Source organism: Saccostrea cucullata, unplaced genomic scaffold (genome assembly GCF_032062105.1).
Source record: "Saccostrea cucullata isolate Sc308-1 unplaced genomic scaffold, CSIRO_AGI_Scuc_v1 ctg465, whole genome shotgun sequence".
NCBI lineage: Eukaryota > Metazoa > Mollusca > Bivalvia > Ostreida > Ostreidae > Saccostrea > Saccostrea cuccullata.
In genome coordinates this window covers 123,183-182,328 of record NW_026921069.1, presented here as the reverse complement: position 1 = coordinate 182,328, position 59,146 = coordinate 123,183, and the positions used below count along the sequence as shown (strand labels likewise).

Below are 59,146 nucleotides of genomic sequence, written 5' to 3'. Positions count from 1 at the left end.
AATGAGTCTTGGAAATCTGCTTGATATTTTTTTCGTAATGAGTTTGAATGCATAACTCAATATGTTTTTAGCGATGAAAAACAGACACCATGACGTTTTAATTTCAAAAGATAATTATCATGGTACCTACACATTTCAATTGACTCGAACAGATTCCGTATAATTCAAAACATTAAAAGTCTCATTAAGTCACTAATTGGGAATAAATTGAATAACATGCAAGTAATTTGTCAACCTGAATTATTTTTGTACTCAGATAAATTAAATAATTTTTCTACAAATGTTAAACTATACCACCTTGGTTCCTTATAAACATTACCCAATTCTCATATCTTCCAATTAGATGCTTGTAAAAATGGTTAATTTCCGCTTGCACAAAATAATAAGCTTGTAACAAAAGGCCCACGGGCCTTATAGGTCACATGAGTATCGTGTAACAACTTTCAAACAGTTAAAATTAGTTCATGTTTTAAACTAAAGGCCATGAAATTCACAATTCAAAATTTTGAAAGAGGCACCATTGCTTATCATAATTATAAACTTAGCATGCTTACTCTATTTACTTAATACCCAGAAGTAGATCAGAGTAACAAAGAGAAAATGCACTTACACTTTATAACCAGTTGTGCACCTCACCCCAAAGGAACCACTGACCCAGGGGCCACATATTTCAAAATTTTGCAAATTTTATCATAAAATGGTTGATTAAAACTAAAGAGCAGATTTCAAAGCATTAATTTATTTTGAGACTATGTAACCCCCCTCCCCAACCCAGGGGACATAAAAAATTACCATTTTGCTAGATGCACCTTTCTTCATCATAAATATATATATACTTGGATCGTTGGCATAAAACCCAGGATCAAACGAAAAGATTTTCAAAGAGTTAATGCATTTTCACTATATAATCAATACAGCCCCGCCCTAACACCAGAGCCCCTGACCCTGGGGCCATAAAATTCATAATTTTGGAAGTGGCACTCTTGCTCATCATAACTATGTACTTTGTTAGTTTATTTGATAACCAGAAACAGAGAAGATTTTCAAAGAAAAATTACTGCATTTTCACTATATAATCAATAGAGCCACACCGTAACACCAGAGCCCCTGACCCTGGGGCCATTAAATAAACAATTTTGGAAGAGACACTCTCGCTCATCATAACTATTGGCTTAGTTTGTTTATTTAATACCCAGAAGCAGAGAAGAAGATTTTCAAAGAATAAATGCATTTTCACCATATAATCAATATAATCCGAACACCAGAACCCCTGACACTGGGGCCATGAAATTCATAATTTTGGAAGAAGCATTCTTTCTCATCATAACTATGTACTTAGTTTTTTGATTTAATACCCATGAGTAGAGAAGAAGATTTTCAAAGAATTAATGCATTTTCACTATATAATCAATAGAGCCCCACACTAACACCACAACCCCTGACCCTGGGGCCATAAAATTCACAATTTTGGAAGTGACACTCTTGCTCATCATAACTATGTACTTAGTTAGTTTATTTAATACATAGAAGCAGAGAAGATTTTAAAAGAATAAATGCATTTTCACTATATAATCAATAGAGACCCACCCTAACACCAGAACCCCTGACCCTGGGCCCATGAAATTCACAATTTTGGAAGTGGCACTCTTTCTCAACATAACTATGTACTTAATTAGTTTATTTAATACCTAGGAGCAGAGAAGAAGATTTTCAAAGAATTAATGCATTTGCACAATATGTTCAATAGAGCCCCGCCCTAACACCAAAACCCCTGACCCTGGGGCCATGATATTCACAATTTTGGTAGAGGACTCAATGCTCATTACATTCATGCCAACAGTTTGCCTGCTTGATGTCCAGAAGTAAAGAAGAAGATTTTTAAAGATTACAATAATTTTGGTGGTTTTGGCCCTACTCCTCAGGCCCCAGGGGACAGGGACCATAAAATTCACAATTTTTGTTTCTTTTCACCCATAGATGCTGTATACCAAATTTGGTTGAAATTGGTTCAGTGGTTTCAGAGGAGAAGATGAAAATGTTCAAATGTTAACACACGACGGACGACGCACGACGGACGAAAACGGATAGCAATAGGTCACCTGAGTTACTCAGGTGACCTAAAAACCATAAGCAGCGCATCAGGAGAAAAAAAGCTGAAATTTAATTGGGGGTAGGAAATCATAAAGGAAACGCAATGATTTTTTTTCTTGTAAGGACTGTCAAAGAATCAACAAGGACGTTCACAAAAATAAAAACTAACCCCTTTTTCAGATATATTTTTTAAAATAACCATGATCTTGTGTTTGGACTACTAAGATATGATTAGATGTATGGTGAGAATGTTATGAATAAATTAAAGTTGACTGCAGATTTCTTTCTAAGATGACAAGAGATTTATATTATATATTTTCCTCACCGTGAAATGGTTGACAAGAACTGAAAAGGGAGTGTTCAAAAATGCTGCTGCTTATTTCTAAGATTTAACACCCACCCCTTAACGCGCCCTAAGGATTAAAATGATCGTCCTCTCTTTAATTCTTTAAAAATGACTGGTATACGAAAACTCAGATTTATATAAAAGTCAAACTATTCAACATTTACATTTGTTCTTCTGGATCAATTATTAACACTTTGCGTATGAGAGTATTTCAGATAAATTGAAATTGATCTAGAATTTCATTTCTACATTTTCTCAGCCGCCCCAGCCGAATAGTACCCGCCCATTTCATTTTCTATCATCAAATGTTTTGACTCTAACAGATGAAAATGACATGAGCTGTACATTTCCCTGAAGGCTAACGCCACTTAATGTTCCGCGATCTTAAGTGATTCTGAGAGTAAATGTATAATGAAATGACCACGTTTAAAACAGAGGATTTATTTAAATTTTGTATTGGAGTGCCGATGATATTTGTAAATATGGCAGCATTATACGCCTTATTTCGAAGCAAACAGATGGCTTTCCAAATCCGATCGTTCTCCATGAATCTTTGTGTCGCGGATATCATGAGCTGTATCATGATGTCATTTCCGGACGAACTAACTCACTCTGCCCTTGGAAAGAACATTAAAAAGTGTCTATTTCTTTTGTTTGCTACTGTTGCACTGGTAACCATTACTTACTTCAACTTCGAAAGACTATTTGTGCTTAAATTTACCAACACTTACAAAAGATTTATAATTGTGAACAATGTTAGAGTACTCTGCTTTATTTCTTGGGTTTTATGTGCCGTGTTGTTTTTCCTACAAGCTTGCTCTCTTGAAGAGAAATATTTCTGTCTTGCAATGCCAACTGAGATCTCACTTTTCGTGGATTATGTCCGATTTTTGATATTTTTGTCCAATTTTTTTGCTTTTGTGATAATCATGCACCATATCAAATTCAACATGGCGAGAATGAAGGCCAAGACTAAAGCATGGAATCACGCAAATACACTCAGGAAAATATCCGCCATAACTGGTACGTTTTTGGCTTCATATACACCTGGATTGATTTACACAACTTTTAAACCTTTCCTGAAAGATGCCAAATTGAAAGAAACTCTGGATATCACAACCGGCACCTGTTTTGTCGTTGCCTTTGTTCTTGATCCCATTTGGTATATCTTGCGATTTAAAGAGTGTCGATTTCATTTGAAAATCTTGAAAAACATTTGTAACAGAGAAAAATTTGCAAAAGTTATTATGGAAAGAAAACAACACTATGCTACATATTATATTGATGACCATTTGAATGCCAAAAAGGAACGGAATTAATGTACGTACACTTAAGGACAGATTCTGTAAATCTAAATTTACAATAAGACTTCACAATGAAATGGAAATATAAGGAATCACTGTAGACAGCGATTCCTTAAATATTCTTTGGAAAATATTGTTTCATTTGAAACGCATGTATATATTATGATAATCTGAGATTAAATGTCTTCATGTCATTTGCATGTTCTTTGTCTATATACATGTTTATAAATTAATCAAAATATAACTAATAGATTTAAACGTGCGTTTTTTAAAATCTGAAAAAAAGGTATAGATAAATGCAAATTTGAATTCCATTCGGCTATACTTGTAATCTTGTGTGGGGCTTAATTAATTTTTTTTTCACTGTAAAAGACACTTAAAGTGCAGTACTTCAATATTTTTTAGAAGTGGAACTCAATAAAGCAGTAATGGCGTGAATTTAATCCACGGCTTTATTTCAAAATAATTTGTCATAGGAAATCCAATTGTATAGATAATCTACTTGAAGGAGTTATGTACATGTATCATAGTAAATCTTTGTCAAACCCAGGTTCGCAGTCAGTGAGTGTATTGGACGAAGCAACCTTCGACATCTAGGACTTATCTCAGGTCACTTCCTGATAGGTTGATCGTTAATGAATAAAATTTGTTATATCATATAAATGCCGTTATATTTTGTTATATATTAAGATGTTATAATAACTTTTCAATTAATTTACTATTCTGTTCAATCAAAATTTCCAGCAGTGCATTTTAGGAAACATAAAGAATACTGGTTGAGAGAAAAGTTTTGACTAATTAAATAAAAAAAGAAAAATGCGCAGTTTTATTTCTTTTTACTCAGAATATTCTTTATATAATTATTATATAAGTAAAACACTAACAGATATATACAATATATTACCGTGTAAAACTACAATCATGCATACAATGACTGCACAATATTGGCTTGCTTATCTTACCATTGCGTCACGTCTATGACCCATGAGATACTAACAGACGGAATTTTCTGTTCTTGGCCATTTCTACACAGAAATCAAACAAGGTAGGTTCTTAGCAATGTGCATTTTTGAGATGATTTCTAAAACAATAGATGAAATTCATATGCAGAACTATTTTTCTTGTTATTCTTAAACCTCTAGATGTTCAAATACCTCGGAGTGTTGTGTTTGTGCTTCCTGCTCAGTGGTGTCCAAGGTAACTTCCTAGATGACCTCAAACATTTTGGAGACAATGCCCTGCACACTGCTTTGGACACGCTGAGTACTGATGGCGTCAAAACCTTGGTGTCATCTGCTGTCAGCGCCGCCGGAACTGGTAAACAGACAATTACAGTACTATGATTACAGAAATATAGCACACAAAAGTATGGTTGTTATCCAAAGAAAAATAGAAATACAAATAGATTTAAAATAGTATAATAAGTAATAACACTTTTTTCACTGATTAAGGACCACTGTAGAAGATTTGAAATGAAACATATGGAGATAACAAACAGTATTCAAGATTAAAAAAAAATCCTTAAAACAATACAAAGTTTAAACGTTTGCTTTTAAATGTTTTCTATGAAAGTGTCTAACTTGATGATTTTTTTTTTTTTATTTTAGCACTTTTGTCCTCTTTGTTTGGAAAGAGAGAAACCGCGTAAGTTAAACTATCTTCTGGAAATCATTAAAGATACATGGACACAGATTTGAAGTTAATATTTTCTGTATAATATCACGACTTATATATTTTGATAGCATTTCACACTCACACACACACACACACCCTCACACACACACACAAATTAAAAATTGTATTTCATCTTAAAGTTATAGTTTTAATATTTTTTCATTTCTACACAACAAGATTGTTACTTTTCCTAAGTATTAAGAATAAAATAAAATTTGTGAAAGTGCAAGGACGTGTCAATCAAACCCGTCTAAAAATTTGAAGTTTTAATAACTTTTAGATGAAATAAGATTTTTGATATATTTTTGTGTGAAATGCTATTAAAATATATAAGTCGTAATATTATACAGAAAATATTAACTTCAAATCTGTGTCCATGCACCTTTAAAATGATTGATATACTGTATTTCCTACAGGTTCTCGATCTTCCACATCTCTTTATAGATAATGATAATCAAAACATTTCTTTTATCTTCAAGTGACGAGATGAACCAAGCCCTGGAGCTTTTGAAACAGGAATCAGAAAAAGTCCGTCAGATTTTCCACAGTTATGGCGGCCAGTTACAGACAGTGTATGATAAAATAAAGGATCTCAGCTACCTTGAACACAATGCTCCGGAGTTCCTAGATAACATCGCTAAACTCAAGGGTACAGTTTTAACAATAATTCTTTTCAAGTCCAGCTGGGCCATCCTTTTCTGCTTTTTGTGAAAGGCCTTTGCTTATCATCACTCCCTTTAATTATATGCGATGGAAATGAATTTTCCCTCAATTAAACGGTAATGATTGAATTATGTTTATGCACGCATATTTTATTGTAATTTTAACTTGGATATTCTGCTGCAGTGTAGGAAAGGCAGATATTGACCATTTAAGATGTAGTATGAGCAATTTTATAATGTTACTCGTACTTGTTCCATACTTTTTGTACTCTAAAGCACAACATTTTTAAAAATATAACTTCCGTAGCTGAATAACGTTCAAGATTACATAATTAAACTGGAAATGTACTTGATTTTAGGTCAGTACAACGCTGTTCTGGATAAGATTGTTGCAGAGTTCCACCAGAAGATGAGTGAGATCCATCACTCCAGAAAGAGGGGACTTCTGGATGGCTTCGCCGCAGCTTTCCAGAGCACTGTCGACAATCTCAAACAGGTGACTAGAAACTTTAAGAATATCAAGTATTTGTTATTTAAACGAAAATGAAAAAATACATTTTGAAAAAATAACTTGCTAGCAGGGGTATCATGAACAACAATACTTTAACACAAAAACAATTGATTTTTTTTACTTAATCATAATTACAAGTTACAAAGAACACTTTTAAAATGAAAAAAGAAAGTTTTCCTATGGTGAGGTATTTAAAAAAAATAAAACTCAAATCGTGTTTGCTTCTTACAGACCTTTGGTGGTGTTGCTGACCTTCTGCACGGAGGCGGAAGTGGCCTTTTGACCCAGCTGACCCAGCACCTCTCCGGAGCCACTGGTGGAGTAGGAGCTCAGCTGTCCAGTCTGAAGGAGACTGCAGCTCAACTCCTGGCTACCGGTCAGGAGACACTCCAAGGTGTCCATGAAACTGGAACAGGTACCCTCGGTAAGATATGAATAGCTACTCAGTATTTAAATGTGTTTACTGCTTGTGTATTGTAAGAGATTTTGTATAATAGATTAATCGCTGATTTACTTTATTTTAAAGTAACCATCGTTTACTATTGATAAATTCGTTTATCAACTATAGTGTATTGTAATGTAACAATACGTTTTGCTCATTTTTGTGTCGCTACAAAGCAAAACGTCACCTGCAGATCAAATTTACCTCTCGTCTGTCTGTTCATCTTTCACAAACTACATGTATCTTGATACCTGTAAAAGGTGTAGATTTGATATTTAGCACAAATATTGCTTGGTACTTTTTGATGTGCCATGTTGACTGACCTTGCAACTGTTGACCTTTTTGACATTTGAGACGAAATGTTGAGAAAACAAACAGTAATCAAACAAAACCATCAATCAAAAACAAATCGGGAGCAGAAAAAACACGGACCAAGTGTGATCAGATACCATGAGGGAGTAAAAATCCCCTTTCGACCGGTCATACTCGCCTTGTGCTCTTTGTCAACGTCTTACTAACGGTAAATCCGTAAAACCTCAGACTAAACTAAATAACAAATATCAATGAACCAATACATTCTGGTTTGAATTAGACCTGAATACTAAAAAAATTCTCTACGGAACTCATAGAAAATTTGAAAAACACAAAATTAATAAAAATCAATAACTTCAAAATGTAAATTTTTTTAACACTTTATACAACTCGTATTTATTACGTAAAATTATTTACCTTGTCATCGGTCATTAGCAAAATTATTTTGTATAATAATATTCTGAATGTACATACAAGTACTCCGAAGATGATAGCAAATGCATTTAGATGCTTATTTTCAAAACAACATCTGACAATATCTATGTTGTTTTTGGAATTCAGGAAAAAAGTCTCTTGCCTTCGATTTAGTATCTACATATATCGACGACATTTTTTCAATTTAGAATACTCCTTTTCATTCCTTCATTAATTCAATAACGAGTATACCCCTAAATCAAAATTATAAAAGAATACGCAGAGTTAGCTGAAGAATTGTAGCGTTACAGTTTCAATTTTAAACTTAGGTCATAATACTTCAGATCCCGTAATGCTAATATGGGATCTTTGGTCCGTGATTGCTCTTCTCTCGATTTATGTTTTTGAGCTTGATTACTTGTTCAGTATCTTCCTATTACATGCAGGAAGTGAAAAAATGATATTTTTTCTTTGGATGCAAATACCTGAACTGTAGTTTTTAATGCAAGGAGAAAAAAAAAATGCTTACGATCTTTAGACCTTCATTTCAATCTTCAATAATGCGTTCCTCGGGACACTCAACTTGGTATATTTTGTACATGTGAGTTATAAGGGTCCACAAATGAACTTGAGTAAGATATTTTACTATATACATGTATTTACATTGCATGCCATTTTCGGTATCTCTATTGCACAGATCAACTTCACAGCGGTCTGACCGGAGCTGGATCACAACTTGTGGATACACTGCTGCACCCCGCAGGCACAAAATAGACGTCAGATTACTTTGTAATGAAATATAATTAATACAATAAATATTTTAACAAACCAAATTGTTCTTTTCTTTTTCACTTTTTTAACAAAGGCATTTACGCAGATAACGCAAATAATATTCTTAATTTTAAAAAGTTTCCATTCTTGAATTCTACCATGTTTCAATTTGAAGTCCAGACCTTGTATTCCTTACAAATGTAAATAGACAATTTTTTCGATACATTTTAATTTATGAAAAATACTTCTATATATTTAAAGTACAGGACTTACAATAATCTTATGGAATTCCCATGGACACAAGTGCCGTCTAATTATTAGCAAACTTCTATTTGTATTCATATGAAACATAATTTATTTAACATTTTCTACATGAGAAGAAAACCGTTGCCGTTGCTTTTAACTCGACATTTAGATATATCAACAACGTATTATCAACTAACAATAGTGCCTCCCATTCATATATGTCGTCTCAATATATTCAGTGAGCTTGAAAAAAAAGATACCAATAGCCTGATACTTCTGTATAATATATATCTGAATACTAATATTTTGACAGAAAGAGAAGACAATTACACCTTACAACAAAACTATACTGACACGCAAAAGAAACGCAACAAGCCGTATTCTATAAATGTTTGAATTTTTCAAAAATGAATACAGTAAGGCTAAACTCACTTTTCATAACATCAGATATTTGATAAAAAAGTTAAAGGATTATCTTTTAACTTTAGAAATAATATATGACTGTTAAAATACCCCCCTCCCAGTCATTCAATGGTGCAAGACTGCCCTACACAACAATTGCAGCTTAATTTCTACGATACAATAGGTTCATCAATATCGAGATCTGACTGAAGGAATTATTCTTTGCCATTTTTAAATGCCTGTTTTTCAGATGATTAAGTCGAATTTTCTCTAACCTAGCGCAGTGTTGTAACCTTGGACTTCCAGTCCAAGTACTGTCATTAATGTTCATGATACGTAAGAGCCTGTTGACGCATAATGTAGTAAATTTTTGCATCAGTAACTCTCCATCACCTTTATTTTGATATTTTCCCGCTACAGCATGAAAATGCGTACTTAAGTCATTTTCAGCAAGGCTTAGCATCGCTACGGGAAACGGAAGGAGAAATATTGCTGCAATACTTATGATGAACAGTTATCAACCCTTAAAACTCCAAAATATTGCCAACTGTTTTGTTAAACATGCAATTTTCTATTTCTGTTAAGCAGACTCAAACTTAACTTCCGGTAATGGTTTGAAAGTCGTTCAACCGTTAAATTACCGATATTCACAAAATTGAAGATATTCATATTTTTTAGATATGAAATTCTTTACTATATATAATTATTTCCCCTAAAGTAGCGTGTTGCGTTTCTTTTGCGTGTCAGTATATATGATAACCTGATGACTTTAAACATTTTATTCTGAACTTCCCTTACTGACGCAGCTATCAAATCAAACCCTTATCATGAATATGAAGTTTATGTCTTTAAGTTGATTCGATAAGCAAGAGTGTGGCAAGCTTAGAACAAATGTGGCGATTAACCAAGGATATCAATTCATCTTTGTTTGAAGTCAACCTCCGCGACTTTTATAGTCAATACATTGACCTTGTCAGCGTATACATCATACCATTCGCCAAGTGCTGACTGACGTTTTTCATATATATTGTTAGGCCATTATTTAAACATTTTTTTCTCGTTTTTACCGGATCAAGACAAGGAGCACAAAGCGGGGGTGTCCGATCGTCAGGGGATGCCCACTCCTCTATTCGGCACCTGATCCCACACCTCTTGTGTTTTGGGGTCCGTGTTTGCTCTTCTCCCAATTTTTTATTATTTAAATGGACTTTGAGCTTAAGTACTGTTCGTTATCTCCATATTTCATATTTAAGGAATGAATTTATAGGTTCCAAAGTTATATTGCCAACCTGGTTTCGAACGCTTCGCGGTTTATAAAACGCATAAACTGTCCCAACCAGGTTATCTTACTTGATATAACTTTGGTAGCTATTAAATTCATTCCTTATAATTCCTTACGAAAGTGGACAGATTTTAGAAAAATAAAGTAACATCATTCAATTGATACACGTTGGCAACACAAATTATTCAAAGAAAACCTAATTTTTATCCATCAAATGACGCGTTACAACCACAATTTTACAATTATTAGCTCCTACACGGAACCAGTGTTTCTGAGTACTTCACAAAGACTTTGGTATATGGTCTGAGATGTAAAGTGTGATAAAAAAGCTTCGTATTTAGCTTTTTTAATTCATGCAGATGCATGTTGTGTTAAATATGGCGATGTTAAGAAGTGGAAAGGTCGATAAATTTTTGATATTGATATTTTGAAAACAAAAAAAGTACTAAGTTAACAACTGTATTATAGTTAACTATAATTTTCCATATTAAACTATGGGCTTTGTGTAGCGCTGACTTTACAGTTGACGGCTTACTTTTACACGAGGACAATGTACAGAATGTACGAAAATAATGGGTTAACGACAATCATTCTACCCTTAACTTCCAGCCTCAACATGTTAATGTCCCGAAAACCATACCTATGACCACTAGAAAGGTTTCTTGTCTTTTATTGATTCTGTACAACATTACACGATACAGGTTTAAATGTTAAAGTAAACCGTCAACTGTAAAAGTCAGTGCTGCTCGCAAAAGTCCTATAATTAATAAAAGGTTCCACTATTATAGTAAATAAATGCATTTTTACTATGAATTTCAGATAGATGTATTCAATTTTTTTAACTTCCCACAAGTAATTTTTAATATGAAAATTAAGTTGTTCTCGTAATTTTACATATTTTATCAAAATATTACATTATTGGTATGTTATAAAAGAAATATCAAGGCTCTTACTAATCGTAAAAAAAAGATTTAGATTAAAGTTTCATAGTAAATCAGTTTCAAAGTATTCGCTGTAGTTAACTTTAGTAAATACTCGTACATATTTTAACTAAAGGTAAATTTTTGTTAGGGTGAGTTTGTGTAAATTTTAATGCACTTTTGGTATAATTATTGTATATTGACAAATGCAAATACGAGGAGTATATGGCATTTGTCAATATTTCTATTTTTACAGTATATAATTAAATAAAACACAATAATGATCTTAAAGTATTTATTTTCTCAAGAAAACTCTTGCATAGGAAACATTATCCATTTCTTCAATAGAAAAAGACGCAACATACTATATCTATATGTAAACATTACTCTATAGTCTATAATTCTATAAAAATAAGCTTCAACATGTAGGAACACAGACCGTATTTCTGATATTTACAACAATTAACAATTAATAACGTAACATATCCTTACAAGTCATGAGTGCCCATTCAAACTCTTGCTTGCACCAGACATTGAAGACGATTCACAATCAGCTTAGCAGAAATTCTTAATGCAATGTTTCCCGTTTTCAAAATTTTCTATTTTAGTGTGTTTTGCAGTAAAAATATTTCAACTTATGGAAAGATTATTTTTATCTCATTGTCATTGCTAGCATATCCTCATCATTCTTTCCAGCCTATTTTCATGCATACCCAATCATTTCTCGTCTTTATTTCTTTTAAACTTTAATTCATTCAACCCTGACAGACAACCTTAGCCAAATAAATGATAATCTGTGTTCTACCGACTCGTCCATAAGATTAAAATATTATGCACTTTATTGTTTTAAATCTCTGTTATCTATGAAACGCGATTGATTTGAACTGTGTAATTTAGAGGAAAGTCATATCTTTATATAAAGTAGCAAACCAAATAAAAAGATCTTTAATTTTTTCTTAATTTAAGTTAGTCTGAACTTACCAAAAATATGCCATATATGACTTTAAAAAGTATCTTCATAAAGAAATAAAAACCACTGACTGGCAAAGTTGACAATAAAGTTGAACTTTGCCAAAAAAAACTAACAAACAATCATTGCATTCAAAACAGCTAGGCCGCAATGTATGACAAATTAAGCAAATATATACATTAAGTTAATAAATAACAATTTAACAAACTTCAAATTGTCCAATGTTCTATTGGGAACAAATGTCATAGTAGAAAAATATGAAATGGAATGCCCGTGACATCATGGGGAAACGGTATAAAATAACTGAAAACATGTGTTACTGTCTTAAAACTTCAAAATAATATAAAACAGCCAAAAAAGTTCATAAAATAACAAAACAAATGCTTATTTTTAAAAATCTAATGTTGACCACACAGCAAGCTACGCCATATATGTGCAAAAATAAAGCAAGAAAAATTCAATATTAAAAAAAAAAAAAAAACAATCGCTATCAAAAATCTTTTGATTTAAGCAAATGCCAATGTAGATACAGGTTTAATCACAGATAGCGTTATATATTATACCTTTGGGACAATTATTGAGAGGTCAAATTTTAAAAGGTTACATTTCATGAAGAGATAAGAGATCACATTATGAATATGTTTTCAATCTATTAGTATACAAGTTAACCCTGAGGAAGTGGCAACTTAAGAAAAGTTAACTCAGCACTACCCCCACCTAAAGTCTCTTTTTGTTCAACATACATAAAAAAAGCATGAAAGACATCGCAGACTTACCGAAAGCCCTCTGGGTTTATTGATGTTCGATATTAAATTAAGGAAAATTATACATACACAAAAAGAACAAGTGATTTATAAACACTTGTCTCACAATAAATGTAAAACATTATTCTAATCTAGTCATAATTGTGCTTTAAAATTCTGAAAAAAATATAATTAAACTTGAGTGCAATGTGTGATAAATTAAAGTGCAAGCTTATACTATTTTTGAAATACATGTATTTCTGGTTGGTACTAATTAAGCCAGCGTAGATTTTTCTGAACCAAAGCAAAAGGCTGCCTTTTTTTGTTTCCTCCACCTGAAAACCCGGAAATGCAATCCACACGATGCCATTTTTTGACAAACCATACATGGAATGTGTCGATACATTTGCAAATATCACCAGACCTCGCATTTAGTTTGTGGACTATATTCTGATATGAAAGGACAGTCAAACACTTTTCCAAAAGTATTTGAATTCTGCAAGGTGCCCTTCACACTAATGGGATGAAAAAAAAAATAATCAAGTTACGCTTTAGATCACTATTTCTTGTAAATTTTTTGAACTAAATTTCGATTTAACTCTGATGTTTATGGGCTATACAACCTAAAATTCTAAATCTTTCTTTTGATTTTGAAAATCTGTGTTATTAAAAAAATTAATATTCTTTAATTGAAATAAAATTAAAGAAGGGAAAAGTCAAAATTTTCTATTACCGTAATGGCCCAGGGGAATGGTCATCACTTAATAAATAATTCCGTAAACCCGAACGTTTCCACTTAGTACAGAACATCTGTATATATAAAAACATATATTGTTGATGTTATAGCATTTTAAAATTCAAAACCTTTAAGAATATCACCAGATTAGAGAAACATACTACCTGAGCGTAACTAACGTAAAACAGTTGCTTATCTGTCAAATTCACACCGGGAAGATTCGGTGTAATTCCATTTTCATTTTCCCAAATTTGAAATGCCTTTAAAAGACAGAAAAGATGTAAAATAGTGTCATAATTTTATGGTGTTTAAAGACATATTTAAATCAAATATATTTATGAACAGAAATAGTAGAAACATCTTACTATGTAAGCAGCGCGTAATCCACCATTATCCGCTATGTTTTCGTCCAGTGTTTTCTCCCCATTTATCTACATTTACAAAATATACATATCTGGAAAATTTATAATCTCTTTTTGCCTTTTGTGGGTTTTCATATTCTGTTACAAAATGAAATTAATCAAACATTTCATATAACATGAAAAGTAAACATACAAAATTTTTTTTAACGTTGGCAACGACCATATCTGCCTGGATCACAACTCTGACATGTGTGACTTGGATATCTCATAGTGATATTTACCGTCTCAGATTGAAATGATTCATATTATTTTACTCTGTCAAAATGACAATAATGTATGCTCTATATCACTGACCTGTAGTCCGTCTAGCTTGAATCCGTCATACTGTTCTCTCATACACCCCGTGGTCTTCTCAAACAGAGAGGCCGTGTACGGTTCCCACCATTCCTTCAGCTTCCCCTTACTGTCATACTGACGTCCTAAAACGAGGCACAGTGACCTTATTATAATAACTATAAAAAGGTTCATTCCGTCCAATTCCCACTTTATAAACACTGGGTCTGAATTTTCCCAACATCAGTTGAAGCAAACAAGCATTCGGCTTATGAATATCTCTTTCCACAGTTATCATTTATATTTGACGAATATGGAAGAAAATGCATTTGTGGTAATATTAGTTTGTTTGAAAAGAAATCCTCAGTTCAATTTCTACAGGTTGTTTTAACGCTTATGTTGTTTTTACAACATTTAAGCATAAAAATTTTCTTAAACTTCAATTTTTCAGTGATGAGTCAACATCAGATTGATGTACGCAATGATAAATTAAAAAGCAGTTTTCGGCGTGAAGGGCTACAGTGGTGATATAACCATTCTTTCATGCACACTTCTATGCATAACCAATTCTGATTGATAACATATAATGAATTCAAAATAAACTAGTGCTAATTGTAACGGGGACCGTTACAGATGTTCCCCAAACGCTCCCCAACTCCCTTTTGGTGCCATATTCCCTGTAAGCTTCATTAAATAGGACAAACTCTATGCATTTGAAATTTTAACAAGATTTACCCAGAAGTGAACCAAGTTCATTCAAATTTTAGCATATGCGTCATGACCATATCATCATGTCTACACAATCTGTATATTTTAATACACTGAATATTAAAGTATTTAATCCAAAATTATTTAAAAAATACGCTCATTCAAGTGTATTTTTGATTTTATTCATATCACGTGTACGCACGTGCATACATGAGCATGGTGACCATACCTTCTTGTAGAAGTCCATTACATCTATCTATGTTCTAAATTCCACCCCGCTTGGTTGAAAACCAAGGGAGTTATAGCTGTTTAAAGTTTGAGCCAATCAGATTGCAGCGCACGTACACGCACGTGTATGCATGTGCATGGTGACCATACCTACTTGTAGAAGTCCATTATATCTATCTATGTTCCAAATCCCATCCTGTTTGGTTGAAAACCAAGGGAGTTATAGCTATTTAAAGTTTAAGCCAATCAGGTTGCAGCGCACGTGCATGCACATGTTTTCGTGATAATTGCTTTATTTCATGTTGTAGGATATCATAATGCATGGCTATGTTCAAAATTTCAAAGGATTTCGTCAAAAAACAAGAAAGATATTGAGAATTTAGTATCAGCCAATCAGAGCGAAGCGCACGTGCATGCGCGTGAGATCTTGCTATTTTGACCATATCATATTGTCTATGCTACTAATATATCATCAGATTATGAGTTTCAAAGCATTTCATCCAAAAATAGAAAAGTTATGGCTATATCTATTATATTGGTCATTTCACGCGTTGCACGTGCACGCTCTTGCAAGCACGTGCGTGCAAAATGACCTTCATTCCGCAAATCTACATAACATGCTTACTGACCCTAAAAAAGGTTTTACCTAAGTCGGATGTGTAGTTTACAAGATCACTCCCGGACAAAAAAGTACCCAGGAAGAAGAAGAAGAAGACTAGATATGAAACTCGTTGCGAGCAACGAGAGGTCTTCCGTCATTTCCGGAAAGAAGACGTAAAATCGAGCTGAAAAAGTAAAAAAAGATTTGCACACAAGGAGGATTAAACCCAAGTCGCTAGCACGGAATTCCAACGCACTAAATATTACGCTATCGGGACCTCTACTCTAAATCTACTTGTATATATTAACGAATATGCTTCTCTCTTAAAATTATGAAAGGCAGGTCACTATTCAAAATTTAACGCCAAACGCCACGAGTTAATCTTCGCGCTTTTTCTTTGGAATGTTCTATTAAATAGGTGTCAAAGCTTCAATGAAATTAAAAAAAAAGAACGTTCTCATAGCCTAAGATTCCAGATTTAGAAAGTATATTTAACACATTTTAAAAATTCCATATTGTATATATGCTTGTATAAGGTCATACATCATTTTATATATTTCTTCCATAAATCTCAAAAAAGAATTGAAAATAAGTTTCCAAGGGACAATTCAAGTTGGCCTTTATTTTCAACACAGCTGAGTACTTGTAGTAGCCCACAATGCATTGCGGCTCATTCATCAGTGGGTAAAGTAAACAGATAGCTAACTTACATGCAAATTTATTCTGACGTCAGAAAATCTAGTGGTCTCGACCTGTGTAACACTAAAGCGTTGAAACGGTTATGATTTTTTTTTCAATTTCCTGTTTACCCCAAACTGAACTATCCCGATTAGTTAATTGAAAAAGGTTGAAACGTTTCGCCTAAAATCATGTCTCGCCCTTTGATGTTCAAGGAATCCGAAATCATTTATGCTCAATAACTTGAATCAGGTCTTTGAAACAAGAATGCTAAAATAAACTTCATGAAGCGATCTTTAAAAAAATCGTTTTCTTATTTTTGTCTTATTTATAGTTTAATATGACACAAGTGTGCATAGGAAAAACAGTGGTGAAGATTTATACTGGCAATATAAATTGATATTCTTTTTTGAGAAAGTATTACTTATAAGTTTTTCCGTGATGCACAAAAGATATTATGTATCGAATTTCATTTGCACATTGTGCGCAATCGTCTTTTGTTTTTCTACTTTGAAAACCAGCCAAAACCAATTATAGAAGACGTTAGTTTGACACAGAACTGCAACGAAACTACGACGTGACAATCCAAGTATGCCTTTACATTTCATTTATTCTTATGTTACTTTCGTTCAAGCAAACGCTCGGCTGCCTCCGTAAACCGCTATTGCGAAATGTCGGCGTTGACAGAGACAGCCGCCATTTTGGACCCGCTTCAGATTTTTGAATGCTAATATCAAGACTTTAGATATGTTAACATTCAAACAAATTAAATAGTAAGCATTATTCGGAGGGCTTCTACTACCATACCAAATATAAATGAAAAATACTGAAAAACAAAAAAGTTAGAAAATACGCATTTTTTAAGTTTGCAATTCGTAACGACCGGAAGTACTGACGACGCACGAAAAGGCAATTCTGCAAACCACAAAGCCATGATTTATCATTTCAAATAAGTCTCCAGTTCATATCCTTAGCCATTTTCGATAAAAAGGGGAGACAAAATCGCATTTTAAAATCAGGAAATTGTCCATAACTTGGCACCAGAAGCGAATTTTCCAAATTTCTCTTCGGATGTAACAACTTCATATAATGACACATATTTTGTGAAAGTTTCATGAAAAACCGCTGAATAGTTTTTGAGAAATCGCCTGCACAAAATTTTGTCAAAAAAAAAGAATAATAATAATAACTAGAGCCGAGCTCGTTGCAAAGCAACGAGTAGGTCTTCCGTCCTGTTTGACCGGAAGTAACTTTAATTAAAAAAAAAAAAAGAGTAATGAAGTCCAAAAATGGTTTAACCCTCCTAATCTATGTTAATTATTGCAAAACTAAGCCATTTTTTGCTACTTCCGGTGTAACCGGAAGTGACGACGACGGACGGAAAATTAATTTTTATGCTTCCAGTGACAGATGTTACCCAAAAATTGCCAAGAAAGGCAAAAATATGCATTTTCTGACTACTTCCGGTTTGACCGGAAGTGACGACGCCGGACGTATTTTGACGACACCAATGAATTAAGATTGACATTTTAAACATTTTTGCTTCTTTGATGTATTACAAATTCTCAATACTTTTTGAGATATAAAGGAATATCTTTCGGCCCCTCCATGCCCTTAATTTTAGGGGCCAGCCCTTTTCTCGTGATATCATTTGAAAGATCTTGGGATTCTACAATTCTTTTGTTCTATATGTTTAAACAAAATATTTCCAGGTAAAAAGATATCGAAGAAAAGGTGTCAAAAAGTTTGAAATTCACGATAGGACTTTTTTCTGGCCCTAGCGAGCGCCGACGTGCGGCACTTCCAATAAAAATGAAATACATTCCGCAAATCTACAGACATAGGTCTACCATACCTGAAAGTATCATGTGTCTATCGAAAGCCGTTTAGGAGAAATCGTGCGGACAAAACGACACTCAAAAAACCATTTAAAAGACGATAACTCCGGACCGGAAGTGACGTCATCAAAACGGAAAAAAACGCATAAGGTTCAAGTGATGTAACATAAGTCCTGAAAGTTTCATGGAAATCCATCGAGCCGTTTTTGAGAAATCGCGTGCACAAAATCGGTAAGAAAAAAAAACAATAATAATAAAAGTGAAAAAGAAACCTAAGAATAACAAGAAGGTCTTCCGCTGAAGACGGAAGACCTTAATAAGAAACAGTAGAATCACTATAAGGTCTTCCGTGAAGACGGAAGACCTTAAAAAATAATAATAAGAAACAGAGTAAAAACAATATGTTCCCCAACTTCGTTTGGGGAACATAATTACCTGTGATATCAAACGCATGTGTTATTTCATGTCCAATGATGGAGCCCATTGCTCCAAAATTAAGAGCTCTAAAAAAGAAAAAAAAATAATTAAATCTTCCAAGCATAAGATCCACGGTAATTAAAAGCATATAAAAGACTATCTTGTCTTACTGGGGTCCATTTGGAGAATAGAACGGAAGATGAAACATGGCGATCGGAAACATGATGTCGTTTCTTTGAGGTGAGTAGTCAGCTTCTACCGTCACTGGTGTCTGCATCCAGCTGTAGGATTGCAACAGGAAAAGATATAGAAAAGTGAAACGCTATAGAATAATTAAAACACACAGAAACAAAATATTAGTTCATTTGATATTCTTTTAATCTTTTCATAACTTTGAACATTTATTTCTAATGCGCAAGCAAACCGTAGAATCAAAGAACTGGAAGTGCAGAAGGTTATATATACCTGTGTCGATCTACAACTTTATGATACATCTCCACGCTCTTTGTGACATGAAACGTCTTCATATTCTTTATATTCTTGAACCAATCGTCGCTTACCTCAAACTAATAAAAATAAGATTTCATCATTTATAGACTATTAATCTTATCTTTAGAAAATTCAAAGAAATTTTCCATCCACACTGAAGTTCAATACCAACCTCCTTGTAGTATTGATCGAGGAAGTGTGATTTCAGGATTTCATCGGGATAACTAATCTTCTCTAACATTTCAGTTATCTGAAACATAGGAAACATATGGACGAACTGATGGGTAACCCTTATATCCACTCCTTTGTCCAATAGTTGAGAAACTGAATTGAATAAAGTAGTAACAACCCCCTTGCAGTAACAGATCTGAATTTATGCGTTTCCTTTTACTCACTTTTTCCTCTGCGTGACTCCTCGTACTTGTGTCCATCCAGATTTTGTCCAGGAGATAGTCTCGGAACGCTATTTTTATATCTCTTACTAGAGTTTGTAGCTGAATAAAAAATAAAAAAAGGATGATTTACTATTTAATTTTATCTCAGGGCACCTTTTAAAACCAAAAGCTAGTTAAGGGTTATACCAGGCAACAATTCAGAAAGTTTTTATATACATATAGACTATTTTTTCAAGCCCCGCAATTAGTTTTACATGAAAACCTCCCCCCTTTCTCTCTTTATGTGTGTCTTGTTATGAGTATCTGTGTGCCCTAACCTTTTGAACTGACACTGCTTGTTGCGTTTCATTCACATACATGGCACCTGTCACAAAACCGAATGCTTTATTTGTGTAGAAGGCACATCTTCTCCAGTGCTCCCCTTCATTTTCTATTTCTGTAAATTAAATGCAGTCCAATGATGTTATCTTTCTCTAAATGACACATGATCTTTCCGTCTGCTATGCCTCAATGAATTATCTCTCCTCATGATAAAAAATGAAAAATTCTAGAGTGTAATGAACAAATTACAAAATATAAAGTGTAATTTTCTCTGAGATGGTATCAATAAGAACCTTCTTCGATATCAGCATCGTCATCATTGAAAGTGCTGACGTCAAAATACGGGACAAAGGACCTCACTAGGTGTACCATCAAATAATGTTTTAAAACACTACAAAAAAAAGAAAAAAATATTTTAAAAATATCAATTGAAATGAAACTGAAATATATGTTGAGAGAGAGAGAGAGAGAGAGAGAGAGAGAGAGAGAGAGTTACTTGGTCTTGCTGGCATCTTTGATGTAGGAGTCAACCAAGGAGCAGAGCTTAATCAGCCCTGATTCATGTAGCACCACTACTTCTGTGTCAACGTTGATAGTCACTTGAGATTTATAGAGGATTCTTAATAAATACAGGTCCCAGGTCAGCTAGAAAACAGGAAATGTTTTAATTTCATCAATGTTTTTCAATAATAATGAGTGGTTAGTATTTTAATTCAACCCTAACTCATTAAAATAAAAATTAAACACTTTGTGAATTTTAAGAAATATTTTTTCCATTTCCCCAATGATACTGCGTGCATGTATGAAATTGCAAGTATTAACACCTTTTTTCTATGTACTATTAGTAAATTAAATTATGATTACCCTGTTAAAAAGACCGAACACCTAAATTAAAAAAAAAATCTTTACGAACCATTGGACATTTCCGCTGAAGGTCTTTGATTTTCGTCAGGGTGAATGTAGCTGATCTATTGTGGCTGTGTTCTTCACTGTCACGTGTCTAAGATAAACAAATGGCGATTCATGGTTTATTTACAATCAAAAATAAATATTTCTTCGCAAGGCAACAATTCATTTTTAATTTTTTATCATAAAGACATTAATGTTTTTCAATAATAATAAGTGGTCAGTTTTTTAATTCATTGCTAAAAACTGATTAGCGTAATCTAGTAATATTTGTTCTAGCAATTGGTCAGTGTAAAGTTAGAACTATAACGCAATACATCACAGATATCGATACTATCGATATTGTAACTTTTAGGTCTAAATCGAAATATAATACATACTTCTGATGGTACTTATTAGACCGGTTTTTAAAAATACCGGCAGAAGATTTATTCGGAATTCTTACCCATCCGATGTTTTTCTCCAGTTTCAGCAGATTCTGAGATAGAGATTCCGCTTCCTCTTCCGTCTTGTTGAACACCACTCTCAGAATCCTTTTTGTTTCTCTCATGTAATTTTTCACTATCTGTACAAGCATTTCAAAATGTCAGAAACATTTTACCTAAAGCAATTTGGCTTTCATGTACTGTATCGTTTTCTCATTTTCGCATTCCCGCAATTAATAACGGTTTGTTGCAACGAACGCAGGTGTACATTAAACTTCAATGACAATAAAAAGTTTATCAAGTGCCTTAAGCTCTGATGAAAGTTTAGACAAAATTACGTAAGCTGGATTGATCTTATTTTTCGTGTGATTTTACACAAAATACATTATGGAAAAGTTAATATTCGATTAAATATGAATTTAATTGAATGTCATGTAAACCATTAATCTAGAATGTTAAGCCACTCAAGGAAATCATACATACCTCATTGAGATCCCAACTAAGGTAGGTGGGAGTGTTTTTCTGCAAACGCTGGTACGTCGGCGGTGGAGGGGAGGTTTCGTTGTTATGTTGAGGCGCAGTATTAACTGTCGCGGGAGATTCGGACGGTTTTGGAAAGCTTTGGAATGGGTACTGGGTATAACCATAGTCTATCTATAAAAGATAATTTAAAAACATGGTTCACTTTCTTCAAGAAAAACTGCAACTTTTCAATTTTCGTCAGGAATCTTTCTGTAGATTCCAAAATTTATAATCGTCTTAGTTCGCGAGAAGCACCACTGGCAAAATCAACTTAAAAAAAAAAACTTTTGATGTGTGAAAACCTTAAGTTTGAAAAATCTATCGAAAAACAACTCACTTGATTTTCTGTGCGCAATTGAATGCGTTTTAGATCAATTCGCGAAATTAAGTTCCCTCGTAAAATAAGGAATCTAGAAGACAGTATTTACAGTATTCACCAAAATATTCAGTAGTTATTCACCTTGACGACATTAACATTCTCGGAAGACACTTCATTGGGGCCGACGGACACTGTGAAGAGGGGCCAGGCGTCCAGTAGGTGGACTTTCTCTAGCATCACGGCAAAGTTAAAGTCGCCGTCCACCGAGACATTTCTGATGAGGTCCGTGAAGTCCGCTAACGTCTGAGATCGCTTCTGTCGGCTCTCCGACATACAACTCTTGTAAAACTGTTTGGTTTTCTTTCCGGAATCATACTTCACAGAACTACCCTGCTTTTCTGGAAAGTTTGTTCATTTTATAAAAGAAATGTCGGCTAGGATGTTTCACATTTTTTTTTCATAGAAAACACTATAATTTTTGTTTCAGGAAAAGTAACTCCTTGTACTTTTAAAAACAATCGATATTTGTCGTGAAAAAAATATAATAGCGCAAATTTAAATTACTGATAACTAGAAGAAGAAATTTACACTCCTGAAATGGAAAAAAAGAAAGTTCGCCTCTGAAGTTATGCTAAGGTAGTGTATAATCAAATAAGATGTAAAAACCAAATCTGTCCTTCAAAATTTAAAGTAAAAGTCACCATTAATTTATCTATCTTAAAGTACGTTTATTAGAGTACAGACAACTACATGTTTTCAGGCATTCGTAAAGCCAATTTCCGTGTACTTCCTTTTCCCCGATTTCCTACAATTTGATGTTTATGACTCACACTCGTTCAAACTTGAAACGATAATCTGCGACAGTCGCAGTGTGCATTGTACATTATAATTACCCAGAATGCCTTTGAGGTGATGGAGATTGATATATGACAGTTCTTGTATCCGGTCCCACATGGAGTAGCCGGGAGGGATGGGAGTGTCCCTTTCCCACCCTCCACACGCATACTTGTAAAAGTCAGTACACGGATTTACGGATTGATCCATAGACTTCAGAATAGAACCCGCTGCCAGTATACATTCTTTGGTTTCACATACAAATCGAGGGTCTGAAAGATGTACGGAATACATATATAAAAAAAATCATGTCTTAGTTAAAGAAAGCTAATGCAGGGAACACAAAATGGTGAAAGTGGTCAACAGTTGTAAGGAAGGAAAAGGTCTGAAAATTTTATAAAATGGACACTTTTAAAATTTTCTTTTTAATTCACTTGCAAAATACTGTCCCCTTTATTCATAATCATACGCAGATTTTTTTAAATAACTTATATTGATTAAATGGTGAATGCTGCTAGTCACACCTTGCGTGCAATTTCATAAGTGCATAAACATGAATATGAATTCAATGGTCATATTTCTATAAAGATATTTTTATTGCTAGATAACAACATAAAGTCTAAAATACTCCTAGTTTGGCAGTCAGTTTCATTACTTTTTTAATGCGTGTGTGTCGTTATGTATAGAATAACAGTGTATCTTATATAAAAACAAAATACATAATGTAGCAAAATGGTTGATGTAAGTGTACACTATAACGTTCTAGTAAAATTAAATTTTCGTTAAATGCTTTTACAATTTCAATGCAGTGTTCTTTTAAAATACATATATCGATCACTATTTTATTGAAATGTGTTCACATCAATGACGTTCCATTTAATAATTTCAAGAAACTGTGTCCGACCCTTTCGTTTTAATATTTAAACAATAAAATGTGTTCGAACCTTTAGGACACAAATATCAGTCTATAGCAAAAATCGGAAAAACCATAGCGTGATTAAATCAATGTTGATTAAGCATGTTATATTTATATAAAGAACAGTTTTAAATTGATTATTTAATATAGCCTGGAAGAGGAGTTATTATATACTGTATATATATACTTGTAACATAGAAACCCTCTATGAAATAAACACATTAATTATTTATACCCACACAGCCGTTTTTTTTTTAAAGCGATCAATTAGTCTCACAACAAATATTAGAGGTATGATCTTTTTTCTATCTCTTGTGGTTACTGGTTAAATATCTATAAAGCTTTGTAGATAGCAAAACTAATTCAAAGCAGGGTTATCAAAGCGCTTTATGTCATGCCCAGGGAACAGGAAAACACCCTAATGAGATTAGTCAACATAATCAATTAGGAAAATGAAAGGGATTTTCTAAATTGTCTAATCACAAATTGATTTTTTTTTAAACTACAACTTTCATGTATATATTTCAAAGAATATAACAGATCTGGTTCCCGAGTGAATGAATTTCATATAAAATATGGTTTAAAATAATGTGAGCGTTGTAGGCCTATATGAGGGCGGCTGCATTTTTGGCTTACCTGGTCCAGATTTTCGTTGTGCTAACGCAATAATTAAGGCAAGAGTTACAATAAGGAGGACTATGATGAAACCACCGCAACATTTCTCCAACCCGGTTCTTTTCCGTAAACATCCGGCTTCGATTTTACATTCCTCTCGGTATTCTCCCAAAATGTCGTCTTCAGAATCCACACGATCGAACTCCTTGATCTGAAAGACATTGGTGAATCTCAATCATAGTAAGTTGCATATATCTTTGACCAATTTTACAAAAATGTCGAAATCAGACTTAATGAGTCTTAAATCTGTCCCAACTGGACAAAGTTTCCACTAGCAAGGACACTCAAAACACGAATGATGTTCTACATGTATAACTAAACGAACATTGAGTGCATCACTTGTAAAATATCTGGCATTTTTGTCACTTTTAGTGGGGACAAATAAAAGACTTTTTAAACTGAATTAAAGAGGTGTAAAATATAGGTCAGAGGCAGCATTTAATATACAATGTACTATGCATCAAATCCGCAAAACTTCATTTATGAGAGTAAATTTGGCATAGTTACATGTACAAACCTATGTCATACAACTATAGTTTTTCTCGCAGAAAAAACTATATAGGCCAGGGTAAATCCCTATACGTACATGCCTAATGCTAAGTATAAACAGCACTCGTATACCCCGGTATCCAAAACTGGTGTTCTTAACGTGATTTTATCTAGGACACATACAATATGGACAAAATGGACAAACATCAGTTATTTTACTGTAGTAAATCGACAAGCTATATAAGACATAAATTATGCATCAAAAACAACTTCAGTTCACAGACAAATGCTAAAGTATACCTTGTTATCAATGAAAACATAAGAAACCATCATAATCCGTGTAAGACACCACTTGAAGATAAGAGAAAATAATCAGATTTCAAAAAGCAATTAGAAGTATTCCTGTTAAGAATCTATGTGTTGATAGCCAAGGATTATACATCTGGACATTATACAGAACACGAAATGGCTGTTCAATATCCGACACTCCGGCTGCTAACGGGACTGACATGATGGAGTAGCCCTGAGAGACCGTACAGTCCGACTTGATTTGATTGACACCTCTTCTTGCCGGCTATAACCCGGTGTTTTATATCGTTCATAACCTCTTAGTTTTCTCTAATTACTTATCTGATTTTTCCCCCTTTTTTACATCCGGTAATCCAAATTGATCAAGAAAAATATTTCTGATGATTCCGCTGCAATATTTCCTCGGACTCAATTAACCGATTACTCTCTGCGATCATTCTTCTTGGATTATTAACCACTTGTAGAGGAGGAAATTTTTTCATCACCAGGAGAAATTCAATAAAGCTCTCCATTATTTTTATGATTTGTCCACACTTGAACAAAATGTGTTCATTTGCAATTTGTTTTTATCATATTAGAAGATGGCCATACAAATAGCCAAGTATTCGACATCTCTCTCCCATGCCATATTTTCAAAATCAGGTTGTGTAGTACCGGGTAGTTAACTAAGGATAAATAATCCGCACCGGTATAATATATAGTATACAAGTAAATCTACTAGCTGTTGTATTCTTGGTTTTCTAGTTCCGTCTACATGTTGATCTACGCAGTGATAATGCCTTACCATGATGTGCTCCGTGTGACCTTGAGATAGAAGCTCATTGGATTCCGTGACGCCATTGCTCCTGAAAAGACAAGAACTCATTCTGTAAAAACAATCAAAAAGTAATATTTGATGCCATGTAACTGTAAATTCTCTTGGTTATTATTGTTTCTTCTTTGATGTTTAATAACGAAGCCGTTCCTATTTTATTAACAGAAAAATCGGGTTTCAACAAAAAAGCATATTAATGGAAGCCCAATAAGTTACTAAACATCGCGTTACTTAGCGAGGTCACTGGGTATATGATTGTCGACAAAATGAAAACGCGATACCTACTGCTTGTCCATAATAAATGGTAATAAAACAAATTGATCAATTTGTAAAGTATGTCCAATAATCTCGGCAGAAAATTACATTACTATAATAATATGCACATATTGACTAAAATGGTTCTTGAAAAGGAATTGGTGTAAAATCGAAAGATTTCGACCAAATTAAATGCTTCAACACTTTCAATTAGTAAAAATAGTCATGGAAATCCATACTTTAATTAAAACGTATGTTTATCGTGCAGTTCAATTTCAATAGAGTGAAATGAATTTGCTGTTGTGCGAGAGCTTCGTAATCACCAATTAATTACTGCATGCTTTCGCTGCCAAGAAGACAACTTTATTTCATTCCAACACGAGGCTTCAAGCTTCCGTCGGACCAAGATTCAAATTACCAATAGGGCATTAAGGATAACTGATTTGAATTTCTTCTTTAATAACGGTGTAATATTGGCATTCGTATTGAATTAAGAGGGGCCATCTGTGCGAAAGAAACAAAAATGTAGTAATCGAATATCTGTATTTCATTTATATGCTACATGATGAAAAGGGTACAAATATAACGAACAGTATACATGTATCTATAATAGAGGCAAAAGATACCAAAAATTTGACATAAATTCTTTTTTAATTGGATTTTCTTTTCCTTACTGAAGATTTAAATATACTCAGTAATAATATTAGTATATAGTTTACTTCAAGTAGAGACAGTTCGATTACTTTCGAATAATATCTCTATTTCTTCTTCAATCAAAAGACGCAAAATTCCAACAATTATACATTAGAAACGCGTTTTTCAAAGTAATTAATGTTTAATGATATCTGTCTATTTCCAAAACCAATAAACGCCAAAGGAATCGTCATTAAACCACGCAAAAATGATTATATTTTAAAACTATGAACATTATGACATGCTCATATTCGCCTCATAACCACAGAATCCGGTTTTTGCTCACGTCATCAATATTGCAAATGTCCTCTCTCTAAACATAAAATGATTTTTTAACTATCAATATCGTTTAACCAAAAACTCAATGAAATATCAATGTGAGAATTTTTCTTTATAATTTTTCTTCATCAACATATAATTTGGTCATAAAATATGCATTTATTAAATAAATATAAGAAAACAATATTGTTATGACATTACAAGATATAAAATGTCTAAAAGCTCACCATTGGAATAAAGTATAATATATATAAAAAAGGCATAGAAAATATGATTTTATCAACATAATGTCATTTAAAACTATTCATAACCTTGTTGAGATATATGTGCCTTCATTTACATGTATGTATATCTCAAAATCAAAATTTCCAGATCTCATCATTGATAAGTTAATCCTGTATATGAAGCAGAAAGGACAACCGTGGGATAATGAGGGATATTATCTTGGCTGTGAAATATCTTCATTTTCACTTCCAGCGAATGACATATTACCATGTCTGATAGCCTCTGCATTCTGGATCATTTATCAGATTTAGAGCATACACGCGGGCGTAGAAACCCGGTCTTTTAAAAACTAAAAAGACACTAGTTAGACTGTATACTGAAAAATGACTGATAGCAGATCTTGAGCTCTTCCATTCAGTGACCTTTCAATGTTCATTCAGTAAACGTTATGGTGTAAGTTAATGTTAACCAAAACGACATACCGTCATAAGACAGGGCCACCCTACAAGTGTACGATACCCCACTTATACCTGCCCTGGGTTTTAAACAAGAGTCACAAAATTTTTTTAAAGTAATTTACATACAAGTGTAAAAGGTATACAGATATCAAATAGACCATATATAAAATGTCCAAGAACCGTTTTATGTTTGTATTTCAAACAATCTGATTAAAATCACATCTTTGTCACGCTCTGAAATTCTTTGCACAACGACCATCAGATTTTCGGAGTGTAACAAAGATATGATTTTAATCAGATTGCATTTCAAATTACAAATTCATTATCGGTTTGAAGTAAACGATAAGACTTGTTGAAGGAATTTCTAATTTTTAAAAGAGAAATTTTCAGAAAAAAATTTTTGTTCTGTAGCTAAAAAAAACTGCCCTATTCGGGACTTGAAAGCTTCGTTTTTCGACTCCTATTTGGCCCCAAGGATAACAAATGAATATTAAACCTTATTGCACATGTGTCAAATTAAGCAATCACATTCAAGTATTGAAATACTGAGTATAAGTTAAAAACAGAATGAATAAAGTATAGAGAAAATCCTGATTAAAACTAAATGAAGTCGGATAAAGATGACATTTTTCTTGGGTTTATTACAAAAAATCTCAAAATAATATTTATGTAATGGTAATTTCTTCGGTTTTATTTACTGAAGTAAATAACAAGGACGCATCTTTTCACTGGACATCACCACAAATTCGTCTTACCGAATTCTGCTCGGTTCGATCTTATATTATTTTTGTCTGATTTCATCAATTTTCGTACTAGATCAATAAAAGAACTAATAAATAACCTGAACATGCAATCATAGCACGCAAATTGTCTATTTATTCCTCTGCATGGAGCTGTCTTACATATTAATGTATTATGCAACTGAAACGTATTCTGATCCTTTTAAAAGACAACAAGGAAAGAAGCCGGAATCCAACGACGTCCTCAGTAACATAATTAAGCCTGGACATCGCGTAATTAGGAAAAAAAAATATTTGTTAATTTTGTGTGTGTCTTATTAAAGTTGTATAATAATGAAATTAGAGCGGAAATATTTTCATTCGTTATATATGCGTCTGGTGTTCCTTTCTAGATACATGTATATTGTTTAAAAAAAATACTAGTATTCACTCATTAAAGGCAAGGGAAAAAGGACAAGTTTCTTGCGTCAAAAATGCCATTAAAGAACTCTTTTGCACTAATTACTATTTCCAGATTTAACACTGTTTTCATCAACCTCTGTCAGATCGGGGTCTGATGTATGTTTGAAGCTTCCAGCAGTATATGAATAACAGAACCACCAGGAGGAAACCAAATTGAGCTTTCCTAGCCTTCAGGTTTTTTTTTTCCTTCCACTAATTACAAGTCCCAGGGTGTCGAGACTGAAATTGATGGACGACATCGCTTCTTTCCTTTCCGATTGATTATTGTGTTAGTACACCGCCGTGTTACTTCCAGGTCCATCTTTACTGATTGAACATGGAGATCGAGTCCACTATCGTTCAACGATTCTTCCGCTCAATAAGATGTTTAGCGTTTTAACCAGTAAGCAATAAACATTTTTCTTTACTGTTTTATTAATCAATCGCAACATAGATACATGTAGTTGTTGCCTATAGTTTAGACACTCCATAAACAATTAAGCATATAGGATTTACTTCTCAATTTATTAAATTACAGCATCCAATAATTATAATTAGAATCTAACACTAAAAATTGTAGTTCAATATTTTAGATTATTTTTAATTAATAGTGAACGAGGATTTTTTGATTGCTTTGTACACTTATATTAATATTAACTCGAACTCGTTACTAGATTAACGATCGACGCTGTTTCGGAGCAATATTTTGATTGACTCAAATCTCCATTGAATAAAAAAAATCTTTCTCATCATCCAGCAACTGATTCATAATGTTTTTTCAATAATAAATGATTAAATCTACATTAGTCGTAAGTCGTCAGCTTGAAGCACTGGTTAGAGCGATTGGTCTAGTAGTTGATCTATGCGAAGTGGGGATTTAGAGCCTTATACGACGCAGGTTCGAATCCACTGCGGGGCACGCACAGGTACTTGTGGACAGGACCCCCCCCCCCCCATATATACACACCTGGTCAAAATATTTTTTTTCTTTTTTTGTCATGAATTATGTTTCTAGTACTTATTTACAACGTATTCCATATGAAAAATCCATAACATAGATTTAACGATTTATTAAAAAAGTCATACCCTGGTATTATGGTGAGTGTAGGGGAAAACATCATGAGAGAAAAATATCTAGCATGCACCAATATCCCATAGTGTTTTTCAAAATTTGTACATGCAAGTATGTAATTATACAATGAACATTATCTTGAGCGTTTGATGTCATGATGAAACTAAATAATAAATGAACCAATCAAACAATCTACAAAAAAAGAGCTGGAATAACAAATTAAACGAACAGGCGTGTGAAGTTTTTAAAAATTTGATGTATCCATCTATCTGCATATTACATAATGAAAGTTAAACAACCCAGGGGCCTATACGAGGAGTCTACACAACATTCATCATTCCATTCTGAGAAGTGGCCCGATAATCAGCCGCAAGAGACGAAATATGGTTCTCGTTACCGAATACAATAAAATATTTATCATTTTCCATACCTCCCCTGTGTATTTTCCCTCATTGATTTAAAAATATATTTTGCGAAGCGTTATATATCTTGGGAATTGAAGCAATTTTTACAGAATTACGCACGCTGCTTCGGCGTTGACATCTGTTTGTGCGGCAGTTCATAAATAAATAATCGACCGTGCTCCAATACACCACTGCCTGATTATGTAATTCAAGCATGGCGAGTCTTGATGGAATACCAATTAAATAACTCGTTAAACCTAAGTAATGAAAAACTGCACAGATTAAGAATAATTCAGAGAACACTTTAAAATACTGAATTTTATATTTACATTTGCAGTGTTGCCCTGTCGTAAATTTTGAATTTACAAGGTGTTTAATTAATCATGTAAATTTTGCATTTACCCCAAACTAGTAAATTCAAAAAAAAATTTACAACATGATTTTATGATATCATTTAGTCTAGAGGAGACTACGTTTGTAATAATACTTAAAATAATTCTACAATGTGACCATCGAAGTTTGTGATTAAAAGCTAAAGTAATCATAATTAGTTTTAACCATATTTTATTTGAAATTTACAAGCGTAAAGTGGCATGCTTTTAGATAATATAATATATTATCTCTTTGAAATATCTGTTAGATATAGTGAAGCGTTAAGACACAGAACTGTTGGTGCCCCCCAAAAATCAATTCCAATGTAAACTGCATAAGGTAATTGGGGCATGGGGGATTCTTTATATGCCAAAAATGAGATTCGTTCGGAGGCTGGAAAGAAGCAATGGATATTACTGACAGTCAATAGACTTGATATAATTATTAATCGACAACCCCTAAGCAAACCCCGAAGTGTCATTTAGACGTACATTTTTTTCAGCAGCAAATGAAATATCCGCTGTACAAATGCTTTATAGGTTTTTTCCCTCGGAGAGTAATTTTTGTGTATGCCAGGGAGACATAGAGTTCTACAATCCATGTGCTAGTCATAAAAGGAAGTTTTTTTTGTCTGAAAGGAGTATTTATTTTCTTGATCAATATTATCAGTAATTTAAAGGTAAAAAGAACTGCTCTTTTTTTCACCCTTGGTTAACGTGGAGAATAACAACTATCTTGTATCCCACAAAAAAAGTTTACACTCCTTATCTATGGAAATTTTGTCGTGATAAAGAAGAAAGGTTTATAGCAAGAGAAATCGATTTTGAGATAAAAACATTTACCTTCAAAGATGAAAACTTAATAACGCCCCCAACTTTGATCAAGTTTCGAGAATGAACATCGTGCGAAATATTTCCATTATTTCCTACCCGTCCGACCACACATAACTCGTTTTTCTTTTCAATGTTATCAGAATAAAAAATGTGTATTGAAACGTCTATAAGGAATCATGATAGCAACTTCGGTAATAAAAACTTTTTATATCTTGATTAATTGAAAATTACTGTAAAAATATTTAAATTAAAAAGGGTAAAGACAGAATCTGATATACATTTATTTATACATAAGATTTCTTGTGAAACAGTCATTAAATGTAACTCGACTGCATTGACACATTATATAGTCTAGTAGATATTTTAATGGAAAAAAGTTCGCTCTTTGGTAGAAACGTTTTATCAGTAAACAATAGCTCACAGAGCATACAGCTACGAATAAGGAAATTACTCCTAAGGGAGACTTGCAGTAAACTTTCATTTATCTGAAATATTTTGCCAGACTAAGAAACCGAGTAATTTAAGTCTGGAAATTCAATCTTAACCTTGAAAGGTGTATGTCTTTCAAGAATCTTTATTTGAATTTACAAAACTGTGTTCTTATACGACATACATAATTTATATAATCCGCGTTGCTCTTATTTGACTTTTTCAAAGCAAATACATTTTTAATTCACAGAGTGCAAATTGACTTAAATTAAAAAAAAAATACACAGTCAACAAAATTTGCAATTGTTTCACAGTTTGAATTTAAAATTAAATATTTATAAATGCAAATCAAGTTATCAAAGTCAATTTCAAAAGTAAACAATGTAGCGGACGTCCTAGACGAATGTTACCTATGCCAGGTAAACTGAAATGACCTCAGCTCCCCCCTTTTTACCTGTTTTTCCCTGGATTGACCACAATAACGGGGGGTACCTCCGCTAAACTGCATTCTGTCGTTCCGTACTGCGTACTCATTATCTTATATCCCCTCACAGGTTAAATTCCCCCATACTGCACAGACATACTCCTGTCGTATTTTTAAAAGGTCCCAGACATGTTTTAAATTTTAAGACAAGTTTGACTAAGCGTTCTCAACGACATTGTAAAGCCACTGACATATGCACTGGTTTACACGACAAAATATTCAACCACCAATCACATTGCAATTAATGAAATTGACAACGTTACTACCGACATTATGTACATATCCAACCATGCATTTGCATTTCATTTTTTTTAAAATCCTCTATTTGCTTTTTTTAAAAGCTCGTTATCACAGGCATTTGTGTAATTGATTTTCAAGCTTTCACTTTATACTTCCTATTTATATACCGAAGTACCATACTGATCGAACAAACATGTGCTTGCCTCGCTGTTTTATTTACATACAGAGTTTCTGCTGCGTATACTAAATATAAATATCCGAAAAAGTTAAATCGCCTACTCCTACTTATAGACTAAATAAAACATTGTTGTATGTATTATTATGTATCGAAATGTTTGTGTGTGTTTCTCACCTTTCGGAGGCCCTGGAATTCCTGCTCATCTTTTGCTGTTAATCCTCTATTATCCTAGACGTGAAGGAGATAATTTTTCTCAAAGGAAGGCAATACACAACAAAAGTCACCTGAAAACACCTGTATAATAATATCGTCACGACCACTGTGGACATCCGGGTCACTGGAGCGTGACGTAATCTCCCTGTACCCCTATGTTATCAGTCAATACACAACTCTGTCATTAGATCGGGTTATGGCCAGCTAATCTTTTTAAAATGCCATCTAAAGAGAGATTTCAACACAAATAAAAAAGATTTATAATCTACAAACATAAAGTGTTTACGATAAAATGCCGATTGTGAGCGGATTAATTTTAGTCGTTCCAAACTGTGCACGGAGAGCATTAAAAGGAATTTTCTGAATCAGACAGTAATGAAAATAAAATGCAAAGGAATTTTTTGCAGTTTTCATGACGACGCCTTGATATTATACACGTTTATTGATTCTTGATGCTGTCATAGTGACTTCCTGCTTAATGTCATGTCTTTCCATGTTTTATTGTTTCAGGCTAAATGATGCAGAAAGTCTTTATTAACACATATCTGCATATCTAATATTTTCTCTGTCTTTTCAAGGCGAGACCGAGTATTCATTATCGGATGGATGTACACATGTTATACCCGTGAAATGATTTACTATCAGACTCTATATTTCAAAAGTAAATACAGCAAATCACAAACACTGATAAAAATCAGTTACACTTACATCTATCTTAAATTTATTTACGATCAAGCAGAATGTATGATCATAGAATTGGTCTAAATGCATTCAGTAAGTAGTGTTTTTGATAAGGTTTAGGAATTTTTATTCTTTGACCAGTTGGGTGTTGCAAAAAGTTTTCTAACAAAAAGCTGGTCACCTGTGCTCTTCTCAGTGGTAAAGGAGAAATACATTGAAAAACAGTATTCAAGCTCAAAAGTCCTTTAAACAAGCAGAACAAACACAGACCTATGGTTCCATCCTCAGGTGGATCCTCCTTCAATGGTCGTTTCGGCGTTGTCCACTACAAGGTACAGAGGTACGCTGACTGGGGTGATCAAGTCCCAGCCTGGAACCACTCAGCTCTCTGCCTTCAATGCAACACATACAATGTCCATTTTCACGCCAACACACACAGTCTGATGCATTAGTCACATTTCCCGGCCGGTGGCCGTACACCGGTGGTAATCGGTGGTAAACCATGGTGTGAGCGATGCCCAAACATCGGTCCACATCGGCCTAGTAGTCCTAAAAGTGTCAGTCACATTATCCAGCGATGGGTTATACGATGGGCAATCAATGCGTTTTTGATAAAAATTGCATGATTGCCGGCCGGACTTACAAAGGACCAGCGATGCATTGCTAATCATAAAACGATGCTCCTGAGTAATCGGACGATGCATATTACATCGCTCCTACTTTGGTGAACATCGTTCGTACGTCGATGGGCTATGGGCCAATGGTTCGTCAAACATTGACCGATGATTGGCCAATGTCTGTTGTCCACCACTCAACCCACTGATGACCTTCAACGGACACTTGACGATGCTCGGCCATACATCGGCTAATCCTTGAAAAATGTGTTAATGATGAGTTGCCGATGAGGAGCGATGTGGGACATCGGTGGAGACATCGCTGATTTTTAACTACAAATTATTTTCTACTGATGACCCCCACCGATTCGCCAAATGGCCTCAGTCACCGTCCGACTACTAAAGTGTCCGGCCGGCAACCACACCATTTTTACAAAAAAACGCACCGGTTTCTCATCGTATACCTAATCGGTGAATACTGTGACTGATACTTTAGTGTTGCACTTTCCACTGTTCTTGTCATTTCTTCCACATCCACATGGATGCCACATATGCTTCTCTGCCCAGACGTTAAATGAGTCTCCGTCTCTCAATTCCTGTTACACCGACAATCCGCAAAGCCCTCCGGTTAGATTACCCTATAAAACCACGGCATCCAACTTCCTCTGGGAGACACCACAATCTCCAGCCCTATTGTTGACAATCTGCCACCAGATCCTGGTACTTATTCATTTCCCTTTCGTGGGCAATTCTGCCCTTCCACTGCACTGTAAGTTCCAGCATAATAACAAGCTGGGCTACGGTAGACCAAATAACATTATCTGGTACCTCATTGATAGATGATATTTCCGCGGAAACAGCATTCAGCTGTTGAGATCTGCTTGAATTTCCCAGTCACTGGCGGTCCTAGCTCAACAGTCCACATCCTTTCACTCCCCCAGCATGACTCTGTTCACCAGCCTTTACAAAGTTTACAAACTTCAAGCCCTCCTTGGTCTTCCGAAGATTTTTCCTTGCTTTCTCCAGCACGCCTGCAACAACAGATAGAACTTTGTCATGCCTCCATGTGTATCTTCTATCTGTTAATTAAAAGCTACTGAACACGAAGAAAGGATATGTTCAACGTTGGCTTGTCTACCACAAAGATCAGTTTGGATCGTCCCTCATGCCCCACATAGACAGATTGGTTTCGGTGGGCAACACACCATAAACTGACTTAAGCTGAAACTACAGTCTCTGGGGCTCTGTTATCCAGATCTCGTTCCAAGATAACTTCTTCTGTCGGGCACCCTGCCAGTTTAACCAGCTTCCCTGCTTCTTCATACCAAGTGCCTTCAGCATTCTTGTGTACTCTTCCATTTTTAGCACTTCTTTCTGCACCAGTTGCCTCTTCTCCGCTTCCGATGATGTACCGCATTCTGTCGATGGTATCATTCCTATTCCCTGCCTGCCTAGTGCCACACTTCACACAATGTCGGCTTTTCTCAGGCGTGACTCTGCCTCTTGTACTGTATTCTTTGCAGACCACTTTCTGTCTGTCTTGATGTTCACTCTTGCTTCCCTGACCTTGGAATCACTACTGTCGCGTAACATCAAATACTACCTGACTTGGTGACATTGAATTCCTCAACGATTGACGTCAATGGTAGTTGCAGCTTTGTTCCTGTGCTGTATAAATCAATCTAAAGCTTCTGGAAACCGCGAACCATCTTCTAAGGTATCCACTGATTTGTGGAAGTACGCCATGATGGTATATCCATGCCTTGTATTTTTCTGGTCAGGCCCTTTTATCTATGGTGTTCATCCACTTCTCAAGTTGATAACTGGTGTCGCAAACATTCTGTTTATCATTCAGTGAATAATCAAAATACTTTCCCAGGCACTTGACTGGTTTTTCTGAGACTGATGGGATAATCTCATCCCCATCCCTAAACTTCTTTCCTGTGAGTTTTCCCTTTTGTCAATAAGAGGCTCCTAGAGTTTTAAGGTCATATCCGAAAAACCCGTGACTTTCACTTCTAGTGCCGAACGCTTGGCGAAGGAACAGTCATCACCTTTGTTTACGTCTTAGGTATGACGCGGCGTCGCGAACGAGAATCGAACCCGGGCCTCCCGATCACGAAGCGAAGCAGAGATTAGAATTACTGATATTGTACTGTCTGTGGCAATTCCAACTTCTAGGCGCTGCCACAATGTTGTGAGGTCCTGAGGAGTGAATCGTAATTGAAGCATGTCAAAGTAACTCTTGAGTAGCGTCCTTATCCTGTCTGGTATATGGTAGCGCTGTGGGGTAAGGTGGACTAACTAATCTTTAGCTTTCCGTATTATCTCTGTTGGAACACTTGTATGCAAAACACACCACGAGGCCCCTGGCACTCCTCCTTTCTGCACAGTTATGTCTATGTACTTGTTGGACAGCATATATGTTGTCATCTTCTTGGCCAAAATGGCCAGGAAAACTTTCCCTTTGATGTTCAACAAGGAAATAATACGGAACTGCTTAAGTGACTTTGAGTTTTCCTCCTTGCAATGGGGCATCCCTCAGCTGCTTGGTGTCAGCTGTCAGCTAACTGCCCCCTCCTCCACATAACTTTCAGGTGTTTCCATTGAGTTAATCGCGGACAGTTCTTGTAGACTTTGTATTGGATTCCGTTTGGTCATGTTAATGAAGCTACTCTAGCTTTGCTGATGACATCTTTGACTTCTCGCAGTTTTGGTTCTGTTTTATCAAACAAATACTCTGGCTTGTCGGACTGCATCAGCTTCTCAAACTGTCTTAGATCTTCGTCTCTCTTTGAGTCACTGTACATATCCTTTTAATGTTGTTCGGCTTCCTCTCTTCCCGCTTTTAGCTTCCCTGATCCTTTGCTGCCTAAAAGTCTTGGTTTAAATTTGAATGGGTTGGCTGTAAATCGTGCTCTTGCTCTCTCCTACCTTCTCCTTCTGCTTCTTTCTGCCCTTCTCAAAATCTTTAACTTCTCTCTTATGTTAGTCCTTAATTCAGCCAAAGCAGGTCGTTCCCCTTCCTCTGATGTTCTCAATCGTCTTGCCAGTTGACGCAGTTCTCGCCTAAAATTGGTAATCTCTCTTTGTCTTCTGTTCTTATTCACTACTCCTCCTGATGCTGTAACGAGAGATAGATAAACACGTCTGTTCGGTACAAATACTCTATCTAAAATTAACTCAGTTATTTACATGGTAATGTCATCAGGTTTACACGTGCGTGAAAGTCAGTCAATAAATCGGGTCTCAATAGCTCAGTGGTTTGAGCGCTGGTACGCCAGAGGCCCTGGGTTCGAGTCCCGGTTGAGACTTGATTTCTCAGCACCTGAGACATTTGGCGCCCAACGAAAAAAAAACCCACTGTTCCCTTGGAATATGCTTCATGATTTCCTTAACTCATGGAATTCGAGGACGAATTTCTACAAAGAGAGGTAATATGTCACCGGGTTCACAGGTGCGTGAAAGTCAGTCAATATATCGGGTATCAATAGCTCAGTGGTTGGCACAGTACTTCAGAGGCCCTGGATTCGAGTCCCGGTTGAGACTTGACTTTTCACCACCTGTGACAATAACAATATACAGAATACAAAGTACCCAATGATGTTATCACTATTATGACATCACAATTGTGACGTCATTACCCAGGAATATACACTGCACATTTGATGACATAAGTTAGTTGTTATAGTATTTATAACAGATGCCTTTCCTCATTTCCAAATCTGTCCAACCCTACGTTGTACATTATCGTTGCCATGCCTTTGATTTTTATTGTCTGTTTCTTCTGCCAGTGATGCATTAAGGATTGTATCTACATCATCGTCAAACCTCTCCCATTCTTCCTTATTTCTGCTGGCTGGCCACTTGATCTTCGCTTTCCTCTCTGATTCAACCTGCTGCCCTCTTGGCTCACGTGTCTGCTCTTCTGGGTTACCCCTTTCTCCTTAGCTGCCCCCTCGTTGGCTGGTGCTTGGACGCTGTGGTCGTTGTTGTTAGATTCCTGGAACACCTTCTCCTCCGTCTAACCAGGTTGCCCTGTAGGTGCGTAGCGTCAGTCGCAAAATAGCAGCGCATTCCATCCTTCCTGCAGTAACTTTGCAACTGATATATTGGAACTGGTATGATTGCATTCAGTAAGTGTTTATAAGGTTTCGAAATTTTTATTCTTTGACCAGTTGGGGGTAACAAGTGTAAAAGAGTTTTTTTAACTGAGCTCCTCTCATAATTTAAGGAGTAAATTACTAATATTCATCTTTGAAATAATGGTGTCGTCTAATAGATCTAAAAGAAGGTTTTTCATTTTTCTCATTTGAGCTTATTGAAAACGTTTATCTTCGAAGCCTGGTTGCAAGTATATTTTCTCGTCGAATATCTTTTAAATGATTTTTTTTCTTCTTTAGAACTATTTTTTTCCCATAATTGCCCAGTCTTATTACTTAAAATATTATTATCACAATTTCTGAAAATTTGGGTTATTGTTTTATTCTGGTTCGTTCGACTGTCACACTTTTAAAGTCTTTCTCCTATATTTAAGCAATAACCACGCAATTGATTTGTTGGAACTGGTCTGATGATATTCATAAGATGTTTATTAATCTTTTGGAATTGTTATTCATTGTCTAATTGAGGGTTGAAAAAAGTTTTTTTTCCAAACGATGGTTTTCTGCATGAGCTTTTCTAATATTCTAGCGAGGTCGTGTAACTAAACCGTCTTTTGGAATATGTTAGTATATTGTCATGTAGATGTACAAAAGGGATTTGGAATTTTCATTTTCTTCCTTTGAGTCAGTTGGGAGGGATAGGTGTGTGGTAGACAAAAAAGTTGAGCTATGAAACCTGGTCTTCTGATTTTCATCAATATCATCGATTCGGTGCCGAAAATGACGTTTTTCTGTAAGAAGTTGGTTCCATGAATTCTTGTTATGCATTTACGCATTTGGTAGATCATACCTTGTTTTGTTTTGAACATATTTTATTGAACGAGTCAAATGGATTGGAAACAAGTTCTTGCAACTTACAAGTTCCTCTCCATAAATATAACAATATGTCATGCAAAAAATACATTAAATTATAATAATTATAATATTTTCAAGTGATGCAATTAAATTACAAATCAGTTTAAAATCTACATGTTTCAGTAATAAATCTATGGACAGCAGCAAAAATATTAATATTAATTGATACAGGCAAATCTCTGTCACCCCATAATAGTAAATTAGTGTCAATTGTAACCAATTCTTCAAGCATGAACAGGTGGTTAAAAAGATTGTTTCTAGCATTTGCATACTTTGTACAAGCAAAAAAATAATGATAAACATCTTCATACTTTCCACAGGAACAAAGAGGACTGTTTATAATATTGCGTTTATATAGATCATAATTAAGTAAACAGTTGTGTCTTAGTTTAGTATGAAGTATGTTTGTGTAGCGTTTACCAAAAGAAAAATATGTTGGCGGATTGATGATTTTTGTACAAGCTCAAAAGTTTTTACGGAAGGAATTAATTGAGATGGCTTCTCTTGTATCTAATTTCAATAAATTCCATTGTTTCACGGCGTCTGGCACAAATGACTTTTTGAATAGATCTAATCTACATCTTGGAATAATGAACTGTTCTTTATTGCGGGTATTGTATTTTGATACATTTTCATGCTTGTTTGGTACAATATCATTTAAATATTCAGGGACAGTCCCTTTATGTATTTTGAACATAGTAGACATTTTTGCAACATAACGCCTAAATTTTAAAGTTTCCCAACTTCATACCTTAAAAATCTGATTAGACCTTAAAAAATATAATTATTGCTTTCAGGGTGAAAATCACAACTCTAAAATCTTACTGTACATTTACAAGAGACCGCCAATCTGTCTTATATTGTAAGTGTCTTTGCGTTTTGCTTTTCTTTATTACAATATCAAATTATGGTTCATTTTTTCTTCTTGTCGATAAAAATGACAGAAAGTGACGGTTGAAATAAATACACGTGATAAAATTATTGTTTTTATCAATTACTTGTTACATCAAAATTTGATTTCTATGAACATATATTAAGAGAGTGTGATAGTGGAATGAAATTAAAGGATTAATATCTATAAGTCATAACCTTTGTTATGTACAAATAACAATACAATTAATATGCACAAAATCCATCTGTTAAATTTCTAGTTTTGTTTTCTTTTTAAAATATATTTTAAATTTGAAAGACGATTGAATTGTAGTTGATTTTTTTTTGTTGAATAATATGAGTACATATCACCGTTTAAATTTTAGAGTAGGAATAAACAATGCCAACAAAGCAGTGGTATAACCCTTACGTCAGAAAGTGTTGACAGATCAAAAACGAAAAGTTCCGGGTCCAACAAGACGGAAGTAAACCATTTTAAAACATTTTTTTAATGTTTAATTTTTGTTAAACTCGAAATCAGAGATAAGGTTTGCTTTGTTCCTTAGAGATTAATTTACCTCCATGCATTTGGGGCTTTAAACAAAGAATATTTTGTTTTTTACGTACATGTATCGGCATCCTCGTCCAATAATTAAAGGTTTTCTTTACTGAGGAAGATCTATGCGATATCGGGATTGAAAATGGATGTCGAACAGATAAGCCCTTTCCTGCTGGGAAATTGTATTGCTAAAAACTTCATCAAAATTCACGATCCAAAAGACCAGGGAGTCAGATAAATAGTAACTATACTTTAACGTAAGCGACATTTTGGCCTCATGTGACACGAGAATTGATGCTTCTTGCACGCAACGTCAATAATGGTTCGGTGTAAAGCTTAATGCGATCATCCCAAACTGATTCCGTTTTGATATACCTTCACTAAAAACAGATTAATTGATTTAAGCTTTATGAGATAATGTTGTCGAACCGTTTCCGTTTTAATGGAATTCAATTTGATGTCATTGATCATGTTTTTTATACTATAATTATTTCATGATTCTTCAAAGACTCTATTTTGTCTCAAGGTTTTTCGGTAGAACTTAAAACAGTGCATGTTATCTTTGTTAGAAAAAATAATCTATAGAATTACCTTTGTTTCTAGTTTTGAAAGCATAGTTTGAAGTTGTTTGCATGTTTTATATAAATTATATAATATTAAACAATTATAACTGTTTTTGAGATAGTACAAAACCGTTATATCATAAAAGGGGACTAATATTCACCAAGCTCAAAGGATTAGATGAATATTTTACATTAATGTAGCTAGATCATCATAAATATAAAAAGCAATCATTGTTTGCTAACAATCATAACATGATCCAATGATAAAATCTTTAAAATCCTCCATTTTTCTTGCTGACGTCTACCCCAACGAAACACAACTAAAAGACTCCGTTTGGTAGTGGAAGACAAAATCATATCAATTTAGAAATATTCCGTCTATTTTTTTTTCTAATGTAGCAAAAACTAATTTATCGGCACAATGTACATTGTATATTTATTTGGAAGGTCGAACGGATGACACGTGATGACTCTAACAGGTAAAAATGACCAAAGTTACATATTTCCAATCGTTCTACTGAATGTTCCGCAGTCTTATCCAAGTTTCAATGCTTTATCAAAAGTTAAAATACAGTGACTAAGTCTACAGTAAATGTAAAAAAAAACAAGAGGCCCAGGGGCCACAGCGCTCACCTGAGCACATCAGAAAAAAACATATAGATCAGACCTGAAATTTAACTTAAGTATATAACCCCAAAGGGATCATAATTTGAACGAACTAGAATCTACATTACCTGAGGATGACTTATAACTAATCCTGGCTTTGAAGTACTTGAAAAGAAGATTTAAAAAGGATTCCCTATATATTTCTATGTAAAACTTTGGTCGGCCATTTTGGCCACACCCTTACCACGTGGTCATGACTTGAACAAACTTGAATCTACACTACCTGAGGATGATTCTACACGCGTTTCATCTTTCCTGTCCCAGTGGTTCTTAGGAAGAAGATTTTTTAAGATTTTTCCTATATATTCCTATGTAAAACTTTGATCGGCCATTTTGGCCCCGCCCTACCCCCGGGGGTCATGACTTGAACAAATTTGAATCTACACTAATGATTCCACATGAGTTTCATCTTTCCTGTCCCAGTGGTTCTTGAGAAGAAGATTTTTAAAGATTTTTCCTATATATTCCTATGTAAAACTTTGATCAGCCATTTTGGCCCCGCCCTACCCCCGGGGGTCATGACTTGAACAAACTTGAATCTACACTACCTGAGGATGATTCCACATGAGTTTCATCTTTCCTGGCCCAGTGGTTCTTGAGAAGAAGATTTTTAAAATATGCCACCAAATTTTCATTTATTCCCAATTATCTCCCCTTGAATGAGGACGTGGCCCTTCATTTGAACAAACTTGAATCCCCTTCACCAAAGGATACTTTGTGGCAAGTTTTCATTCTTGATCAAGATGTGAAAAGTTTACAGACAGACGGAAATCCACAAAATGTGATCAGAAAAGTTCACTTGAGCCTTCGGCTCAGGTGAGCTAAAAATGTGTAGATTGTAGAGAACTTTCTAGATGACTTTGAGGGTAATTCTTTTTTATTCATCCCATTTTTTGAAATGAAACATATTGAGAAAACGAACAGTATTCAACATCAAAAGTCAATAAAACAATACAAAATAGGAGCAGAGCAAACACAGACCTCCAAAACATCAGAGGTGGGATCAGGTGCCATTGAGGAGTGAGCATCCCCTACCGAACGGTCACACCCGCCCTGTGCTCCTTTTCATGATCGGGAAATTACGGAATCCCTTCGTTAATTCAGTGTATAAATAATGGACTAACAGTTAGTATGAAAAACACCAGTCAGCAATTGACTCGATGACAAATTTTATTTGCGGACAAGGTCATTGTACCGACCATAGAATTTACGAAATTATGACTTTAAACTAGACTGCTGAAATTTTTGTTTCATCAAATTGTTTGTAAATAACATACCTCGTTTTAAAAATTGTTCATACGTAGAGCATGCTCTTGCGTATCGAATCGACTGCTACAGTATATATAAACTCCGCATGCAAGTGATGAAGGTAATTGCTGCATAAGTAAGAGAAGCTGACGATAGAAAAGTTAAAGTCATCACGTTTATCACAAAGCTTGGTTGTTAAATTACCATTAACGTCTTTTTAAAATAAAATATCAAAATATGAAGCAGATATGTCTGACTTTGTGGTATCTTTTATCTCTAGCTCACCAGGATATATTGTATCGACATAAGAATGAAAATTACCATTGTAAATTGACAATACGTCGACGATATATCTAAATGTCGAATTGAAGGCCACAACAAGTGATTTCTTCTTTTCACATATAAGATTTTTAGACAAATTCTGCTTCATATAAATACAGAAATAGGTCTGCTGATAACGAAGCGCAATTGGTACCCATAGAAATTCCATTAGATTGTTGGAAGACCTAGTCTCCAAAAACTACATAGATATTGTCAATCAGAGACCCAAGCATATTTTTGATGTCAACTTCAGAGTACTTGTGTGTACAATCAGAATGTTTTTAACAAAAGAGTTTTGCATGTGACCAATGGCAAGGTAAGTAAATTTACGACATCCATTTTTGTTGAAAAAGCCTCTGTCAATGATATCAAAAAGCCTCAACTTTTATCTATCGTGGAGAATGATTGTGTATAAAGTTGAAAAGTCGTAAGTTTTCAAGCTGTTGATTTTGGTTAAGGTATTTCCATCCTCCTATGATGCCATAGGTTTTTGCAAAAACTGTTATTAATTTAAATTCATGCCAAGTAGAACAATAATTTTTATAAGAATGCTTTTCAATTGATGTAATGACAAATATTGTTAATTTTAAGAATTTTAATAATGTTTATTTTCATTTTATAATCAATTATTCAATCTTTAAAAAATGTTGACAAGGGCAATAACTCCTTCTCAGGTATCTTCATTCAGGCATTTTCTTTATTGTTCTCCTCGTGTAAAATAGTTTCCATGGTATTCACAATTCAAAAGTATCTTAGAGGTAGCAAGTATTTCGGAACTTTCAGCATCAGAATTATGCATTTGAATAAGTTTTTACATCATTGTTACCATAATGTTTACAAAAAATGCATAATTTTTTATGCTGACATACACTTCTGTTTATTTTGTCTCCTATCCTAAATAATGCGGCGACCTATACACTTTTTGCAATAGTTAGTAAATTTTAACTATATTAAATGAAAATAAATGCAGTTTTGTACTTTGAACCATTAAAATTGCGAGCGTGGAAAAACCTTAAATCTTGTGATTTCAAATTGTCCAAAAGTTCCTTGGAGTTTTTAAGAATCCACATCTGATTTACTCCACTTCTTGAATATATAGTTGCACAGTACTCTTGAAGTTTCTCCTCAGCTTCTGTTTATATCTTAGTAAGGAGTAAGGAAAGACGCTTGGTTGAACATTTTTTTTTTGGCACCCGCTATGCTTCTTTTTTGTAAGGGTTCTTATGATGTTTTGGAATCCAACATAGATATGATAGTTCAAATTCATTTTGGTTCTGTGGGATCTTAAAAATATTCAGAACTGACATATGATTTTGAAGAATTTCTTCTTAAGAAAGGGATCCCGTGGGGATCCGGGTTAGAATAGGTCCTCAGTACCCCCTTGCTTGTCGTAAAAGGCGACTAAATGGGGCGGTCCTTCGGACGAGACCGTATAAACCGAGGCCCCGTGTCACAGCGGGCCCCAAGACCATAAACTGAGAACACACTTAAGTCAAAATTTTGATTTTTAATATCTTAAGTTTTATTTAAAGTATTAGCTTAAAAATTTGAAAATGTGCAGTACACTTCATTTTAAACATATAATGAAGATTTTAGTCTATTATCAAGATAATTTCAAGAGTTATGACAATTTGAAATTGCTTTCAGTTGATGGTCTTGGGGCCAGGTGTGGCACGATAAAGATCCCTCCCTGCTCAAAGGCCGTAAGTGCCGAGAATAGGCCTAAATTTGAAGCCCTTCACCGGCAATGGTGACGTCTCCATATCAGTGAAATATTCTGGAGAGGGACGTTTAACAGTATACAATCAATCAATCAATCTTAAGAAAGGGAACTATGAGTATAAGTTGAATTACTAGTACCACTTGAAGAATTAAATCCAAGTTCTTCTTAATACAATTTATATAACTAGCCTTACAAACGGAGACAATGTTGTTACCTGCTTTGTCATTTCTGAATTCTTGAATACACAAGGATAGATGGTTTTTAAATTGCTCCTCAATCTTAAGCTTTTAATACGTGATCGTAACATAGATCTGATACATTTACTCTGTCAATGTCTTGAAACAATAGCAACATGGTCTCTGAATAACCAAGTGAAAACACGGACATTTTTAATTTAGTGTAACATATTGCAATTCATTACCCTTTTAAAATAGACTTGGGGCTTAGCTTTTAGATATACAGTCAAGTCTTTATCTGTCTTATTACCTCAAATCTTTTCTAAACAGGAAATAAAGAGAGCCAGCGAATTTGGTCTATGTTAAACACATATTCCGAAATAAAATGAAAGTACGTAGAGTAATCATGATGAAGAGCATGCGCACTTATACTTTGATGCAATATTGGAAGGATATTTTTCTTTTGTAGGAAGATAAACTTTTCCAATTGTGAGCTGTTCTATCATAATATGGTTAGGGTTAACTCAGAGTCCATACAATTCATATGTAATCACTGGTTTTTTGCGCTTGTTCCTCAACAATTCATCTTGTTTGTATTGATTTTTTTTCGGATTAGAAAGATTACTGACAGCTGATGCGCTCCTCTGTTTTATATCTCCGATATTCTTACAAAACACTTCATTTTGTAGATAAACATGAAAAATGTAATTAATTAAAAATTACGAAGTACATTGCAACTTAAGCTGATGGAAATGATTAAGATGAAGGCCATCACTCTGATGAATCTGACAAGGTTATCTTAATTATAATAAGGTTATTATAGGACATAAACATGAGTAGCAGTGTTTGTGCACACAATATTAGAATTAAAGTTATGGAACTTTCAAATAAAGAATTGAAACCGAAGTCCAGTGTCGCATTTATCGTTGGTACGACAAAAACATTCACTGCACAAAGCTGAGTAAAGGTCTAAATATTAAGCCCTTTACTACTAGTGTATGGTGGTTTGTCTATTTTAATGAAAAATCCTTGAACGGTACATAGAACAACATAAACAAGGCGAGGTACCAGAGAAAGTATTAGTGAAGGAAACCTAGCAAATATAGTTACATTTAGAAGCCATAAAGGTATGAAAAATATTCCCCGTTATGAGAAAAGGATGGTAATTTAACAAGTAGGATGGATGTGAACCATGAATTATGTATAACTATGGCTTCACTTCACAGTTTCAATTGCTTATAATTGCTCACAAGTACATACTATCAGCTGAAACTATGGATTTAAGGAACTGATTTACCTATAATATACGTACATATGTAGTACAGTATCATATCTGAATCAAGGAGTTTCATTTTTTGTATTATTATTATATGTGATATTTTCATTTTATGCTTAATCATTTCTATTTCCAAATCTACTTTCCTTGATGGTATCGACTGGTTTCATGCTTTTGTTTGTAAAACCTAGAAAAGAGAAACTTTTGGCCTTTATAACATTTAATATCTACTCTTCTTACAGTGTACTAGCTTTCAATATTGCAAAATTAAAAAAAATCCATCACTGGCTTTTTGTAAGGACAATCTTTAAATACAAGTAGACTTACAATGAAAACTTTTTTAAAATTTATAAAGGAGAAATACAAACAAATTCTACATAATTGTAATATGTGCGATCATCTCGTATAAGCAAAATCTCGTCTCCTGATATGTCTGTAAACACATATTCTTTGGCTGTCACGGGATCCAACCCAGAGAAGATGGTTTTCGTCGTCATAGCTCAAGCTCCACGGTTCTATTATCCCTTGACTTCCTGTCAGTAACAAACACAGAAAGTAGCCAACCTTGTCAATCAGTTGGACAGAGTGGGTATGCAGATCACACACCAGAATGTTTGACAACACATCCGTACAGATTCCACATGGTTCGAGCCTGCAGTGAGGGAATCCTCTGTAAGAGAAGCGATGTCGTCCTTCACGATCCGTAACAACTAGTGCGAAAAGCCAGTCAGACACTATAACATCTCCATTTCGATTTTCTACAATGAAGTTTGGTTCACTAAATAAATTTTGACCTATACTGTTTCGTTGGATCGTCTGGACTTGTTTTCCTGCACTGTTATACCTGACGACTTTGGCTGCAGTATACCTGTGTTTATTTTTATCAAAGCTTCTCATTCCGACAAGGAGCTCTGCAGTTGTGGGAGAGAAATATATACAATGTGGTCTCCAAGGTTCCACTTTCTTTATTGAAGTAGCTGTTGTATATTGTTTTGAAAGTTTATTGATGTTATAATCTTTGTCAATATAAATCAGATTACCATCACTGGTACCAGTGTGTCCTCCATAACTAGAAATACCTGTCAGAGTATGTAGGACGTGATCAGATGTGTCTGCCAAGACGAGATCTTCTCCATCGCTGACACAGAATCGTTCTGAGGTCACAAGAGATATATGACGAACACGATATACACTCCGTACTTCAAAAGTATTATTGAACAAAGGTGTGGACATCCTTTCCAGCAAATCATCCTTTCCTATTTGTCTTTTTCTTGTCTCTATGATTTGAAGTTCTAACAACTTTACAGCATCGTTCATGGTTATTATCCCTCCCAAAGAAACCCTAAATATGTTGGAAATCCCCTTTAATTCGGGGATGGCAGATTTCTTTAGAAATGAAAGAAATTGTACTGGTCTATTTTCAAACTTCTCATATTTATTTTCATATTTTTCTATGGTAGCAATGTATCTCATTATTTCTTTCTGCCTTTGCCGTAATTTGAAGACCAAATCAAGTTTCGATTGATGTAATTTTTCCGCTTTTACTATACATGCCAAATTTATCTGATCTTTCAGCTTCCTAGATCTATTTGACATGTCAACATGGAAGCTGTATGTTTTCGTCCTCACGGTGTTTATTTCTATTTCTAAATTAGAATACATTTTTGCCAAAAGTGCACAATTATATGGAAGCACATCCCCTCTAATGCCAACAACCCTTTCTCTGTAAGTTTTTCTGAAAGTTTTATAGGCATATTCAAGTTCCATTATTTCATGTTTTTTCTGTTTTAAACAAAAATAACAAACTGGACGTTTACATGATAAACACCAATTGTCACAGGTGATGTCTGGATGAATTTCACATGTTTCTTCTTTTTCAATTGATTCTCGTTTTATCACAACCTCATGAGATTTAGTATCCAAGTCCACAACATGCTCCTCCTTACATTGGACACAGAGTCCATATTCACACGTATTGCAGTAATATTTCTTATCCCTATGAGTACAATTTGTCAATTTGATAATAATTCCATGATATTTTGTGTCTTTGTTGTGGTCATGCCTCTCCTTACATTGTATGCAGAGGTCGCTTTCACAAGTAGTGCAGTGAAAACGTTTGTTTTCATGTCTACAAATTACCTTTTCACGTATGACGTCATGATATTTCGTTTCCAGATCTGCAATATGCATCTCTTCACATTGGACGCAAAGGCTGCACTCACACGTATTGCAGAAATACTCCTTTTCTTCCTCAGAACACCTTTTGCATACAACAATATGGGACTGTGTGTTCAGGTTTTCGAGATGCCTCTTTTTACAACGGAAGCAGAGGTTACGATTGCATGTTTTACAGTAATACTTTCGGTTTTCATGGTAACACTTTAAATTCCACTGCAAATTTGTCGAACAGTTTCCCATGACGTTTACTCTAAAAGATCAAACAACCACTTCATAGTAGGACAAACAAGAAAACTTCAGCTTTTTCCATTATCAAATATATGTATGCAGGAATATTTCGCAATCATCACCTGTATACGTTGTTTATGTCAATTAAAGCTACTTATACATGTAGGTAATATGAGTACAATCTATTTTCAAACCAAAACAGGCTTCTGACAAAAAGTTGAAGTTTCAGAGATTTCAACATTCTTACTAGTATTTAAATAAAGCATTTCGTAAAACCCATTGTGATTACAATAATTATGTATATCAATATAACTAGCAAATATAAACTATTCTTTGGCCATATGATTCGTTGAATTGCTTCTTTGGAGTCATGTATAGGCTGACATGTTTGGCCTTCGTTAACTTAAATAACCTATCTAAAAAGAATGTAAATTAAAAGTCCCTACCAATTCAGTTAACATAATGCAATAGTTGAGTTACGTACAGTTCAAGATATTTTTTCATTGACTCTCTTTTTACAGCTTTAAGCCTTCAGCAGATTGATGTAATTCATGTATTTTCTCACAATGAACCAATACACGGCGTTTGCCAGTATAGATCTTAATCTTTGTTATCGTTATCGTGCGACCTCCTAAATGTTAGACATAGAAACAAAGGCCGACACACTGTCCTTACCCAGGTTATCAGTAAAAGCAGCACACCCGGTTTATTCAATGCCTGACCACCAAATGATAACCAGTAGTTATCTTATTTACAGAATATTTCAAATTGTTATATGGAATTACCGGTACTTTTATAATTCATATGGCATTCCAGTTGTTTGTATTTAACTAGTACTTTCAAGAGGAAGAAACTTATCATACCCATATAAGAAATTAAATTTGTTAGCAGAATTCGTAAAAATGTTGCATTGTGTTGAGCATTGCATTATCAAAATAAGTCCGCGCGACAGGGGCTTTAAAGGAAATTATGAAAATAATATCTTCTAGAACATTGTACCTAACGGAATATTATTACGATTAAACGCAATGAAAATATTTCTTTCTCTGAACTGGCCTCAACGGGCTTTCGTAGTATCTAAATTATCCTTATCTTATAAAATAATGTATTCCTATCATATTTTTAAAGCAGAAATTATATCTTGGGCTAGCAAATAAAAACATATATAGACTGAGATGAATTAAGCGTTTGATGACTTTAATTTCATGACATTACGAGTACATGACATTAGGAGAGTTGATCTAAAAGTAATGTCACAACTTCTATAAAATCTGTTTCAATCAGATGCTACATTGTATCAAGAAAATTTGACAAACTAATGTCCCTTTCTATTTTGATTTTTGCCCTTAAATCGCAGTCGGTGATATAAAATACTTTTTAAAAACATGAAGATAAGCACATCGTCACGTTTTGTCTATCGCCGCGACAAAAATGTTACCGATTTTTCGGTACTCATTTTCAGTTCGTTTATATCATATCGTCTTTTCAACCTCTCACGAGCTTCTTTTAAATTACCCTAATTATTATTCTGTTGAAATCGTCTCCTTTTAAATTGTAGCTTTAGAATAACTTAATTATTCCAAATGTTAAATCTTATTCATTTTGGCATAAATTTAAAGTATTTTAACGAATTCATATTGAGTGATCGAAAGAGAAACGTCATAACAACGTCATTAATACGTTCTTGATAGACAAGACCCAGCGTTGTTTTTATATTCAGATAAGATTTTATAAAGAATTACATAAATTTGAATGAAACATGCAAAAGTCAAAATACATCGAAATATTATCATGCCAAGTTTTGATATGAACTTGCTTTTATTAAAGATTTTATAGTCGAAAAAAAAACACCCCCCAAAAATACCACTATTTTCCTTATGTGTCTTTCTAAAAAAATCAATTTTGCAATTTAATTACAGATTTGCCTAAAATGATTTCTTGTCTTTGCATTAACTATATGGAGATTAAAAAACAGTATTCAAGCTTTAAAGTCCATTAAATAAAACAAATCAGACACAGATCAAAGATGGACTTCTTAAACATCAGATGTGGGATCAGATGACAAGGGGGAATGAACATTCCTTGCCGACGGGTCACACTCACCGTGTACTCCTTGTCATGATCAGGAAATAACGGAAAAATCTTTCGACATTTCAGCGTGTAAATAACGAACTAACAATTAGTATGGAAAACGTCATTTAGCATTTAACTTACATGTAATGATAGATAAAATCTTGTTTTTGCTGACAAGGTCATTATAGAGCTTAGAACTTACAATATGATAAAAGGGGACTGCTAATAATCTTGTCCGATCGTTTTGTTTGTCATTATCTTACTAACCTCGTTTTAGAAATTATTCATGATCAAGCGTAGATCATGCTATTGCTAAGTGATAAAGGTATATTGCTGCATAAGTAAGGGACAGTGACGATTGAAATGGTGAACTCATCCTGTTTATCATATAAAGCTTTGTTGCTAGATTACCGTATTTTCCTAGTAAAATATTCAAATATGAAAACAGATGTATCAGACATTACGTTATCTTTTATTTCAAGCTCATCGCGATATATCGTATTGTTGTGAGAATGGAAATAACCATTGGTAATTGACAATACATCGTCCATATATCTAAATATTGAACTGAAGGCCATAGTTTTCGTTTTTTCACGTATATTAAGCTTTTGAACAATAGATGACCATTACAAATACAAAAATAAGTCTGCTAATAACGGAGCGCATTTGGTACGAATGGGAATTCCAATACCTAGTCTCCAAATCACATATGAATTTTAAGTTTTACTTAAAATATTTTATGTACATTGGAATGCTCTGCGTGTAAGAGTTATCGCGCTTGCATTATCCTTGGAAAGTTTTTGGTGTGTCCAGATTAGGAGAGGCAGATGCAAGCGATTCTTGGAAATGTAAACATTTAGTAAACGCCCAATGAAAATCGTGCGCGGTAAAAAAAATCTGGACCCAGTCGTCTAGATAGCGTCATTTTTCAGTTTCTTTTAGGACGCCGTGAAAAGTACACGTGTGTTGGATAGCTTCAAATTATTTTAAGCCGCCACCTTTTCCTTTTTTAGGATGTCTAATTCTAGCTATTATATCTTCTTTTCTTGGTGTTTAATGTGTTTTACGTCGTTTTCGGTTTCAGACCACAAGAATGTAATCAATTACGCAATATATTATGTAATCACGATTTACATATTAATCATATTCATAATTCGGTTTCATTCTGCTGTGAATTTTTGATACAGATAATAAGTTGTTTATTAATAATTTTATGGATTTCATGATCAATTATTACATAATTAATTACAAGTATTTTCTATAGTTAAAGTCACATTAGAGGCAAAGTGCAACATAACTAAATGTCTTGTTGTTTATGAGAATGGAGAGTGAAGGCGGTTTCTTGAAATTCTGCGATAGTACAATAACTGTGAGTTGGGTTCTTGATAGTACACGAAAATGTTAATGAACGAGAAATTCCATAAATTGGTTATTATGTCAAAATGAATTTGCATTGGCAATTGTACATAAAGATTTTTCAATCAGATACTGAAGCATCTTTTTAAAATCGTATTGCAACTGAACAATGTATATAAAGTTGAGAAATGATAAGTTTTTGTATTCTTGATTTTGATAAAATTCTGTGATTTCAAAGTTGCTTCGGAATTTTTATGAATCTACATCTGATTAATACCACTTCTCGAATATACCGGTATTTTTGTACAGTACTCCTGAAGTTTCTCCTTCACAGCATTTATTTTGCAAAAAGATAGATAAACTCAATTTCTATTTTTTTCAAAGCTGGAAATAAGTATCTTCTCTAGCCAAGGTTCACCAATAAAACATTGAAATAAATAAATATTCATTTCTTTCATTTTAATTTAAACTTAAATAATAAAAAGTAAAAAGGGAATGAATGCTTATTTCTCTGTGGTATTTGATCCAAATGAAGTTTTATATTTGTTTGCTCTACTCTCCAAGCTTTATGCTGATAACTGTTCATTATTTAATTTTTGGTGTCATTTTCTTGTTAAAGTTTCTAAATTTATGAACCCTATACTATATATTTGCCTTATACCACTTTGTACGTTTGTTCTCGCATTCGTTTTTTTTTACTTCTGCAGTTGCCTTCTACGTATTGATTTGTTTTATCGTTCTCCAGAATATTTTTAGTTGTCTTACCCATTATATTGCTCATACATGTACATGATGTTGCCAACATTGTCTTCAGTCCTAAAATAAATATTTTCCATCTCCTCTTTTCATTTTTTGTCTACCTCATATTTTTATTTCTAATTTGAAATATAGTGATGAACTTATCTATCTCATGAACTTATCAAGAGGATATTTTCATAACTAACTGTCTGAATCTTGCTATTCTATTTTAACCACATTCTTGTTTCTTGAAATAGAAAAGAAATAATCAGCTTTAATTTATACTCGTATGTAAATTGTTATCAATGAAAATTTTGCGAATCACTGATACTTAAAAATGATCATTATAATAATTATAATAAGTTAATAATGAAAAAATTGATCAACATCAAACTTAAATCCGCAAATGTTTTGAGTGGAAAATATGAACCTAAAGACTGGTGCTGAACACTAAAAAAACAGCTTATTAAACAAAATGTACTGAGTAATTGTTGTGATATCAAATGAAGATGTTATTTTGTAGTGAGACGAACTCTTTTTCCTTTATTCTGAATAGGTCTGTCATATAATTTGGTTAGGATTAACGTGAAGTTCACAGAGTCAACATGTAATTACTACTTATTTGTGTGTGTTCTTCATCAACTCATCTTCTTTAGATTGATTTTTTTACCGGATAAGAAACATTGCCCGGAGCTTATGGAACGACTTCCACTACCGATGTTCCGACAAAACGTGATCATCTGTTAATCCTCATAAACTAAAAATTCAAATAAAAGTGTAGTAGGAGCGTAGAGGTGTTTTGAGAATCTCTTTGGATATAATATTAATCTGTCATGTTTTGGTTTTGTTTTAACGCCCACATGACAAGTTCATTTAAAAATAATTAATTACGATCAAGTAATTAATATTTTTTATCTATCAGCTGATATTTAAATGATGATATGATTAAATGATTTTTAGACAATTATTTACCCACTAAATTGTCTGTGGATTGTTTTGGTTTGTCCGATTATGAAAAGTAACACACTGAGTGTGTGACCGGTAGACAGGGTATGCTTACTCCTCCGTGGCACCTAATCACAAATCTGATGCTTTAGAGGTTCTTGTTGGCTCTGCTCTAATATGTTTTTTGTTAGAAGTTTGAGTAGATTACCATTCATTATCTACAAATTTTTTTAAAAGCAGAAAATTTCAGTAAAAGAATTGTGATTTCAACTTAAAATATTCATAACATCTAAGCTGTAATAGCTTTAACAAAACATTGATAAAGGCACAGTACAATAGTTCAAAAATGTTATTATTAGACTAGTGTTACTGTTGAGAGCGCAATATAATTGTATGTCCCATTAATAATTTATCTAACTTAAGACCTCATTTCTGATTTTTAAGTCGGCTGTAATTGGTCGAAGGTATCTACAATTAGTTCAGACTTCAGACTATTGATTTTCAAAGATCCCATTCCAGACACTTCGTGTGTGTCCATACTTTACGTTATAATTGAATTTCATCCAAAGAAGCTGAACAAGGATCCTTAAGTTTTGAACAATAAGTCCATATTTGTAAAATTTCAGTACATCTTACATGTTAACCATGATCAATTTTATTCAATAAATTTTTATATTCTGTACGGTATACACTGTTCTACTACATTCAGATAGGCAAATATCATTAAAATGCCTTGTAAACATGAAAAAAGTGAAGATAATGCAAAATTTTTGATCTCAAAATAATCTATATATAATACATTTCTGTAAACAGGGAATATAGCGTACCAACAGAGTACCAGGGAAGGGATTAGGTACATTAGAGAAGAAAACATCTCCTGTTGACCTGACACATTTAAGTCTATAAGAAATAGGGAGCAATTGTGGTACCGTCCTTATACGTATAAAATCTCTCTAACTTTACGTATAAAACGTAATATCAACAGGCTCGTGTTTCGTTATGATATTGTGAATTTGAAATTTGGTGATATGGAGACAATTGGTGAACTGTACGCAGCATATAATTATATTGTTTAAAAGCATGTTAACATATTTACAATTAAAAACATCGTCTCTGCTTAGTTTTGCAATATCTTATCATTCAAATAAGTGAAGAATGCCTGTCTTTGGTGCAATTTTTAGGTTACAATGACCATTCTATCAATAAGTAAATTTAAAGTTTACTTTATTTTTCTTTATTTTATTAAAAAATATTCATTACCTACTTCCATCCCGTCTCTACCATGTTTTAAAAATGTAATTATATATTTTTAGCATTCAAGACCAATTCATTAAATTTCTGTTAATGTAAAAGATTTTAGAGTTATTCTTCTTTGTTTTAGAACTCAACGCTTAATCTGTAATGCAAAAAAATAAATCCAAAAATAAACAGTAAGTGAATAAATTTTTTCAATATTTAAGTGGGAAAAAGTTGAGATTCAAAACTTAATATGTGTGCAGAACTTTCCGAAGAAAAAAATTGTTGTTTTTTAAATTGAAGTTTAATTTTTTTTTTTATTAAAACATGTTTAGCTTTATCTTTCATCCACATATTAAATTATAATCAGTTTTATAATACATTCCTCAGAGTTTATTTAAAACTATTCCTTGACTACATCATACTTCTTTATCTCCATAAATCAACCATTGTTCTTCTAAATACAATGTATATCTTTATACATGTGTAGAATATAAATCATTTGGTCCCTAATCCTTGTTCACATAAATATAATACATGTATTTTTACAGAACTTTAAGCATTTTGAAATGCCTGTGAAAAGAAATAATAAAGGGTGTATGCCATGATGACTAAGAATTCACCTTGTGAAGTCAATCTTTGCAATGAAATATAGATATATCAAACAGAAATCATGCTCAAAAACCCGTTTAAACATTCCTTATCAGGAGCAGAGCAAAAGAGGACCCCCACAAAGAAGGTCCCATGGAGGAATAAACATCCCATATGAACTGATCAAAACCAACATGTGCTCCTTGTACTGATCCGGAAAATACGGAAAACTTCGCTTACATGAACAATTCAATGTGTAAATATTACCTTACAAAAACTATGAAAAGTGTCTGTGAGTATTTGATTTAACAGTTTGTATTTGCTGACAAGGTCATTGTATTGTTTTTTGCAACATTTTTGTCAACGTCTTATTTGTTTTAGAAATTGATCTTACGTAAAGCATGCATTTGCGCATGTCATTGATAATGTTTTTTTTAACTATGATTATTTCATGATTCTTCAAAGACTCTATTTTGTCTCAAGGTTTTCGGTAGAACTTAAAACAGTGCATGTTAACTTTGTTGTAGAAGAGATAATCTGTAGAATAACCTTTGTTTTTAGCTTTGAAAGCATAGTTTGAAGTTGTTTGCATGTTTTATATGAATTATATACTAGTAATATTAAACAATTATAGCTGTTTTTGAGATAGTACAAAGCATTATATCATAAAAGGAGTCTAATATTCTCCAAGCTCGAAGGATTAGATAAATATTTTACATTGATGTAGCTAGATCATCATAAATATAAAAAGCAATCATTGTTTGCTAACAATCATAACATGATCCAGTGTTTAGATATTAAAAATCCTCCATTTTTCTTCCTGAAATCTACTTCAACGAAATACAACATATGAAAGACTCAGTTTGTAGTGTAGGACAAAAATCGTATCAATGTGGAAATATTCCGTCAGTTTTTAGGTCACCTGAGCCGAAGGCTCAAGTTTAGCTTTTCTGATCAAAATTTGTCTGCTGTCTGTCGTCGTAGTCTTCGTTGTTGTCGATGTAAACTTTTCACATTTTTATTTTCTTCTCAAGAAGCCAATTTCAACCAAGCTTGCCACAAAGTATCCTTAGGTGAAGTGGATTCAAGTTTGCTCAAATGAAAGGTCACGCCCTCTTCCAAGGGGGGATAATTATGAATTTATGAAAAATAAATGGCATTTTTTAAAAATCTTATTCTCAAGTGGAATCATCCTCAGGTAGTGTAGATTCAAGTTTTTTCAAATCATGACCCCCGGGGGTAGGGTGGTGCAAAAATGGCCGATCAAAGTTTTACATAGGAATATATAGAACAGTGCTACATTTAACTCTGGAGACGACATTGTTCAGACTTTTTACTACCATTTCTAATTATGATATCCAAAATATTTTATATCACTTGGTTGTATTTCTTAGCAGCATTCCATTTATGTTGTCTTATGTTGAACTCACAAACATTTCCACTTCTAAAGATATGAAGTCCTAAAAATCAGAATCCCATGGGAGAATGGTGGGATTTTCAGTTCAATCCCACGTTCCTCCCACGGGAGAAAGAAATGTCAGATGGGATTTTTTCTCGTGGGGGTTTGTTTCTCCCATGAATTTGTTCAAATTGGATAAATTCCACGGATACTGACAATGAATTATTTTCTTCAATACATTGTTATAGCAAGTATATTTTCTATACATGTATATTATGATGAGAAATTTGTCATTGTCATGCTGTATTGGATATATTTCATGTTTCATAACATATGGGAGAAATTGTTTGATTTTCAATATCTGTGGGATTTATCCAATTTGAAAAAAATTGTGCGAGAAAAAATCCCAATGGGAGAAAATATCCCATCTGAAATTTTTTCTCCCACGTAAGAATGGTGGGAGAGTTGGTGGGATTGAAAATTACACCATTTTCCCATGGGATTCTGAGCTTTCTCCATATCTTTCAAAGTTGAGATGTTTGAGGGCTCAACATAAGACCCTGTGATACTGCTAAGAAATCCCACCAAGTGATATAAGAAAATTTTGATCTCACAATGAAAAATGGTAGTAAAAAATTTGGACTATGTCGTATCAAGAGTTAAATGTCGTACTGTTATAGGAAAGATCTTTAAAACTTTTCTTCTCAAGATACATTGAGACAGGAAAGATGAAACTCATGTAGAATCATCCTCAGGTAGTGCATATTCAAGGGAGTAGGGTGGGGCCACAATGTCCAATCCAAGTTTGACATAGAAATATGTTGGGAAATTTTAAAAATCGTCTTCTCAATTACTACAAAGTCATGATTAGTGATATTTATATGGAAGCATCCTCAGGTAGTGTAGATTCCAGTTTATTCAAATCATAACCCCCAGGGGTAGGGTGGAGCCACAATAGGGGGGGGG

The 59,146-nt window shown here is 33.9% G+C and overlaps 2 protein-coding genes across 3 annotated transcripts; one reads left to right on the top strand and one right to left on the bottom strand.

Annotated features, from left to right (window-relative positions):
- The first annotated feature begins 4,708 nt into the window (after positions 1–4,708).
- Positions 4,709–8,578, top strand: LOC134259098 (uncharacterized). Its single transcript, XM_062741694.1, has 7 exons — positions 4,709–4,786; positions 4,884–5,058; positions 5,349–5,385; positions 5,895–6,064; positions 6,437–6,573; positions 6,820–7,012; positions 8,454–8,578. The coding sequence occupies exons 2-7, from the start codon at positions 4,884–4,886 to the stop codon at positions 8,528–8,530; spliced, it is 789 nt and encodes a 262-aa protein (XP_062597678.1). The 5' UTR covers positions 4,709–4,786; the 3' UTR covers positions 8,531–8,578.
- A 3,774-nt stretch (positions 8,579–12,352) lies between these two features.
- On the bottom strand, positions 12,353–34,219 carry LOC134259101 (endothelin-converting enzyme homolog). 2 transcript variants are annotated; one of them, XM_062741702.1, is made up of 21 exons: positions 33,683–34,219; positions 26,376–26,436; positions 24,755–24,944; positions 23,262–23,474; positions 22,510–22,766; positions 22,011–22,181; positions 21,548–21,667; positions 21,110–21,196; positions 20,693–20,841; positions 20,490–20,587; positions 20,193–20,311; positions 19,876–19,974; positions 19,653–19,730; positions 19,457–19,557; positions 19,162–19,272; positions 19,010–19,077; positions 14,543–14,667; positions 14,192–14,257; positions 13,991–14,086; positions 13,824–13,900; positions 12,353–13,605 (listed from the first exon to the last, which is right to left on the bottom strand). In XM_062741702.1, the coding sequence occupies exons 1-21, from the start codon at positions 33,709–33,711 to the stop codon at positions 13,506–13,508; spliced, it is 2,415 nt and encodes an 804-aa protein (XP_062597686.1). In that variant the 5' UTR covers positions 33,712–34,219; the 3' UTR covers positions 12,353–13,505. The 2 variants fall into 2 exon arrangements, with proteins under 2 accessions (XP_062597686.1, XP_062597685.1); XM_062741701.1 differs by lacking the exon at positions 33,683–34,219 and adding an exon at positions 33,061–33,500.
- Positions 34,220–59,146: the final 24,927 nt, after the last annotated feature.

Bases quoted from the DNA above. Each gene is read 5' to 3' on its own strand.
- LOC134259098 (XM_062741694.1), top strand. From the start codon at position 4,884: ATGTTCAAATACCTCGGAGTGTTGTGTTTGTGCTTCCTGCTCAGTGGT. The intron at 5,059-5,348 runs GTAAACAGACAA...TTTTTATTTTAG, and splicing joins TGTCAGCGCCGCCGGAACTG to CACTTTTGTCCTCTTTGTTT. The intron at 6,065-6,436 runs GTACAGTTTTAA...ACTTGATTTTAG, and splicing joins TAACATCGCTAAACTCAAGG to GTCAGTACAACGCTGTTCTG.
- LOC134259101 (XM_062741701.1), bottom strand. From the start codon at position 33,140: ATGAGTACGCAGTACGGAACGACAGAATGCAGTTTAGCGGAGGTACCC. The intron at 22,767-23,261 runs GTAATTATAATG...CAAACTTTCCAG, and splicing joins TCACCTCAAAGGCATTCTGG to AAAAGCAGGGTAGTTCTGTG. The intron at 19,273-19,456 runs GTATATATAACC...GCAATCCTACAG, and splicing joins AAAGTTGTAGATCGACACAG to CTGGATGCAGACACCAGTGA.